The 72,089-nt window shown below is 48.3% G+C and overlaps 1 protein-coding gene and 1 long non-coding RNA gene across 2 annotated transcripts; both read right to left on the minus strand.

Annotated features, from left to right (window-relative positions):
• Window positions 1-20,731: 20,731 nt before the first annotated feature.
• On the minus strand, window positions 20,732-21,273 carry LOC141058142 (GTP-binding nuclear protein Ran-like). Its single transcript, XM_073554298.1, has one exon. The coding sequence runs from the start codon at window positions 21,224-21,226 to the stop codon at window positions 20,732-20,734; it is 495 nt and encodes a 164-aa protein (XP_073410399.1). The 5' UTR covers window positions 21,227-21,273.
• Window positions 21,274-24,449: 3,176 nt separating this feature from the next.
• Window positions 24,450-57,779, minus strand: LOC141058165 (uncharacterized). The gene is made up of 3 exons (XR_012222108.1): window positions 57,532-57,779; window positions 24,998-25,099; window positions 24,450-24,602 (listed from the first exon to the last, which is right to left on the minus strand). It is a non-coding gene; the product is annotated as an uncharacterized lncRNA (long non-coding RNA).
• Between the last annotated feature and the right edge of the window lie 14,310 nt (window positions 57,780-72,089).

The raw sequence follows: 72,089 nt of genomic DNA on the forward strand, positions 1-72,089 counted from the left end.
CTGCGCATTTCACAGGTGCTGTGCACGCTTTTCACAGATGCTGGGTGCACATTTCACAGGTGCTAGGCGCGCTTTTCACAGGTGCAGCGTCTGCGCATTTCTCAGGTGCTGGGCATGCATTTCACAGGTGCAGCGTCTGCGTATTTTACAGGTGCAGCATCTGCGCATTTCACAGGTGCAGCGTCTGCGCATTTCACAGGTGCAGCGTCTGCGCATTTCACAGGTGCAGCGTCTGCGCTTTTCACAGGTGCAGTGTCTGCGCATTTCACAGGTGCAGTGTCTGCGCATTTCACAGGTGCAGCGTCTGCGCATTTCACAGGTGCAGCGTCTGCGCTTTTCACAGGTGCAGCGTCTGCGCATTTCACAGTTGCTGTGCACGCTTTTCACAGGTGCAGCGTCTGCGCATTTCTCAGGTGCAGCGTCTGCGCATTTCACAGGTGCAGCGTCTGCGCATTTCACAGGTGCAGCGTCTGCGCATTTCACAGGTGCAGCGTCTGCGTATTTCACGGGTGCTGTGCACGCTTTTCACAGATGCTGGGTGCACATTTCACAGGTGCTAGGCGCGCTTTTCACAGGTGCAGCGTCTGCGCATTTCTCAGGTGCTGGGCATGCATTTCACAGGTGCAGCGTCTGCGTATTTTACAGGTGCAGCGTCTGCGCATTTCACAGGTGCTGTGCACGCTTTTCACAGGTGCAGCATCTGTGCATTTCACAGGTGCTGGGCACACTTCACATGCTGGGCGCACATTTCACAGGTGCTAGGCGCGCTTTTCACAGGTGCAGCGTCTGCGCATTTCACAGGTGCTGGGCACGCTTTTCACAGGTGCAGCGTCTGCGCATTTCACAGGTGCTGGGCACGCTTTTCACAGGCGCAGCGTCTGCGCATTTCACAGGTGCTGGAACACTTTTCACAGGTGCAGCGTCTGCGCATTTCACAGGTGCTGGTCATGCATTTCACAGGTGCAGCGTCTGCGCATTTCACAGGTGCTGGTCATGCATTTCACAGGTGCAGCGTCTGCGCATTTCACAGTGCCTGGGCACGCTTTTCACAAGTGCTGGGCGCACATTTCACAGGTGCTGGGCGCGCTTTTCACAATTGCTGGGCGCGCATTTCACAGGTGCAGCGTCTGCGCATTCCACAGGTGCAGCGTCTGCGCATTTCACAGGTGCAGCGTCTGCGCATTTCACAGGTGCTGGGCACGCTTTTCACAGGTGCAGCGTCTGCGCATTTCTCAGGTGCTGGGCGCACATTTCACAGGTTCAGCGTCTGCACATTTCACAGGTGCTGTGCACGCTTTTCACAGGTGCAGCATCTGCGCATTTCTCAGGTGCTGGGCATGCATTTCACAGGTGCAGCGTCTGCGCATTTCACAGGTGCAGCGTCTGCGCATTTCACAGGTGCAGCGTCTGCGTATTTCACGGGTGCTGTGCACGCTTTTCACAGATGCTGGGTGCACATTTCACAGGTGCTAGGCGCGCTTTTCACAGGTGCAGCGTCTGCGCATTTCTCAGGAGCTGGGCATGCATTCCGCAGATGCAGCGTCTGCGCATTTCACAGGTGCAGCGTCTGCGCATTTCACAGGTTCAGCGTCTGCGCTTTTCACAGGTGCAGCGTCTGCGCATTTCACAGGTGCAGCGTCTGCGCATTTCACAGGTGCTGGGCATGCATTCCGCAGATGCGTCTGCGCATTTCACAGGTGCAGCGTCTGCGCATTTCACAGGTGCAGCGTCTGCGCTTTTCACAGGTGCAGCGTCTGCGCTTTTCACACGTGCAGCGTCTGCGCATTTCACAGGTGCAGCGTCTGCGCTTTTCACAGGTGCAGCGTCTGCGCATTCCACAGGTGCAGCGTCTGCGCATTTCACAGGTGCAGCGTCTGCACATTTCACAGGTGCTGGGCACGCTTTTCACAGGTACAGCGTCTGCGCATTTCTCAGGTGCTGGGCGCACATTTCACAGGTTCAGCGTCTGCACATTTCACAGGTGCTGGGCGCACATTTCACAGGTGCAGCGTCTGCGCATTTCTCAGGTGTTGGGCACGCATTTCACAGGTGCAGCATCTGCGCATTTCACAGGTGCAGCGTCTGCACATTTCACAGGTGTTGGGCATGCATTTCGCAGGTGCAGCGTCTGTGCATTTCACAGGTGCAGCGTCTGCGCATTTCAAAGGTGCTGGGCACGCTTTTCACAGGTGCTGGGCGCGCTTTTCACAGGTGCAGCGTCTGCGCTTTTCACAGGGGCTGGGCACGCTTTTCACAGGTGCAGCGTCTGCGCTTTTCACAGGTGCAGCGTCTGCGCATTTCACAGGTGCAGCGTCTGCGCATTTCACAGGTGCTGGGCACGCTTTTCACAGGTGCAGCGTCTGCGCATTTCACAGGTGCTGTGCACGCTTTTCACAGGTGCAGCGTCTGCGCATTTCACAGGTGCTGGGCACGCTTTTCACAGGTGCTGGGCGCACATTTCACAGGTGCTAGGCGCGCTTTTCACAGGTGCAGCGTCTGCGCATTTCACAGGTGCTGTGCACGCTTTTCACAGATGCTGGGTGCACATTTCACAGGTGCTAGGCGCGCTTTTCACAGGTGCAGCGTCTGCGCATTTCTCAGGTGCTGGGCATGCATTTTACAGGTGCAGCGTCTGCGTATTTTACAGGTGCAGCGTCTGCGTATTTTACAGGTGCAGCGTCTGCGCATTTCACAGGTGCAGCGTCTGCGCATTTCACAGGTGCAGCGTCTGCGCTTTTCACAGGTGCAGCGTCTGCGCATTTCACAGGTGCAGCGTCTGCGCATTTCACAGGTGCAGCGTCTGCGCTTTTCACAGGTGCAGTGTCTGCGCATTTCACAGTTGCTGTGCACGCTTTTCACAGGTGCAGCGTCTGCGCATTTCTCAGGTGCTGGGCATGCATTTCACAGGTGCAGCGTCTGCGCATTTCACAGGTGCAGCATCTGCGCATTTCACAGGTGCAGCGTCTGCGTATTTCACGGGTGCTGTGCACGCTTTTCACAGATGCTGGGTGCACATTTCACAGGTGCTAGGCGCGCTTTTCACAGGTGTAGCGTCTGCGCATTTCTCAGGTGCTGGGCATGCATTTCACAGGTGCAGCGTCTGCGTATTTTACAGGTGCAGCGTCTGCGCATTTCACAGGAGCTGTGCACGCTTTTCACAGGTGCAGCGTCTGCGCATTTCACAGGTGCTGGGCACACTTCACATGCTGGGCGCACATTTCACAGGTGCTAGGCGCGCTTTTCACAGGTGCAGCGTCTGCGCATTTCTCAGGTGCTGGGCACGCTTTTCAGAGGTGCAGCGTCTGCGCATTTCACAGGTGCTGGGCACGCTTTTCACAGGTGCAGCGTCTGCATTTCTCAGGTGCTGGGCACGCTTTTCACAGGTGCTGGGCACGCTTTTCACAGGTGCAGCGTCTGCGCATTTCACAGGTGCTGGGCACGCTTTTCACAGGTGCAGCGTCTGCGCATTTCACAGGTGCTGGGCACGCTTTTCACAGGTGCAGCGTCTGCGCATTTCACAGGTGCTGGAACGCTTTTCACAGGTGCAGCGTCTGCGCATTTCACAGGTGCTGGTCATGCATTTCACAGGTGCAGCGTCTGCGCATTTCACAGTGCCTGGGCACGCTTTTCACAAGTGCTGGGCGCACATTTCACAGGTGCTGGGCACGCTTTTTACAATTGCTGGGCGCGCATTTCACAGGTGCAGCGTCTGCGCATTTCACAGGTGCAGCGTCCGCATTTGACAGGTGCAGCGTCTGCGCATTTCACAGGTGCAGAGTTTGCGCATTTCACAGATGCAGCGTCTACGCATTTCACAGGTGCTGGGCGCGCATTTCACATGTGCAGCGTCTGCGCATTTCACAGGTGCTGGGCACGCTTTTCACAGGTGCAGCGTCTGTGCTTTTCACAGGTGCTGGGCATGCTTTTCACAAGTGCAGGGCGCACATTTCACAGGTGCTGGGCACGCTTTTCACAGGTGCAGCGTCTGCGCATTTCACAGGTGCCGGGCGCGCATTTCAAAGGTGCAGCGTCTGCGCATTTCACAGGTTTTGGTCACGCATTTCACAGGTGCTGGTCACGCATTTCACAGGTGCAGAATCTGCGCATTTCACAGGTGCTGGGCACGCATTTCACAGGTGCAGCATCTGCGCTTTTCAAAGGTGCTGGGGACGCTTTTCACAGGGGCAGCGTCTGCGCTTTTCACAGGTGCTAGGCACGAATTTCACAGATGCTGGGCGCATATTTCACAGGTGCTGGGCACGCTTTTCACAATTGCTGGGCGCGCATTTCACAGGTGCAGCGTCTGCGCATTTCACAGTTGCTGGGCATGCATTTCACAGGTGCAGCGTCTGCGCATTTCACAGGTGCTGGGCACGCTTTTCACAGGTGCAGCGTCTGCGCATTTCACAGGTGCAGCGTCTGCGCATTTCACAGGTGCAGCGTCTGCGCATTTCACAGGTGCAGCGTCTGCGCATTTCACAGGTGCTGGGCACGCTTTTCACAGGTGCTGGGTGCGCTTTTCACAGGTGCAGCGTCTGCGCATTTCACAGGTGCAGCGTCTGCGCTTTTCACAGGTGCTGGGCATGCTTTTCACAGGTGCAGCGTCTGCGCATTTCACGGGTGCTGTGCACGCTTTTCACAGGTGCAGCATCTGCGCATTTCTCAGGTGCTGGGCATGCATTTCACAGGTGCAGCATCTGCGCATTTCACAGGTGCAGCATCTGCGCATTTCACAGGTGCAGCGTCTGCGCATTTCACAGGTGCAGCGTCTGCGTATGCGTATTTCACAGGTGCAGCGTCTGCGTATTTCACAGGTGCAGCATCCTCCCATTTCACAGGTGCTGTGCACGCTTTTCACCGGTGCAGCATCTGCGCATTTCACAGGTGCAGAGTCTGCGCATTTCACAGGTGCAGAGTCTGCGCTTTTCACAGGTGCAGCGTCTGCGCATTTCACAGGTGCAGCGTCTGCGCATTTCACAGGTGCAGCGTCTGCGCTTTTCACAGGTGCAGCGTCTGCGCATTTCACAGGTGCAGCGTCTGCGCATTTCACAGGTGCAGCGTCTGCGCTTTTCACAGGTGCAGCGTCTGCGCTTTTCACAGGTGCAGCGTCTGCGCATTCCACAGGTGCTGGGCACGCTTTTCACAGGTTCAGCGTCTGCACATTTCACAGGTGCTGGGCGCACATTTCACAGGTGCAGCGTCTGCGCATTTCTCAGGTGTTGGGCGCGCATTTCACAGGTGCAGCATCTGCGCATTTCACAGGTGCAGCGTCTGCACATTTCACAGGTGCTGGGCATGCATTTCGCAGGTGCAGCGTCTGCGCATTTCACAGGTGCAGCATCTGCGCATTTCACACGTGCTGGGCACGCATATCACAGGTGCAGCGTCTGCACATTTCACAGGTGCTGGGCACGCTTTTCACAGGTGCAGTGTCTGCGCATTTCTCAGGTGCTGGGCGCACATTTCACAGGTTCAGCGTCTGCACATTTCACAGGTGCTGGGTGCACATTTCACAGGTGCAGCGTCTGCGCATTTCTCAGGTGTTGGGCGCGCATTTCACAGGTGCAGCATCTGCGCATTTCACAGGTGCAGCGTCTGCACATTTCACAGGTGCTGGGCATGCATTTCGCAGGTGCAGCGTCTGCGCATTTAACAGGTGCAGCGTCTGCGCATTTCACATGTGCTGGGCACGCATTTCACAGGTGCAGCGTCTGCACATTTCACAGGTGCTGGGCACGCTTTTCACAGGTGCAGCGTCTGCGCATTTCTCAGGTGCTGGGCGCACATTTCACAGGTTCAACGTCTGCACATTTCACAGGTGCTGGGTGCACATTTCACAGGTGCAGCGTCTGCGCATTTCTCAGGTGTTGGGCGCGCATTTCACAGGTGCAGCATCTGCGCATTTCACAGGTGCAGCGTCTGCACATTTCACAGGTGCTGGGCATGCATTTCACAGGTACAGCGTCTGCGCATTTCTCAGGTGTTGGGAGCGCATTTCAAAGGTGCAGCATCTGCGCATTTCACAGGTGCAGCGTCTGCACATTTCACAGGTGCTGGGCATGCATTTCGCAGGTGCAGCATCTGCGCATTTCACAGGTGCAGCGTCTGCGCATTTCACAGGTGCTGGGCACGCTTTTCACAGGTGCTGGGCGCGCTTTTCACAGGTGCAGCGTCTGCGCTTTTCACAGGGGCTGGGCACGCTTTTCACAGGTGCAGCGTCTGCGCTTTTCACAGGTGCAGCGTCTGCGCATTTCACAGGTGCAGCGTCTGCGCATTTCACAGGTGCTGGGCACGCTTTTCACAGGTGCAGCGTCTGCGCATTTCACAGGTGCTGTGCACGCTTTTCACAGGTGCAGCATCTGCGCATTTCACAGGTGCTGGGCACGCTTTTCACAGGTGCTGGGCGCACATTTCACAGGTGCTAGGCGCGCTTTTCACAGGTGCAGCGTCTGCGCATTTCACAGTTGCTGTGCACGCTTTTCACAGGTGCAGCGTCTGCGCATTTCTCAGGTGCTGGGCATGCATTTCACAGGGGCAGCGTCTGCGCATTTCACAGGTGCAGCGTCTGCGCATTTCACAGGTGCAGCGTCTGCGTATTTCACGGGTGCTGTGCACGCTTTTCACAGATGCTGGGTGCACATTTCACAGGTGCTAGGCGCGCTTTTCACAGGTGCAGCGTCTGCGCATTTCTCAGGTGCTGGGCATGCATTCCGCAGATGCAGCGTCTGCGCATTTCACAGGTGCAGCGTCTGCGCATTTCACAGGTGCAGCGTCTGCGCTTTTCACAGGTGGAGCGTCTGCGCTTTTCACAGGTGCAGCGTCTGCGCTTTTCACAGGTGCAGCGTCTGTGCTTTTCACAGGTGCAGCGTCTGCGCTTTTCACAGGTGCAGAGTCTGCGCTTTTCACAGGTGCAGCGTCTGCGCTTTTCACAGGTGCAGCGTCTGCGCTTTTCACAGGTGCAGCGTCTGCGCATTTCACAGGTGCAGCGTCTGCGCATTTCACAGGTGCAGCGTCTGCGCATTTCACAGGTGCAGCGTCTGCTCTTTTCACAGGTGCAGCGTCTGCGCTTTTCACAGGTGCTGGGCACGCTTTTCACAGGTGCTGGGCGCACATTTCACAGGTGCTAGGCGCGCTTTTCACAGGTGCAGCGTCTGCACATTTCACAGGTGCTGTGCACGCTTTTCACAGATGCTGGGTGCACATTTCACAGGTGCTAGGCGCGCTTTTCACAGGTGCAGCGTCTGCGCATTTCTCAGGTGCTGGGCATGCATTTCACAGGTGCAGCGTCTGTGTATTTTACAGGTGCAGTGTCTGCGCATTTCACAGGTGCAGCGTCTGCGCATTTCACAGGTGCTGGGCACGCTTTTCACAGGTGCTGGGCTCGCTTTTCACAGGTGCAGCGTCTGCGCTTTTCACAGGGGCTGGGCACGCTTTTCACAGGTGCAGCGTCTGCGCTTTTCACAGGTGCAGCGTCTGCGCTTTTCACAGGTGCAGCGTCTGCGCATTTCACAGGTGCAGCGTCTGCGCATTTCACAGGTGCTGGGCACGCTTTTCACAGGTGCAGCGTCTGCGCATTTCACAGGTGCTGTGCACGCTTTTCACAGGTGCAGCGTCTGCGCATTTCACAGGTGCTGGGCACGCTTTTCACAGGTGCTGGGCGCACATTTCACAGGTGCTAGGCGCGCTTTTCACAGGTGCAGCGTCTGCGCATTTCACAGGTGCTGTGCACGCTTTTCACAGATGCTGGGTGCACATTTCACAGGTGCTAGGCGCGCTTTTCACAGGTGCAGCGTCTGCGCATTTCTCAGGTGCTGGGCATGCATTTCACAGGTGCAGCGTCTGCGTATTTTACAGGTGCAGCATCTGCGCATTTCACAGGTGCAGCGTCTGCGCATTTCACAGGTGCAGCGTCTGCGCATTTCACAGGTGCAGCGTCTGCGCTTTTCACAGGTGCAGTGTCTGCGCATTTCACAGGTGCAGTGTCTGCGCATTTCACAGGTGCAGCGTCTGCGCATTTCACAGGTGCAGCGTCTGCGCTTTTCACAGGTGCAGCGTCTGCGCATTTCACAGTTGCTGTGCACGCTTTTCACAGGTGCAGCGTCTGCGCATTTCTCAGGTGCAGCGTCTGCGCATTTCACAGGTGCAGCGTCTGCGCATTTCACAGGTGCAGCGTCTGCGCATTTCACAGGTGCAGCGTCTGCGTATTTCACGGGTGCTGTGCACGCTTTTCACAGATGCTGGGTGCACATTTCACAGGTGCTAGGCGCGCTTTTCACAGGTGCAGCGTCTGCGCATTTCTCAGGTGCTGGGCATGCATTTCACAGGTGCAGCGTCTGCGTATTTTACAGGTGCAGCGTCTGCGCATTTCACAGGTGCTGTGCACGCTTTTCACAGGTGCAGCATCTGTGCATTTCACAGGTGCTGGGCACACTTCACATGCTGGGCGCACATTTCACAGGTGCTAGGCGCGCTTTTCACAGGTGCAGCGTCTGCGCATTTCACAGGTGCTGGGCACGCTTTTCACAGGTGCAGCGTCTGCGCATTTCACAGGTGCTGGGCACGCTTTTCACAGGCGCAGCGTCTGCGCATTTCACAGGTGCTGGAACACTTTTCACAGGTGCAGCGTCTGCGCATTTCACAGGTGCTGGTCATGCATTTCACAGGTGCAGCGTCTGCGCATTTCACAGGTGCTGGTCATGCATTTCACAGGTGCAGCGTCTGCGCATTTCACAGTGCCTGGGCACGCTTTTCACAAGTGCTGGGCGCACATTTCACAGGTGCTGGGCGCGCTTTTCACAATTGCTGGGCGCGCATTTCACAGGTGCAGCGTCTGCGCATTTCACAGGTGCAGCGTCCGCATTTCACAGGTGCAGCGTCTGCGCATTTCACAGGTGCAGAGTTTGCGCATTTCACAGATGCAGCGTCTGCGCATTTCACAGGTGCTGGGCGCGCATTTCACATGTGCAGCGTCTGCGCATTTCACAGGTGCTGGGCACGCTTTTCACAGGTGCAGCGTCTGCGCTTTTCACAGGTGCTGGGCATGCTTTTCACAGATGCTGGGAGCATATTTCACAGGTGCTGGGCACGCTTTTCACAAGTGCTGGGCGCACATTTCACAGGTGTTGGGCGCGCTTCTCACAGGTGCAGCGTCTGCGCACTTCACAGGTGCTGGGCACGAATTTCACAGGTGCTGGGCACGCTTTTCACAGGTGCAGCGTCTGCGCATTTCACAGGTGCCGGGCGCGCATTTCAAAGGTGCAGCGTCTGCGAATTTCACAGGTGCTGGTCACGCATTTCACAGGTGCTGGTCACGCATTTCACAGGTGCAAAATCTGCGCATTTCACAGGTGCTGGGCACGCATTTCACAGGTGCAGCATCTGCGCTTTTCAAAGGTGCTGGGCACGCTTTTCACAGGGGCAGCGTCTGCGCTTTTCACAGGTGCTAGGCACGAATTTCACAGATGCTGGGCGCATATTTCACAGGTGCTGGGCACGCTTTTCACAATTGCTGGGCGCGCATTTCACAGGTGCAGCGTCTGCGCATTTCACAGTTGCTGGGCATGCATTTCACAGGTGCTGGGCACGCTTTTCACAGGTGCAGTGTCTGCGCATTTCACAGGTGCAGCGTCTGCGCATTTCACAGGTGCAGCGTCTGCGCATTTCACAGGTGCTGGGCACGCTTTTCACAGGTGCTGGGTGCGCTTTTCACAGGTGCAGCGTCTGCGCATTTCACAGGTGCAGCGTCTGCGCTTTTCACAGGTGCTGGGCATGCTTTTCACAGGTGCAGCGTCTGCGCATTTCACAGGTGCTGTGCACGCTTTTCACAGGTGCAGCGTCTGCGCATTTCTCAGGTGCTGGGCATGCATTTCACAGGTGCAGCGTCTGCGCATTTCACAGGTGCAGCGTCTGCGCATTTCACAGGTGCAGCGTCTGCTTATGCGTATTTCACAGGTGCAGCGTCTGCGTATTTCACAGGTGCAGCATCCTCGCATTTCACAGGTGCTGTGCACGCTTTTCACCGGTGCAGCGTCTGCGCATTTCTCAGGTGCTGGGCACGCTTTTCACAGGTGCAGCGTCTGCGCATTTCACAGGTGCTGTGCACGCTTTTCACAGATGCTGGGTGCACATTTCACAGGTGCTAGGCACGCTTTTCGCAGGTGCAGCATCTGCGCATTTCTCAGGTGCTGGGCATGCATTTCACAGGTGCAGCGTCTGCGTATTTTACAGGTGCAGCGTCTGCGCATTTCACAGGTGCTGGGCACGCTTTTCACAGGTGCTGGGTGCGCTTTTCACAGGTGCAGCGTCTGCGCATTTCACAGGTGCAGCGTCTGCGCATTTCACAGGTGCAGCGTCTGCGCATTTCACAGGTGCAGCGTCTGGGCTTTTCACAGGTGCAGCGTCTGTGCATTTCACAGGTGCAGCGTCTGCGCATTTCACAGGTGCTGGGCATGCTTTTCACAGGTGCAGCATCTGCACATTTCACAGGTGCTGTGCACGCTTTTCACAGGTGCAGCGTCTGCGCATTTCTCAGGTGCTGGGCATGCATTTCACAGGTGCAGCGTCTGCGCATTTCACAGGTGCAGCGTCTGCGCATTTCACAGGTGCAGAGTCTGCATATTTCACAGGTGCAGCGTCTGCGTATTTCACAGGTGCAGCGTCTGCGCATTTCACCGGTGCTGTGCACGCTTTTCACCGGTGCAGCGTCTGCGCATTTCTCAGGTGCTGGCCACGCTTTTCACAGGTGCTGGGCGCACATTTCACAGGTGCTAGGCGCGCTTGTCACAGGTGCAGCGTCTGTGCATTTCACGGGTGCTGTGCACGCTTTTCACAGATGCTGGGTGCACATTTCACAGGTGCTAGGCGCGCTTTTCACAGGTGCAGCGTCTGCGCATTTCTCAGGTGCTGGGCATGCATTTCACAGGTGCAGCGTCTGCGTATTTTACAGGTGCAGCGTCTGCGCATTTCACAGGTGCTGTGCACGCTTTTCACAGGTGCAGCGTCTGCGCATTTCACAGGTGCTGGGCACACTTTTCACAGATGCTGGGCGCACATTTCACAGGTGCTAGGCGCGCTTTTCACAGGTGCAGCATCTGCGCATTTCTCAGGTGCTGGGCATGCATTCCGCAGGTGCAGCGTCTGCGCATTTCACAGGTGCAGCGTCTGCGCATTTCACAGGTGCAGCGTCTGCACATTTCACAGGTGCTGGGCATGCATTCCGCATATGCAGTGTCTGCGCATTTCACAGGTGCAGCATCTGCGCATTTCACAGGTGCAGCATCTGCGCATTTCACAGGTGCAGCGTCTGCACATTTCACAGGTGCTGGGCATGCATTCCGCAGATGCAGCGTCTGCGCATTTCACAGGTGCAGCGTCTGCGCATTTCACAGGTGCTGTGCACGCTTTTCACAGGTGCAGCGTCTGCGCATTTCACAGGTGCTGGGCACACTTTTCACAGATGCTGGGCGCACATTTCACAGGTGCTAGGCGCGCTTTTCACAGGTGCAGCGTCTGCGCATTTCTCAGGTGCTGGGCATGCATTCCGCAGGTGCAGCGTCTGCGCATTTCACAGGTGCAGCGTCTGCGCATTTCACAGGTGCAGCGTCTGCACATTTCACAGGTGCTGGGCATGCATTCCGCATATGCAGCGTCTGCGCATTTCACAGGTGCAGCATCTGCGCATTTCACAGGTGCAGCATCTGCGCATTTCACTGGTGCAGCGTCTGCACATTTCACAGGTGCTGGGCATGCATTCCGCAGATGCAGCGTCTGCGCATTTCACAGGTGCAGCGTCTGCGCATTTCACAGGTGCTGGGCGCGCTTCTCACAGGTGCAGCGTCTGCGCACTTCACAGGTGCTGGGCACGAATTTCATAGGTGCTGGTCACGCATTTCACGGGTGCAGCGACTGCGCATTTCACGGGTGCAGCGTCTGCGCATTTCACAGGTGCTGGGCACGCTTTTTACAGGGGCAGCGTCTACGCTTTTCACAGGTGCTGGGTGCGCATTTCACAGTTGCTGGGTGCGCATTTCACAGGTGCTGGGCACGCTTTTCACAGGTGCGTCTGCGTATTTCACAGGCGCAGCGTCTGCGTATTTCACAGGCGCAGCGTCTGCGTATTTCACAGGTGCAGCGTCTGTGCATTTCACAGGTGCTGGATGCACATTTCACTGGTGCAGCGTCTCCGCGCTTTTCTGCCTCTCTGCCGTATGATCCATATTCTGCCTATAGTAAGCTGTTGCCATTATTCCCAGGTGCTGCTTCTCCACGCATTCAGTAGCGCGCATTTCTGCCTCTCGGTGCACATTCAGAGTGTGTGCACATGTTGCGGATTCTGCTGTGAATCCGGCCCTGCAGATCCGCAGCCGTTTCTGCTGTATTGTACATGACTCTGGTAAGGTCGATTCCTGATATACCCCCCCTCCCCAATAAAGATCACAACAACCATTCTTGGGTGTAAACGGCCACAGCAGCCAATTTATTGATAATTTTATACTTAAGAGACACTTGGTGAGGTCCTCGAAGCTAAAAAGGGGGGTCTGGTAGTTCACCATTCCAGGGCATTGCCCTTTCCCTCCCAAACTTACTTCTGGCCGCGAGGCCCTGGAAGCACTAATAATCCGAGGGAGAGGTTGCCCTCCTGCCAATGTGATCCCGTCATTCCACCACCGGGTATCACCCAAACTCCTAGTATTGTGACCCCGATGCTCAGTCGCCGGGCGTCACCCAATGTTCCATTAATGTGGATCCAACGTTCCAACACCGGGTATCACCCAATCTCACCAGACCACCACCACAACACCGTCCAATGAAGGAGATCCATGTATTCCAGAAGTCCCCAAAATGTATTTTAACCAACTTCGAGGACCCACCAGCACCGCCATAATATATCAATGCACCCAGGTAGTACCCCACCGCTCACACGGAGCTATCCGCAAGCCAGTCAGGAGAGGAAAAACCCCCTGTGGAGGAAACCTCCAGGGAACCTTGGCAAAAGGTAGGGGAGAAAACAAGGGGAACTGCTACCTTGGATCTAATCCTTATAAACAGGAAGGAAATGGCTGAGGAGGTAAAAGTGGCTGGGACCCTAGGAAGTAGCGACCATGCTATTTTAGAATTTTGGATAACTAGAGGAGGAAGACCTGTGAAGACTGAGACTTCAAGGTTAGATTTCAGAAAGGCAGATTTTAAGGGATTCAGAAAGAGAATTGGAGGGATCCAATAGCTGGATATCCTTAAAGACAAAAATGTCCAGGAAGGATGGTACAGGAAAGATGTATATCTTTGTACCGTGTTAGCCAGTGGATAGAAAAATATTCAGGATTGAGAGTCCTCAGTAGTTGATACCTTTTAATGGCTAACTGAAAAGATGGTAATACATTGCAAGCTTTCGAGACTACTCAGGTCTCTTCATCAGGCTAGACTAATACAAAATCTGAAGTCAGGAAGGATGGGAAATCTTGAAAAATGAAATTCTCAAAGCACAATTGTTAACAATTCCGAAAAGAGGGAGGAATAGGAAGCATTTAAGGAAACCAGGATGGATGAACACAGAACTTAAGCACATGCTAAAAAGGAAGAAAGAAATGTTTATAAAATGGAAAGAGGGAGGCATATCTAAAGAAGAATATAATGATATCTGCAGAACCTGCAGGGCACAAATCAGATTAACTAAAGCTGACAATGAATTGAGGCTTGCAAGAGATGTCAAAAGCAATAATAAAGGATTTTGGGGATATGTCAAAAGTAAAAGAAAAGTCAAAGATGCTATAGGATTTTTACGGGATGAAAATGATGAAATGGTAAGACAGGATGTTGAGAAGGCCGAACTTTTAAATTCCTATTTTGCATCAGTTTTCTCTCAGAAAGGAAATGTAACATCAACTGTTATTCACTGTCCTATTAAGGGAATAGAAGAATCCAGGATATCTATAAACAGAAAGATAGTGAAGAAACACTTAGCTAACCTAAATGAATTCAAGTCTCCAGGTCCAGATGAATTACACCCCAGAGTACTGAAGGAGATAGCAGAAGAAATTTTTGAACCCCTCTCCATAATCTTTGAAAATTCTTGGAGAACAGGAGAAGTCCCAGAAGACTGGAGAAGAGCAAATGTTCCTATCTTCAAAAAGGGGAAGAAGGTGGACCCAGGCAACTATAGGCCGGTGAGTCTGACTTCTATACCAGGAAAGATCTTTGAATAAATTATTAAACAACATGTATGTCAGTACCTGCATAAGAATGAAGTGATTAAACAGAGTCAGCATGGGTTTGTAACTAATAAGTCATGTCAGACTAACTTAATTTCCTTCTATGACGGAATCACTGATTGCGTGGTTCAAGGAAATGCTGTAGATATAGTATATCTTGACTTCAGCAAAGCATTTGACAAAGTATCTCATACAATCCTTATCGAAAAAATGACTAAGTATGGAATGGACAAGGCAACTGTTAGGTGGATTCATAGCTGGCTTAGTGATCAGACCCAAAGAGTGGTCGTAAATGGCTGCACATCCAGTTGGAAGAATGTCTAAAGTGGGGTACCACAGGGCTCTGTCCTGGGCCCTGTATTGTTCAACATCTTTATCAACGATTTAGATGAAGGAATTGAGGGTAAACTGATTAAATTTGCTGATGACACAAAGCTAGGAGGGATAGCTAATACTAGAGAAGAGAGAGAGAGGATTCAAAAAGATACAAATAAACTGGAGCAGTGGGCAGCAAATAACAGAATGGTTTTTAACAGGGAAAAATGCAAAGTACTACATCTGGGCAATAAAAATGAAAAAAGCATATACAGAATGGGAGGAATAGGGCTAAGCAACAGCACATGTGAAAAAGACTTGGGTATACTAATAGATCACAGACTGAATATGAGTCAACAGTGTGATGCAGCAGCAAAAAAGGCAAATGCAATTCTAGGATGTATTAACAGAAGCATACAGTCTAGATCACGTGAAGTCATTATTGCCCTCTACTCCTCTTTGGTCAGACTTCATCTGGAATATTGTGTCCAGTTTTGGGCGCCACATTTTAAAAAAGACCAACAAACTGGAGCAAGTTCAGAAAAGAGCGACCAGAATGGTGACCGGTATGCAAACCCTGTCTTATGAGGAAAGGTTGCAGGATTTGGGAATGTTTAGTTTGCAAAAGAGAAGACTGAGAGGAGACTTAATAGCTGTCTACAAATATCTAAAGGGCTGTCACATTTTAGAAGGATCATCTTTATTCTCATTTGCACAAGGAAAGACTAGAAGCAATGGGATGAAACTGAATGGGAGGAGACACAGATTAGATATTAGAAAAAACTTTTTGACAGAGTGATCAATGAGTGGAACAGGCTGCCACGAGAAGTGGTGAGTTCTCCTTCAATGGAAGTCTTCAATCAGGATGGACAGACATCTGACTGGGATGATTTAAAAGCGAATCCTGCTTTGAGCAGGGGGTTGGACCAGATGGCCCAGGAGGTCCCTTCCAACTCTACGATTCTATGAGTCTATGAAACGATCTGCCCTTCCCCTGGGCCTAAGAGGTACCTATCAATATTCTATTTTATATATATATATATATATATTTATAATAAAGCATTGCATGTATATACATATAACATTGATCTGTTAATGCCGTTGATCCTTGCCGCTGCGACCCAGAATTCTTCTCCTCGTGGGTGGGTATTTCTTCCTCTTCCTTGTAGGTCGCCTGAGGACAAAGAGGATTAATCTCTCCTTGCCCTGTCCTTTTGTCCTCGTTTAACCCCACCTCCCTATGCCATTTCCCTTTCTTAGCCCCCTATCCTCTCATCCTGCAACAGTCTCGTCCCTCCCTTCCATCGTCATGTCAGCCTTCTCCTTACCACTTTGTTTCATGTCCGGCTGATACTTGACTCTGGTAAGGTCGATTCCTGATATACCCACCCCCCCATAAAGATCACAGCAACCATTCTTGGGTGTAAACGGCCACAGCAGCCAATTTATTGATAATTTTATACTTGAGACACTTGGTGAGGTCCTCGAAGCTAAAAAGGGGGGTCTGGTAGTTCATTCCAGGGCATTGCCCCTTCCCTCCCAAACTTACTTCTGGCCGCGAGGCCCTGGATGCACCAATAATCCGAGGGAGAGGTTGCCCTCCTGCCAATGTGATCCTGTCATTCCACCACCGGGTATCACCCAAACTCCTAGTATTGTGACCCCGACGCTCAGTCGCCAGGCGTCAGCCAATGTTCCATTAATGTGAATCCGACGTTCCACCGCCGGGTATCACCCAATCTCACCAGACCACCACCACAACACCGTCCAATGAAGGAGATCCATGTATTCTAGGAGTCCCCAAAATGTATTTTAACCAACTTCGAGGACCCACCAGCGCCACGCCGAGAGCACCCTGACCCCCTCAAGTGCTCGAGACCCCACCCAACTGCCCTGCTGTGGCCTCCTGTATCCCTTTTCGCAATCCCAAAGTCCATAAATCAGTCCCCAATGCATTCAGGTGTATTCCATCCGCCAACCAAAACTCCTTTTCTAAGTGATCAAAAACTGCATGGCGTACCGCTACTCCCCCATGCAGCTCCACAAATTTGGACACCTCTTTGTTAACTTTAATGCGTGCTTTGTTGATCTTTGCTACCGACCTGGCTCCACGCCAAAATTTTCGTGGTACTATGTCGGACCACACTATTTTTAATTTCGGGAACCTCACCCACAGCCGCTCCAAGTCTGACTTAATGTCGCAAACCAATCGTTTCCCTGGACGTACTCCCAGGTCATTACCTCCTACATGCAAAACTAATATGTCGGGAGCTTTATGGCGTTGAACTGCTGCTAGAAACTCCCGGATTACCCCACCCCAAGTTAAACCCCAGCCACTTAACTAACGTTATATCCCTTCTGAAACCCATCTGTCTCTCGTCAGTCCTTCTGTCTGCCCGTAGTGCTCCCCAGTGAACATAAGAATATCCTAGAATCCAAACTAGTTGCGGAATTTGTTCTGCAAGAAAACAAAAGTTAATGGTCTGTTTTAATCAATGAAGCTTTAGTTATCTCATAACCGAGGTCGAACATAGGACCGGTACCGTTGGGACTGCCACCGGCCAATTCTCATTATGATCTCTGGGCTCAAACCTACCGCTGCCTCCGTAGCAGCCCCAATTCGAAATGAGTGGCCCCCATAACTGCGATGTTCCAAACCCAGTTCCTCCAAGCACTTATGAAAAATCTTAATAAATTGATATTTCGATAAGAAGGATCCATCCTCGTGACATAACAGGGGTCCCCCTTGTCTGGGCCTGGAGACAGCATAATTTTTAAAACAACGCCACGGGCACATAATAGAGCCCTGCACCTTACCCAACATTACCTTCTTTGCCATTTGGTCAGTCTTGGACTTTCTAATCCAAAATTCTAGTCCTCTTTGTGTCGCTATGATATCACTGGCTAGAATGCCCCCAACCTTAGTTTTCCTAGGCGCTACCAATTCTCCAATCCTCATGGCCCCAAAAAAGGCTAATGAGAATGCTAACCTGAACAACCCTATCTCAAAGGCCGACCAGCAAACCCCCTGTAACTGCAGACCTAGTTGCTCCAATAATCCGAATGACACAGGTCTTTGAATATCACTTTGACTTTTCCCTCTACAAAACCCTCTAAGCGCCTGTTTAACCAAAAAATTCTTTGTTACATCAGTTTTGTTTCTTACTTTAAAACCAAAGGCTAATCCGCTAACTAACTGATTTATTTTTGCTGATGACCACTTATTATCGGCTGTTTGTCTAAGTCCCATTAGTAATACCCCTATCTGCTCTTCCTCCATTAAGTGTTCCCTCTCCCGCCCTAACCATTGTTCCCAAAGCAGCCAGGCCCGTTGATAAGCTGATGACCTGATTAGAGGTTCGACAGCCCTGAGACCACATTCCAGAGTTCGGGAGGACAGGGTAACCCCTTTTCTTCTGCCTACGGGGCCAGCTCCCGGAACCGCTCCCACTGAAAACGAGAAAGTGCATCAGCAATTGAGTTATATTCGCCGGGTACATGCGATGCGATAGGCATTCCAACACCAACTGGCGCAAAACTCTGATGACTGGAGGGGAAGAAGCGATAATATTAATTGCCATTACTACTCCCATGTTATCACACTTAAAGCGAACCCTTCTGTTCTGTAGCCTTTCTTTCCACAATGTCACCGCCACTAAGATAGCATTATTGGAAATTTTCGCTATGTTCTTTACCAACCCGTCGCGTATCCAATCCTCAGGCCATTTTCCCGCACACCATTGTCCCCTGAAATATGCCCCAAAACCAGAGCTGCCCGGTACGTCCGTGTACAGATCAATATCAGCATTGCAACATACACCATCCATCACCAAGGAACGACCATTGTACCTTTCCCAAAAATTTTTCCAAACCATTAGATCCGCTCTGTTATCGGCTGATAATCGGATGTAATGATGTGGCGATCTAACTCCCACTGTTGCCCCGTCTAACCTTCTTGAAATAATTCTACCCATGGGCAATACCCGGCATGCAAAGTTAAGGCTGCCTAGCAAGGACTGCACCTCCCTTAGCCTCAATTTTTTAAGCTTCAGCGCCCTACTTATTTCAGCCTTAAGCGCTGTTACCTTCTCTACTGGTAGCCTGCATTCCCATTTAACTGTATCTATTACAATACCTAGAAAGGAAATGCAAGTTGTCGCACAAACTGTCTTTTCAGGTGCTAATGGGACCCCAAAGTCCCTTGCTACCTCTTCCAAGCTCCTCAATATGGTCTCACACACGTGTGTCCCGGGCTGGCCTATACACCAAAAGTCATCCAAATAATGGATCAATGAATCCCATTGTGATACCCTTTTCACAACCCACTCAAAAAAGGTGCTAAATGTCTCAAACACCGCACAAGACAGGGAACAACCCATGGGAAAACACCTGTCAACAAAATACTCACCCTCCCAATAGCAACCGAGCAGCCTTTGACTAGATGGATGCACCGGCAACAGCCGAAAAGCTGATTCTGCATCCGTTTTTGCCATTAAAGCCCCTTTACCACATTTCCTCACCCACTTCAATGCGTCATCAAAGGATGCATATATGACTGAACACAAGCCAGGATCAATGCCATCGTTCACAGATGTGCCCCTTGGGTAAGACAGGTGGTGAATCATACAATACTTATTCGGTTCCTTTTTTGGTACAATACCCAACGGAGAGACCACCAAATCTGGAACAGGTGGTGAATTAAATGGACCTGCCATTCGGCCTAGCAGCACCTCTTTATTTCATTTTTTTTAATCAGATACATTTTTATTAAGGAAAACAATTATAACATATATGACATCAAGCTATTGTTCACATATAATCATACATTTTTATGAACAAAACTCCCCCCCCTTTTCCCCCCATCCCCCCCCCTTTGAGACCCCCTCAGTGTCTTCCTCATTTCCCATCCGATATTCTTTCCCCAATCCATATACAATTGTATAGTATGAACATCTTCTATAACATAATGCATCCTCCCCACAAATCTAATTCCATTCTATCCATGGCTGCCATATCTTTTGAAATACGTCGAGTTTATTTCTCTTAGTATAAATACTTTTTTCAAATAAAATTATATGATCCGCTTGCGTAAGAAAGTCTCGTCTAGTCGGAGGCTCTTCTCTGATCCAGAACTGAGCTATCAATTTCCTTGCTATGAATAACAATCTAGCAATCGCTAGTTTGACCATAGATACCGCTGCCAATTCTTCCACATTACCTAATATACAGACCAAAGGGTCTCTGGGAATTACACACCTATATATCAATTCAATCCGATTCAATACTATTGTCCAGAAGGTAGACAATCTAGGGCAATGCCACAGCATGTGTAACATGTCTGCCCCTTCCTGCGAACATCGTGGACACTCGGAATCAGGCCTCAAACCCATCTTGAACATTCTATCTGGAGTTCTGTAAGCTCTATGAATCACGTATAGTTGAGACATCCTCCCAGGTTCGCTCAGATATCTTAGGCACATATTCTAAAATAGATTCCCATCTATCATCATTTATCTTTCCCAATTCAGCTTCCCATTTCACTCTAGACTTGATGGGATGTTTGATTAGAAATGTGAATAATAAATCTCTATACACTTCTGAAATTGCCCCCTTTGTCCCACTGTTCTCCAAAATGGAAGCCAGCGTGATATCAATCTGGATCTCAATAAGTTTTTTCCGACATTGCGACTGATACGCATGCTGAATTCTTTTATAATGATATAAATTTAAATGTGATAACTGGATTCTGTTTGTAACTCCACGAATGACAAGTCTCCCTTGACCCATTAGCTGACCCATGCTTCTAATTCCTGCCTCCCTCCAGGGCCCAAATCCTTCCATTTGTTTAAATTCTTGTAAATTTATATTATCCCATATAGGAGAGTATTTGGTAAGGCCTGTAACACCCCTAATCTGTTTAACTTTTTCCCATCCCTTATGAATTAGGAGAACAGTAGGAAACCGAGAACCCAGTTTTAAAAATTGCCCCCCTTCCAAACTCTCACCCAGAGGCCATTTTCCAATCAAATATCTCAAACTACTGGGCGATTGTCCCTTTCCCGTCTCCTCCCCCCATCCTCCAATATGCTGGCATTGTGCTGATAAAAAATATACCCAGGGGTTAGGGAGCGCTAAGCCTCCCTCGGCCTCTGCAAAGTTTCTTGTTTAAACCTTGGGCTTTTTGTAACAGAGGGCTTAGATTAAGTTCTTCAAACCTCGTCAGACGAAGGTTCAAAGTTGTAGTTACTCTTTGCAGAAATATCGTAGTATTGAAGATTCTTCTTCCTATGGAACAAGATGGACTTTGCTTTAACTTTTCTGTCCTTAATGTCCACTTTGTTGCCACACAAGACAAAGGGGATATTTTCACATACTCGCACAAGATCTCTATGCCAGTTACGTGCATTCTTGTATGTGACTCTTGATGTAACATCAAACATGATAATGGCACATTGAGCCTGAATGTAATAACCATCACGAAGACCACCAAACTTCTCCTGACCAGCAGTATCCCATACGTTAAATTTAATAGGACCTCTGTTGGTATGGAACACCAGTGGGTGGACTTCAATACCAAGTGTGGCTACATATTTCTTCTCAAATTCACCAGTCAAGTGACGTTTTACAAAGGCTGTTTTGCCTGTACCACCATCACCATCCAGAACAAGCTTAAAGTGAACTTGAGGCTGTCCTTGGGCTGCCATAGTTTATACCTTCCAGAAGCGTCTGTGAGAAAAAGAGAGCACCTCTTTATTTACCTTCTCCTTCACCACCTTGGGGTGCTGATAAGCCGAACGTAAATTTTTGACACTCCGTTGTATATGCAATGCTGGGGAAGGAATAATAAAACCGTCTCTGAAGCCATGGATTAGTAAGTTAGCCTTGCCTTTATCGGGATATCTATTTAGATAAGGGAGCATCGCGTGTAGATTGATTGGTGTTAGCCCCTTGACCATACCCGTTACCTCCTGACTTGCCAGCATTCCTTCGGAAACATTTGTTGGCCCCGTGTGTGACACTGTTGCACCATGAGCACACATGCCTAAATTTGCAATTGTTGGGGGGGAATCTGCACTGGCTGTCGTTAAATGACCAACACACTCCCATTTTTTGTCCACTTCCTCGCGCCAGATTTCCTGCACTGTTTCCTCTCTGGCCGGCGTTATCGGCCCAACCTTGAAAGGGTTAAAATGTCTTATTATTTTGGCCCATAAACTTTAACCAGAGCCCAATATTCTTTTGATCCCATCTCATGGACGGGCGAAGAGCCTTACGTTGTCTAAACTGCTCATCATATCGTAACCACCCTTGCCCCCCACATGCTCTATAGGCTTCCCCTATGGAGTCCATATAACAGAACAATTGTGAGCAGTTTTGTGGGGCCTTTTCCCCTATGACACTAGCAAGTATCACAAAAGCTTGCCACCAGTTTGAAAAAGTTTGCGGTACTGCCTGAGCGCAACGCAATTCTTCGTCCTCCTTTTTTCCACCCCCTCTTCCAAATCTATCAAAACCCGTCTTCTCCATAGGTAGCAAAGAAAAAATATCAATGTACTCATCTTTCCAAATTTTTTCTTTAACCTCCTGTTTAAGGTGAGCGCCAGAAAAACAAATGTATACCTCCCCCCGCGCCCTGTCGTCTAAATGACCATTCTCTTGCTCCCCCACTATTAATGTTTCAGGCACAACCCTTTCCCGTCCTCCTGTGTTCCCCCCTTGAACAGCATTGGGGGAAGACTTGGCCCAGACCCTTCAAAGCACTCCAGCCCCTCCTTAAGACTTGTTATTAGGGCTATCAACTGTCTGCTGGGTGAGTCAGTGGGGGATACATTTGTGTTGTGCATTACAGTTGCCTGTGGGGTTCCCAGTCTTTCCCCCCTCCCCTGTGCAATGTCGTTAAGTAACGAACATAACAGAGTTATAATTACCGGGCCGCTCGGGAGGTTAACTCCCTCCGGCCGCTGCGGTACAGGAATCCTCGGTGTCCTCCTCCTCGTCGCGTTGTAGTCGGGTCTGGTGCCGGGCGCCGTCCGAATGGCCAGCTTCCAAGGCCCTATCAGGCCGCTCCATATCATGGTGGTAACGCTGCTCCTCTTCTCGGCCATTTCCCCTTTCCCTGTAGTGACCGTGGCTCTGCCGAATTCCCCTCTCCATATTCCCCCCGGAATAAAATGCTGCCCCCGGGCATCCATGGGTGCACGGGCTCTTAATGGGGTCCCTCCCTGGCCGTAACCTGTCGCACCCCTCCCCATAATTGCCTGGGGTATCTCTGGAGGGGCTCCTGGCCCGTCTCAGCCCCTGAACAGGCATGTCCATAGACAGCCTTTCTGGGGGGCTTTGTTCTCCTTTTTGGCCTGCCTGCTATGTCTTTCTCCACTGGCCCTTCATTGGACAGCTCCCTCAGTGTTTTTCTGGCAGGCACCGTGCTGGACGACCTGCTCTCCGGAGTCCTCAGTAAAGGACCCCGGATGTAAGATGGCTGCGCCCGTGACTTGTTGCGCTGTGGGGAAGGTGCTGCTTTGTTCCTCCTCTCTAAGCGCGCCGGAGCCTGCAGCATCCGACGCAGATCTCTCCCCTGATTCTTCCCGTTGCTCTGATGCAGTGTTTGAAATTGGCGCCACCGCCTCTTGCTCTGCCCTGCTCCCGACTGCCTCCTGGATGACCGCGGGGACTTGACGCGGCTCCCCTCGCTACCCCCGATGATACCGCTGATGGTCTCCTCCAGCCAGCCAGGGGGAGGTTGGCTGGCCGCCTGGAGCTTCTCCATCAGCGCCTCCATACCGGCAAAAAGGGACAGCGTTTACCGGTAAGAAGGTGGGGCAGCGCTTGCCGGTGAGTAAGGGGGCAGCGATCAGTCCCAGCGGTCCTTTGTTGGCCTGTGGCTGTGGGGCCTGCTCCTATTTCTTCCTCTTCCTTGTAGGTCGCCTGAGGACAAAGAGGATTAATCTCTCCTTGCCCTTTCCTTTTGTCCTCGTTTAACCCCACCTCCCTATGTCATTTCCCTTTCTTAGCCCCCTATCCTCTCATTCGTCGTCTCATTCCCCCCCCCCCCTGCAGCAGTCTCGTCCCTCCCTTCCATTGTCATGTTAGCTTTCTCCTTACCACTTCGTTTCATGTCCGGCTGATACTTTGAAGCTCCAGAGCTCCTCAAAAGGAACAGTGGTCAGAAATTTAAAAAATGGTTTGGTCATTAAGGTCAAAATTGGCGCGGTCACTAAGGGGTTAACATTCATAACCCATCTTTAGCACTGGTTACACCCGCCATCTTGGCTGTTAGCTCTTCCCTGGTGTCAGCTGGAGCTGCTCAGTCACCGACACCCACAGCACTGCGGCGTCACCGGAGCTGTGACCACGGTCGGGTACTGCACGTCTGTCGGCGGAGCTGTGTAGCACAGGGACTGACAAGTTCCAGCCAACACCTGATAGGCTGAGGTGTCGGTGTCGCACCCCCCACTGATCACACACACGGATGACCTATTCTAAGGAATGACCGTCAATGTCACAGTCCTGGACAACCCCTTTAAAAAAAGAACTGCTCAAGGGATGGAAGCTCATGCCCACCATGGCAGCCCCTCCAACGCTGCTGCTGCAGCAGCTCAGCACCACATTGTCGGCCGTACCGATGACATCTGGACTCAAGAGACACTTTAGGACGAGGACCATGAGCCACTCGTGTTTATATTGTGGCAGTTGTGTTCATGCAAGAATGATACGTTTCAATTCACTGCTTGCAAGCAGCTACAAGGAGCCATTACTTACTCTCCGCCAGCTGGACCCACCTTTATGACACAGTTCTAAAAAGTGGGCAGGGCTTGGGAGGGACGGAGTCTGCTAGCGGTTTAATATAAGCCATAAACTTGATGTAACTTACGTAATGCTGAGGAGACGGCCCATTACTGAGAAACCAGCGACTCCGGATCCCAAAAACATAGAAAATATTAAATTTTATTATACAAAAATGACTAAACACGTATAAAGCACAGAGCGGTGCTAGCTTCTCTGTCGGCTGAGCAGATGCGACGTGGAGTCTCCCAACTTCTGAAAGTAGTAGTCGAGTTTGCCACTGAGCTTCTCCCGCAGCTATAAAGGAAATGGAGGAAGACATTAATGGCGCACACATGGTCTGAGCCAGCTGCCATGGCTCTAATCCATCACAGTTTATGTGTGGCATTATGTCACCATGCATGATATCACCATTAGTCACCACGGTCATGTGATATGAAATCGTGCCATTAACGGTCAGGGAGACCAGGCGCATGCGGAGGACAAGCTTTGGCTTTTCCGGTTCTCATCCTTACATGTCAATCATCCCAGTAGCACCAGGCAGCACAGACTTAGAATGGGGCCTATCATGGCATCCGGTATGAAAGGCGGCAGAATGTGCAGCGACTAATGGGGGACAAGTCCTATAATCGGAGCATATACCAAGCCCCCCGAATACCACACGCATGTGTGACGGTGACTGAGTCTCTTACCTCTTGGTTTAGCCGACTGTTATTCTCTTCCAGCGCTTGCAGAAGATGATCGATGGGGGAATACGGCATCCAAACCAAAGGAGACAAGGCGGACAGAGGCCACTGTCAGAAGTATACAGGATGGAAAAGATTAAAAATCATGGCAGCTTGCCTTTAAAAACAGTGCCACCGTAGTCTACAGGTTGTGTCAGATATTACAGATCAGCTCCAAAAAGAATGTTTTCCAAATTCTGAATGACCCCTTTAACAATTGTGCCTCATGTAGATTATGTATGTGTTATAAGGGACAATGTACCACAAGCTTTTTTCTGCTGTGTGATACAAGTCAGCAATCTGGAGTCTCCAAACTCCGTCTGATGCTGGATTCCAGACCGCTGACCTTCATCCTATAGCCTACGTGGTCCTTACCAGCTACGGGTCTCCTGATCCAAATATGATAGCCTCATATGTACAGTATTAGATGAGACTGTTCAGTTTGGACACAAGTGGATATTGGGGCAGCAAAGTGGCTCAGTGGTTACCATTGCAGAACTGTGGTCCTGGATTCAAATCGCAACAAGGACAACACCTGCAAGCAGTTTGTATGTTCTCCTCATGTTCTCTGTTTTGTCTCACACTCCACAGACATCCCGATAGGGAATGTAGATTGTGTGCCCCGATAGAAACAGCAATGATGTCGGTAAAGCTGGGGAATTAATGCGCGCCCAGCATCTGTGAAATGCGCGGAAACGCTGCACCTGTGAAAGGCACGCCCAGCACCTGTGAAATGCGCAGATGCTGCACCTGTGAAATGTGCGCCCAGCAACTGTGAAATGCGCGCCCAGCACCTGTGAAATGCGCAGAGACACTGCATCTGTGAAAAGCGCGCCCAGCACCTGTGAAATGCGTGGAGACGCTGCACCTGTGAAATGCACGCCCAGCACCTGTGAAATGCGCAGAGACACTGCATCTGTGAAAAGCGCGCCCAGCACCTGTGAAATGCGTGGAGACGCTGCACCTGTGAAATGCGCGCCCAGCACCTGTGAAATGCGCAGAGACACTGCATCTGTGAAAAGCGCGCCCAGCACCTGTGAAATGCGTGGAGACGCTGCACCTGTGAAATGCACGCCCAGCACCTGTAAAAGGCGCGCCCAGCACCTGTGAAACGCGCGCCGAGAGGTAAAAATGCGCGCTCCTGAATGTGCGCCTTACACCTTCCCAGCCTGCCTCAGGATCTGACCGCGCTCCTAAATGCGCCGCCTTCACTGCCGTGATGAACCAATCAGCGCTGCAGCTCACAAAGACTGACACACCACTACAATTTTGGCCTGCAAAGCAAAAAAAGCGCGTGCGGGGCCTGCCAGTCACAATATGGCGTCCTCTAACCCCTCCTCTCCCCAACCAAGGATTGGGCTTTCATTATTCTTTTTCCTTTTTATCGCTTCTTAACCTTTTAATATATATATATAGCTACTATAATTCTTATTTATTTATTTATCCCCTTAGCGCCCTGGCACAGTTTATACTTTTGTGCTCTCGGTTTATTTTTCCTCTTTTATTATAACAAGTTTTTTTTTAACCTTTTAATATTTGTATTTTTTTTTTAACTATTTAACCCCTTCCCACTCAAACGTTTACGCTTTCATTTCTTTTTTATTAAGTTTTTTTTTTAATGTTTAGATTTTATTTACTTTATTTAACCCCTTCCCACCTGGACAATTTTTCCTTATGTGCTCTCATTTTTTCTCTCTCCTTTTCTTTTAATAAGGTTTTTTTTTTTTTTAACCTTTTAATCTTAATTTTTTTAGCATTTTATTAATATATTTTTTTTTTTAATTTTCCTAACCCGGCCAATTTTTACTTTTGCACTCTGTTTCTTTTTCCTCCTATTTTCATTTTAACAAGTTTTTTTTTGTTTTTTTTAAATCTTTTAATCTTAGTTTTTTTTTGCCTTTTCCTTTTTTTGGCCCTGGCAAATGTTTACTTTGCGCTCTACTTTTTTTTTTTTTAAACCCCTTAATGACCAGGGGTATTTTTGGTTTTGCATTTTCATTTTTCCCTCCCCTTCTTTCCACAGCCATAACTTTATTTTTCCACCTATATGGCCATGTGAGGGCTTATTTTTTGCAGGACGAGTTGTACTTTTAAATGACACCATTGGTTTTACCATGTCGTGTACTCGAAAATGGGAAAAAAATTCCAAGTGCGGTGAAATTGCAAAAAAAGTGCAATCCCACACTTGTTTTTTGCTTGGCTTTTTTGCTAGGTTCACTAGATGCTAAATCTGACCTGCCATTATGATTCTCCAGGTCATTACGAGTTCATAGACACCAAACACGTCTATGTCCTCTTTTATCTAAGTGGTGAAAAAAAATTCCAAAGTTTGCTAAAAAAAAAAAAAAATTGCGCAATTTCCGAGACCCGTAGCGTCTCCATTTTTCATGATCTGGGGTCGGGTGAGGGCTTATTTTTTCCGTGCCGGGCTGACGTTTTTAATGATTCCACTTTTGTGCAGATACGTTCTTTTGATCGCCCGTTATTGCATTTCATTGCAATGTCTTGGCAACCAAAATAACATAATTCTGCCGTTTTGAATTTTTTTCTCGCTACGCCATTTAGCGATCGGGTTAATTTTTTTTTAATTGATAGATCGGGCGATTCTGAACGCGACGATACCTAATATGTGTATGTGGGATTTTTTTTTTACTGTTTCATTTTGATTGGGGCGAAAGGGGGGTGATTTGAACTTTTAGGTTTTTTAAACATTTTTATTTTTAAACTTTTTTTTTTTTTTACTTTTGGCATGCTTCAATAGCCTCCATAGGAGGCTAGAAGCATGCACAACCCGATCGGCTCTGCTACATATGGGCGATGAGCAGATCGCCCATATGTATCAGATTTACTGCTGTGCTTTCAGCACCGACCACCGGGTGGTGCTGAAAGCCATATGCCTGGAACAACCATAGAGGTCTCAGAGAGACCTCTGGTTGTCCAGGCAACATGACGCCGACCCCCGATCACGTGACGGGGTCGGCGATGAGGTAATTTCCGGCCCGGCGGCCGGAAATCCTATTTAAATGCCCGCTGTCAGCTTTCACAGCGGGATTTAACTAGTTAATAGGCGCGGGCGGACAGCTGACATGTCCCGGCTTTGATGCAGGCTCAGCGCCGGAGCCCTCATCAAGGCAGGGGAGATGTCTGATGACGGACTGTGTATGTCATTGGACATTAAGGGGTTAATTAGGTTTTATTTTTATCTTAATCTTTATTTTTTATTATTTCTTTAACCACTTTCCTTCCTGAACACTTTTAACTTTTGCATTCTAGTTTATTTATTTTTTAATGAGTTTCTTTTATTTTGACTTTATAATTTTTATTATTATTTATTTATCTACCCTCCTCCCACTCTGGCCAATTTTTACTTTTGCGCTCTTGTTTTTTTCTCTTCTTTTTTTTTCCTAATATGGTTTTTTTTAACCATTTAATCTTATTAATTAATTTATTTAACCCCTTCCCACCTCGGCCAATTTTTACTTTTGCCCTTTCATTATTTTTTTTTCTTCCTCTTTTTTTTTTTTACATTTTTTTTTGTAGGACGTGATGTAGTTCTGAATGCCATCATTCATTTTGATATCTAAAGTGGTGAAACGGTAAAAAAAAAAATCCTCAAATTTCAACCCTTTTATGTTTTTGTTTGTTTTATTTTTACAATGTTTATTGCGCTCTACAAATGTCTTAGAAAGCAGAGTCTCCAGATCAGTCCGAGTCCGGTGATACCAAACTTAGTTTTTATATTTATTTACTTTTTTATGTTTAAAAGGGAGAAAAATATTGTAAAAAAATAATGTCAATAAAAATGTTAACGTGTTCCGCCATTTTCTGAGCCCTGTACTATTTTATTACCCCTTTTGTATTGGAAAAGAAGGGTAGTTTTAGTTTAAAAAAATAAAATTTTATATCCATTTTTTTTAGTTGACCGAATGTCTGATAAAAAGTAGCAGAGCCACATCTGTCTTTCATTCTAGCCATGGATCAAATTCTGCAGAGCAAGTCTATACATCTGTGAAAAATATGCAGAGCTCACTGATGGTCTCCCAGTTGGATCCTACTGCATTTTCACTGCTAGTTTCTAGGAGAAGCTCAAGAAACTTTTTCTATTGCATAAGAAAAGAAAGACTAGTGAAAACTGGCACAAGGACCCAACACTGATGGAAATCTGATCCAAAACCGTGATGACAATTGCTCCGTTTTTCACATCCGTAAATAAACCCAGACGCCTGAATGAGGCTTTAAGTGTTTATACGAAAAATGCAGTTTCATAAATTCTTTATAAATTGTTTGCTTGATTGTGAGGTCACAGACAATAAACGTGAAGTGTTAGCAGCACTTACTACTGTGCTCTAGACGATCATCAGTGCGCGGGGTCACAGCCGCTGAGAATCTGAATCAGGGCTGAAAGCAAAATTCACTATTATGTTTATATTCTCCTTATATTATATCCAGATTGTTACAATATTCTACATCTCTGATACATCACAAAGGCTGGAAGACAATGGGAGGAGTGACTGATACCGGGGGGGGGCTGCACGATCAGTACAGGATCAGTAATGTGTACACTGTGTGCAGAATTATTAGGCAAGTTGTATTTGAGAGGATTCTTTTTATTATTGAACAACAGCTATGTTCTCAATCAACCCAAAAGACTCAAATATCAAAGCTTAATTCTTGGAAGTTGGAGTGGGTTCTTTTTAGATTTGGCTATCTTAGGAGGATGATATCTGTTTGTGCAGGGAACCAGGGCTGTATTTAGAGTTTATGCTGCCCTAGGCACTTTTAGTGCTGCCTCCCCTATTGGTGAGTATGACTAATGCAGACACTTTGGCAAAAATCGCTGATGTGAAAATAGCCTCCCTAGTGCAGCCATCTCCCCAGTGCAACTGTGACGGACTCAGCTTCTGCTGAGGCGATTTTTTGAGTGGACCCTCTAGGTCGTGGCACCCACCCTCCAAGGGCGAGCTTACCTTGTGAGAAACCATCCCCTATACAGGGAGTGTCAGGGGCAAGACCAAGGGGGTGAGCCACCACGACTGCTGGGACCAGACGGCCGGCTCAGGGGAACACTATGTGCAAGTGTCTGACGACAAGGACGAGCAGGAAGCAAGACAAGAGGTAAGTTCAAGGTATCTTCATTAAGAACTTCAGGATAACATTCAGTGCGAATGTGAAAACAAGCAACACGGCAGGGTGCGTGCGTGGGCACGCCAAGGTCCATAGCATGGTACGTGCCAGGAGGCACGCCTGGGTACAGGTAAAGGCACAATGGCATCGGACTCCGGACAGCTGGCAATGATCGACATGATCAGGGCATCAGGCTGCGGACATCAGGCCGCAGTCATCAGGCTTATGATATCTGGCAGCGAGCAGCAGGTTCCGGGTATCCAGAAGGCAAACCAGGGTTCAGGCAAGGAGGCATGACAGATCTCCAGGCAAGGTGCGTGTTAGGGAACACGCCGATGTCTAGGGCAGGATTCCAGGCAGGATGCGGGCTAGGGGCACACCAGGGTAAGGTGCAAGGCTAGGTGCGTGTGTAGGGGACACGCCAGGGTTCAAGGCTTAACAAACTAGACAGGGCGCATGAGTAGAGACACGCCAAGGTACAAGACAGAAGGGTTCAAAGTACAACAAACAAGACAGGGTGCTTGTGTAGAGACGCCAAAGCACAAGAAACAAAGCAGAGTCCTGTGCGTGCAAAGAGACACGCCAGGGTCAGGGTTCAAGGCAGAGTCCTGCGCGTGCAGAGGGCATGCCAGGGTTAGAGTTCAAGGCAGGGTGCATGCTAGGAGCCACGCCAGGGTTAAAGGCAGGGTGCGTGCTAGGAGCCACGCCAGGGTTCAAGGCAGGGTGCGTGCTAGGAGCCACGCCAGGGTTCAAGGCAGGGTGCGTGCTAGGAGCCACGCCTCACTGGCCAGTGCATATGGCTGTACACAAACACGAGGCACGACCAAGGCACTGGAGGCGGCAAGGGAACCCACGCCAGGGTTCAGGGAAGGCAAGGCAGGGAGCGAAGGCAAGACATGGCAGAAACAGGCAAAGAACAGTGAAAGTACTACAAGGTAAAGCAAGGCAAAGACAAACATGGCATCAGAGACAACACAAGACATGGCACGAAAAAAGAGACGGAGTACAAGTACGGAGCGTGTGCAAAGACGCACGACAGGGCAGAGTGTAGGGGCACAGAATACAGGGAGCGACCCAGCAGACCAAGCAGCCATGCAGGGAAGCAACACAATTATCAGGCCCTGACCATAGGGAAGGGCGGTCTGATATAGCACCAATACTTCCGGGTCAAGACCAGAGAGGGACTTTGGGTTCAGATCCTCCAGGATCATAGAGAGCATCGCTAGAACAGCCTGGGTAGAACCATAGAGCAGATCACATGATCAGGAATACAGCGGATTGCAGAACCAGAGCAGGGCTGGAACATAGGAAAGGTCACATGATCGGGGTTTTCAGGAATACAGTGGATTGCAGAGTCAGACAGACGGATGGTTACCCAGCAACAGCGTGCAGCCATGAGGTAAGGCGCGCGTGCACACTGCTCCAGACAAGGCGGACGTGACAGCAGCCGTCTCCCCAGTGCAGCTGTCTCCCCAGTGCAGACTCTGCTCATTCCCCCCACCAGCGCTCATTCTCCCCCCAGCGCTCATTCCTCCCTGGCCCCCATTTTCCATATGACTCATTTCCCTCCCTGCCGCTCATTCTCCATCCGGCTTACCTGTGTCGTGTCTTGGTCCATTCCCTGCTGCTGCTGCATGTCTCTCGTCCAGCCTAGTTCTTCCTGTTTGTATGTGTTATCGCGCAGTCACGTGGTACCGCTCATTAAGGTCATGAATATGGGCGCCACGCCTATGAGAGTGGAGTCCATATTCATGATCTTAATGAGCGGTACCACGTGTGACCGCGCCCTCACACGGGAAGAACAGATATCGGGCGCAGGACCATCAGCGCTGCAGCAGGCATCGCTGGAGGAGGGGAGTATGATGGGGGGGGGACGAGGGGGAGGGCCGACCTCGGACTTAAAAAAAAAAAAAAACCTTGCTCAGGTGCCCCCCCCCGCAGAGTCCCGCCCTAGGCATGTGCCCATGAGTGCCTAATGGCAAATAGGTGTTAGGGATGGCGGAACGCACTAAATATAAAATAATAGAAAGTGCGTTCGCCGCCCGGGGTCCACCGTGCAGAGGTGTTAACCTGCTGCTATATAATGGCAGACGCACAATATGGCGGTATATCGCACACGGGATGAATGTCACCCCGTGTGCACTGGGTGTACTCTGTTAGCTTCACAGAGACACCTTAGACATAAACATAAGTACGGAGCCTGTTGGACTCACAGGTCTCAGAGAAATGCACGCACAGTATATGGTCACAGGAGCTGGGCCCAAGGCAGAGGGACAGAGTCCGTCTAGACCTACCGTGCATGCGGCGTCGCTACCACGGACGCCCACAGGTGCTGCAGACTGCAGCGCGGCTGCTGACAGCCACTACACGACAGTACCCAGGAGGGGCGCACTGTCGGACGCTAGTTAGGTGATGATATGCACTGTGGCCTGTAGCGTGCCACTGACTGGCGCTGAGTCTATGACTAAGTCCCTATCCACACACATAATATCAGAGGGAGGGGAGTCTTAATGAGTCATTCGCAGGTTCATGCATCCGTCATCATTCACACATGTAGCAAGTAGAGTCTATACTAGCGCATGGCCGAGCGGCCATGCGAACCTTTTATAGCCGGGACCTTCCGGAAGCATCCAGATCCCGGAGATGGACCAATCAGATCACGTGAAGGACCTGAGCATGTGACTCCCGATCTCCAATGGGAGATCGTCTCGTGAGTATGCCCAGTAGCGCGAGTTGAGGACTTAGCCTCTGAAGTAGCTTGCTGCTGAGCAGCCTGCTCTACTATTGCTGGCCCAGAGGTGGCAGCAGCAGCCAGACCCACAGACCTGGTTTGAGAAGGGTGTCCAGAACGCCGGGATTGTTGTGCAGGCTCCTGAGCCGGTGGAGAATGGGAGACTGCTGAATGCAAGGCTCTGGATTCCTGCTGTGCAGTTGCAGGAACCCGACGCCTAACATTACCCCCCCCTAGGGCCCCCTCCCCTCTGAGCCTCGCTACGCTCAAATGCCGCGATCAGGAGCGGGGCCTGGATGTTCTCCACTGGTTCCCAGGTCCGGGCCTCTGGACCATGACCCTTCCAGTCCACCAAATTTAATGTTTTGCCACGCACAATCCTGCGTCCCACAATTGCGTTGACCTCAAACTCGTCCGAAGACAAGTCTGATGTCCCGGCAGATGACTTGGAAAACCGGGCCATGTGAACAGGCTTGACAAGGGACACGTGGAAGACGTCATAGATGGCCAAGTGTGGTGGAAGAGCCAGACGGTAGACCACTGAGCTGATCCGCTCGAGGACTTTGAAGGGACCAATGTATCGCGGAGCGAACTTGGAGGACTCAGCCCGGCAACCTGATATTTCGGGCAGAGAGCCACACCAAGTCGCCAGGGGCAAAAGTTGGAGTGGGGCAACGATGTGTGTCGGCGGACGCTTTCATTCTCTCTTTAGAGGCTTGAATGGCATCCTGGGTGTGATCCCAAATTTCGCGAGCCTCCACAGCCCAGTCTGCCACCCTGGAATCAGTGGAAGACACTGGCATCGGGACAGGGACGCGCAGATGCTGGCTGTAATTAAGAAGGAACGGCGTCTAACCAGTGGAATCAGCCACTGCGTTATTTAGGGCAAATTCAGCCCACGGTCGTAAGGATGCCCAGTCATCCTGCCTGGCAGAGACAAAATGTTGCAGGTACGTGACCAGGGTTTGATTGGCTCTCTCAACCAACCCGTTCATCTCGGGATGATATGCGGAGGACAAATTGAGCTCAATACTGAGTAGACTGCAGAGCTCCCTCCAAAATCGAGATGTAAACTGAGGACCTCGGTCACTGACTATTTTGTCTGGCATACCGTGCAAACGAAATACGTGCTTTATGAACAGTGCGGCGAGACCACGAGCGGAAGGCAGCCGCGCGAGTGGCACCAGATGCACCATTTTAGAAAAATGATCGGTGACCACCCAAATGACCGTGCTGCCACCAGATTTGGGCAAGCCGACCACAAAATCCATGCCGACCATCTCCCAGGGTCTGTCTGCCACCGGCAAGGGATACAGTAACCCAGCCGGCCTCTGTCTAGATGACCTGTTCCGAGCACAAGAGACGCATGCCTGAATGTACTCTTTAGTGTCCTGAACCATGTGCGGCCACCAATAAGACCTTGACAGGAGTTCTGTGGTACGCTTATTGCCAAAGTGACCACCCACCCTGGACGCGTGTGCCCACGCGAGGACCTCTGGTCGCAGGCGAGGAGGGACAAAGGTCTTGCCCGGCGGTACTGCCTCAAAAGCGACCGGAGCCACGGTCCTCAGGCTCTCAGTGGGGACAATTAGCCGAGGCTCAGCATCCTCTTCCTCCACTGAGACCCCCGAGCGAGAGAGAGCATCCGCACGGACATTCTTCTCTCCAGACAGATAGTGCAAGGTGAAGCGGAAGCGGGAGAAAAAGAGCGACCACCTAGCTTGATGAGAGTTCAAGCGCTGGGCCGTTTGTAAATAGACCAGGTTTCTATGATCAGTGTACACCTGAAAGGGAAACCGGGCTCCCTCCAGGTGATGCCTCCACTCGGAAAAGGCCAGTTTCATGGCCAGCAACTCCCTGTCCCCATTGGAGTAGTTTCTCTCCGCTGGTGAGAAGGTCTTTGAGAAGAAAAAGCAGGGATGCTTACGACCTTGAGCCTCCTTCTGGAAAAGGACTGCTCCTGCACCGACGGATGAGGCATCTACCTCTAGGATAAAAGGTTTATCCACATCGGGACGGTGGAGGATGGGTGTGCCAGCAAAATGGGTTTTTAGAGACGAAAAGGCTGTGGAGACCTGCTCTGACCAAACCTTAGGATTGGCTCCTTTCTTGGTGAGAGCGACCAAAGGAGCTACCGGTGTGGAGAAGTGAGGAATGAATTAGCGGTAATAGTTAACGAACCCCAAAAAGCGCTGCACCGCTTTCAGAGAATGGGGCTCCTGCCAGTCCATTACCGCTTGCAATTTGGCAGGATCCATAGCCAACCCCTGGGCAGAGATGATATAGCCCAGGAACGGCAAGGACTCCTGCTCAAACTGGCACTTCTCCAGCTTGGCGAAGACAGAATTCGCCCGCAAACGGTCGAAGGCCTTGCAGACCTCTCTCTGGTGGGAGGTCGAATCTGGAGAAAAGATGAGGATGTCATCCATATAGACCATTACCGAAGTAGAGAGCATATCGCGAAAGACGTCATTTCCAAAGTCCTAAAAGACAGCAGGCGCATTACAGAGGCCAAAGGGCATGACCAGATACTCATAGTGGCCATCCCTGGTATTAAAGGCTGTCTTGCACTCGTCTCCTTCGCGTATGCGGATCAGGTTGTACCTCCCCCGTAGATACAATTTCGTAAAGATCCGGGCCCCTCACAACCTGTCGAACAACTCAGAGATCAAAGGGAGAGGGTATTTGTTTTTCACTGTAATGGCGTTGAGACCTCTGTAGTCAATGCAGGGGCGCAACTCTCCACTCTTCTTCTGCAGGAAGAAGAACCCTGCACCAGCCGACGACACCGATTTTCTGATAAACCCTCTTGCCAGGTTCTCCCGAATATATTGTGACATAGCCTCCGTCTGTCATGATCCAGGCTGGATCTGACAGTTTAAATGGAAAAGTGAACTTTTTTTTTCCTTTGGCTTGGTGCCAAAGTGTGTTGTGATTGCCCCCGGTGGCCATTAGAATTATTACACGTGGTGTTCATTCTAAGTTGCCCGGTGGTGGTGAGTGGTATCGCACTTTAGTTCTTTGGTTAAGTGCACGTGATTAGGTAACAGGTGTGAATGCTCTATAAATGAGTGTCAGGTGTATCATTCAGTGTTGGTGATATTGTGTGTCATTTTGCAATTAAGCCTGGGGGAGGAAGGAGCTGAACATGAGTCCTGCGCAGCCCAGCCAGAGGGGACGAGTGGCAGCTAGGTGGTCTGCAAGAAGGGCTGGCATGGCATGGTGGAGTCACAGTTTATGGTGTTGGCAGGAAGTGCTTGCATGGCTTGGTGGAATGACGACTATGGAGAAAGTTGCATTCAGCATGCGGGACTTGGTTGCTGAGAGCTGGACTCAAGCATGCTGGCAGGGTCGGACTGGGGTGTCTAAGGCCCACCAAGGGAATTAATTTTAGGGGCCCACCTACAGTAATGTACAACTCAACATTTAGGCTTTGAGACCGCGGAATTACACATGGGTTCTTTTGCCGTATATCCCACGCCAAATCTGCATCATTTCAGCATCCTAATTCTACTAAAAGCTGCACCGTTGTTCATATGCTGCAGATCTTTCCGCACTACGATTCATTTAATCCTTTAGGGCCGCAGGCCTGTTTTCACCTTAATGCCCAGGCCATTTTTTGCAAATCTGACCTGTGTTACTTTGAAGTTAAAAAGTGACCCCATTTTGGAATCTACACCCCCAAGGATTGACGTAGGGGGTATAGTGATCACTTTGTCCCAACAAGAGTTCCATGGTAGATGCTACACAGCCCAGCCAATCGAAGCGTTCGTATCTGCAGGGGGGGCTAAAATTCGCCCGGACCAGCCAGGCAGCGTTGCTGCCTGCCGGTCTTAGCGGCGAAAGCTTCCCGGTACCCGTGCGATTAGCTGCCCCAATAGGCAGCACAGGTCCCCAATAGGCAGCATTGGTCCCTATAGGCAGCACAGGTTCCCAATAGGCAGCACAACTCCCCAATAGGCAGCACAGGTCCCCAAAAGGCAGCACAGGTCCCCAATAGGTAGCACACGTCCCCAATAGGCAGCACAGGTCCCCAATAGGCAGCATTGGTCCCCAATAGGCAGCATTGGTCCCTATAGGCAGCACAGGTTCCCAATAGGCAGCACAACTCCCCAATAGGCAGCACAGGTCCCCAAAAGGCAGCACAGGTCCCCAATAGGCAGCACAGGTCCCCAATAGGCAGCACAGGTCCCCAATAGGCAGCATTGGTCCCCAATAGGCGTCATTGGTCCCAAATAGGGAGCAAAGGTCCCCAATAGGCAGCACAGGTCCCCAATAGGCAGCACAGGTCCCCAATAGGCAGCATTGTTCCCAATAGGCAGCATTGGTCCCCAATAGGCAGCATTGGTCCCAAATAGGGAGCACAGGTCCCCAATAGGCAGCACAGGTCCCAATAGGCAGCACAGGTCCCCAATAGGTAGCATTGTACCCAATAGGCAGCACAGGTCCCCAATAGGCAGCACAGGTCCCAATAGGCAGCACAGGTCCCCAATAGGCAGCATTGTTCCCTATAGTCAGCATTGGTCCCCAATAGGCAGCACAGGTCCCCAATAGGCAGCACAGGTCCCTATAGGCAGCACAGGTCCCCAATAGGCAGGCACAGGTCCCTAATAGGCAGCATTGTTCCCTAATAGGCAGCACAGGTCCCCAATAGGCAGGCACAGGTCCCTAGTAGGCAGGCACAGGTCCCTAGTAGGCAGCACAGGTCCCTAATAGGCAGCACAGGTCCCCAATAGGCAGGCACAGGTCCCTAGTAGGCAGCACAGGTCCCCAATACGCAGCACATACAGACAGTAACTCACTGACCCGGCGTTGGCCTGTGTACCAGATACACAGGCGACAGGCTGCGACGCGTCTGACTCTGAAGAAGAAGAAGACTGTCACTGTAATCCCGCGGCCGCGGTTGAGGCCTTCTGGATGGCCAGGCCCTGCACCGCTCGTCCTTCTCCTCCGGCCTCCGGGTGTGCGCAAATCACCGGTCCGTCACGCTGCCTGGGCTCAGCTCACATTGACTTGACAGGTCTGGGCAGTGGCGGTGACTCCTCCAGCGAGCTCCAGTTACCCGCCAATGCCGCACTGTGCGCGGGGCGGGGGGCCTCCGGGGTGTGCTGTGCTCTGTCCAGTAGTCAGAGACAGAGCAGAGAACGACCCGACGTATCAATACGCGGTATCCGGCGCGGCGGGCGGGACTAGGAAGCAGAGCAAGAGTCCTCCTCTGCTCCTGCTCCTTGCCGGCTGCACTGCAGGAACATCAAAGTACCGGATCGCGGCTGTGAATCTCCCCAGTTCGGGGAACTGGCTGCTTTTTTAACAACCGGTTCCACCGAACCGGGGAGAACCCGCTGAATCCCACCCCTGGGCAGGGCCGGCTGCAGGTTTTTGAGGGCCCCGGGCGAAAAAGTCTCAGTTGGCCCCCCCTTAACACATACCACGACTCATGCCGTGTGACATCCGTGGTGACGGCCAAAAACGGACTTCTCCCTGTGTGGATCACACGGACACGCATGTGATCCACACGGACACTCGCTCTGTGGCAAAACACATTCATGTGATGGAGGCTACTGATTAGTAGTGTACGCATGAAAGAAAGAAGAGAGGGGAAATAAAGAACAGAGAAAGAAAGAGAGAATGGAAGGAAGAACAGAGAAAGATACAGAGAGAGAAAGAAAGAAAGAACATAGAATGAACGAACAGAGAAAGAAAGAAAGAGAAAGAAAGAAAGAAAGAAAGAAAGAAAGAAAATAAAGAACAGAGAGAAAGAAAGGAAGAACAGAGAGAGAAAGAAAAGAACAGAGAGAAAGAGAAAGAAAGAGGGTAAAGAAAGAAAGAACAGATAGAGAAAGAAAGAGGGGAAAGAAAGAACAGAGAGAAAGAAGAAAGAAAGAAAAAGAACAAAGAGAAAGAAAGAGTGGACAGAAAAAAAGAACAGAGAAAGAAAGAAAGAAAGAAAGAAAGAAAGAAAGAAAGAAAGAAAGGGGAATAAAGAACAGAGAGGGAGAGAAAAAAGGTGAAAGAAAGAACGGAGAGAGAAAAAGAGTTGACAGAAAAAAAGAACAGGGAGAGAGAGAAAAAGAAGGAGGGGAAAGAAAGAACAGAGAGGTAGAGAGAAAAAGAAAGAGGGGAAAGAACAGAGAGGAAGAGGGGAAAGAAAGAACAGAGAGAGAGAAAGAGAGGAAAGAGAAAACAGACAGAGAGAAAGAACAGAGACAGAAAGAAAGAAAGAGAACAGAGAGCGAAAGAACAGAGAGAGAGAAAAAAAGATTAGAGAGAAAGAACAGAGAGAGAAAGAAACAGAGAAAGAAAAATTCTATAAAGATACTATAGCAGCCCAGCTCCCATTGTAGTGCCTACCTGAGCCTCCTGGTGCAGGACATATCATGATCCGCTCACATGGCCGACATCCCCGATTCCAAGGCGATCTCGCTGTCCGCTGTCAGAGGAGGACACGGTGATGGATCTGAAGCATTCCCTGAAGTGCCTCCATGGTTCCGTCACAATCTCCTACTGAAATGACCTAATTTCTGGTCAGCTTCCAGCACGTCACTTCCGGTAGAACGTTACGTGCAAGTTTTAAATTGCTCCTTGGGGCTCTGCTGTGCACTCCTGTGTCCCGCGGGGAAAGTAAGCTCCCGGCTGGGGCAGTCTCTCTCTCAAAATTGGGACTGTCTCGCTGGATCCGGGACAGTTGGGACTCGGGAGGTATAAATGCTCCCCACCATACACCTCGTACACGCACGGCTCCGCTTTGTATGCCTCGTACACACACGGCTCCGCTCCGTACACCTTGTACACACGCAGCTTCACTCCGTACACCCCCGGCTCTGCTCCGCTCCATAAACACACGGCTCAGCTCCGTACACACAGGGCTCCGTTCCGTACATCTCGTACACACACGGCTCTGCTCCATACACCTCGTACACACACGGCTTCGCTCCGTACACCTCGTACACACACGGCTCTGCTCCGTACACCTCGTACACACACGGCTCTGCTCCGTACAACTTGTAAACCCCTCCTGACCCCACCCAAGAACACACACGGCTCTGCTACATCCACCTTGTTAAACCCCTCCCTGACCCCACACAAGTACACACACGGCTCTGCTACATCCACCTTGTAAAACCCCTCCCTGACCCCACACAAGTACACACACGGCTCTGCTACATCCACCTTGTAAAACCCCTCCCTGACCCCACACAAGTACACACACGGCCCTGCTACATCCACCTTGTAAACCCCTCCTGACCCCACACAAGAACACACACGGCTCTGCTACATCCACCTTGTTAAACCCCTCCCTGACCCCACACAAGTAAACACACGGCTCTGCTACATCCACCTTGTAAAACCACTCCTGACCCCACACAAGTACACACACGGCTCTGCTACATCCACCTTGTAAACCCCTCCTGACCCCACACAAGTACACACACGGGTCTGCTACATCCACCTTGTTAAATCCCTCCTGACCCCACACAAAGTACACACACGGCTCTGCTACATCCACCTTGTTAAACCCCTCCCTGACCCCACACAAGTACACACACGGCTCTGCTACATCCACCTTGTTAAACCCCTCCCTGACCCCACACAAGTACACACACGGCTCTGCTCCGTACAACTTGTAAACCCCTCCTGACCCCACCCAAGAACACACACGGCTCTGCTACATCCACCTTGTTAAACCCCTCCCTGACCCCACACAAGTACACACACGGCTCTGCTACATCCACCTTGTAAACCCCTCCTGATCCCACACAAGTACACATACGGCTCTGCTACATCCACCTTGTTAAACCCCTCCCTGACCCCACACAAGTACACACACGGCTCTGCTACATCCACCTTGTAAAACCCCTCCTGACCCCACACAAGTACACACACGGCTCTGCTACATCCACCTTGTAAACCCCTCCTGACCCCACACAAGTACACACACGGCTCTGCTACATCCACCTTGTTAAACCCCTCCTGACCCCACACAAGTACACACACGGCTCTGCTACATCCACCTTGTTAAACCCCTCCTGACCCCACACAAAGTACACACACGTATCTGCTACATCCACCTTGTTAAACCCCTCCCTGACCCCACACAAGTACACACACGGCTGTGCTACATCCACCTTGTTAAACCCCTCCCTGACCCCACACAAGTACACACATGGCTCTGCTACATCCACCTTGAAAACCCCTCCTGACCCCACACAAGTACACACATGGCTCTGCTACATCCACCTTGTTAAACCCCTCCCTGACCCCACACAAGTACACACACGGCTCTGCTACATCCACCTTGTTAAACCCCTCCCTGACCCCACTGTCCCGCACATAAACGTTACCTCATCCATCCAGACCAGCACCATAATGAAAAGCGACCAGCACAGCAGAGTCCTGCAGCCACCCTGATCATGTGACCCCTGACTCCTTCCCTCCTGTGACCTCATCACAGGTCCTGTGCTGGCACCGCACACAAGATTACAGCCGAAGGAAGCGATGATCATTGCTGGCTGTAAGGAGCTGCGTCACTGCGTGGGTCCCTCGCGGAGGGCACAGGATGGGGTCAGTACATGGGGGGGCGTGGCGGCAGCGGCCGGTATCCCAGACAGCGTGAGTGGGCCCTCCCATCTCGCCAGGGCCCCGGCACTTGCCCGGGAGCGCCGGGTGCTGACGCCGGCCCTGCCCCTGGGTACGAGCGACCAGTGAGTGACAGTGACATTCGGGGGCGGGGCCCACAGAGGGATCCAACGGTACCTCGGTGGGCCAGTCCGAGCCTGCATGCTGGACGTTTTGGCAGAAGCTGAACTCATCTTTGGGACTCTGTTACTGGACAGCTGCAACTGGTGGTGGACTCTGCTCCAAGGCTGCACTATGGTGAAGGATCCAGTTATGGTGATGGATCCGGGTGGAGGAGAAGATGCACGCAGGTGGTGGGCTCTGTTGCTAGGAGCGTACGCAACAGAGCAAAGCTAAGTGGTGTTTTCCCTGTTTTGTCATCTTTCCTCATGTGTGTTTAGTGCAGTGGTGGGATTAGTTTCCGCACAGACCAATTCCCTAGTGAGGGTTTAGGTCAGGGCGAGCTAGGGGTTTTAAGTTCCTGTTGCGCGCCCGGTGCGGAACCGGCATAGGGAACGTTAGGAGTGTAGGGACACTGGCTCAGGGGAGCTCAGGAGGTCTCCACTTCCCTATTCCCTATCGCAGGGCCCACCATTGTTAATGTTTCCCAGGTTTCCCTTATTGTTTAAATTCGCCTTACTGGAGGCGGGGTTTCCAGACTTGTATATACGTGTAATGTCTAAATTCGCCAGTTGGAGGCGGTGTATCCATTTGCACGTGTTTATTATTTAAATTCGCCCCACTGGAGGCGGTGTATCCAGGGTCACGTGCATCATATGGGTTCACCTTGCGGTACTCGCTGCATCCAGACACACATGACCGTGACACAGTCTTTGGGAGAGTCAGAGGATACACACGGCCTCTAGGAGGTTCCACGCCTGGCAATAGGTCTATCAGACAATCGTAAGTACGGTGCGGCGGAAGCGTCTCCGCAGATTTTTTGAAGAAGACGTCCCCGTACTGCTGGTAGTGTCTAGGAAGCGGGGAAAGATCCGCGGGCACTTCCGTGGAGGCTACTTGAACACTGCCCCTCATGCACCTTCCCTCACAGTCCTTGCTCCAACCCAGTATACTCCCCGAAGACCAATCTATATGAGGGAAATGGAAACGGAGCCACAGAACTCCGAGAAGCACCTGGTCGATGCCATCTGGTAAAATGAACAGGGACAAGGTCTCGTGGTGAGATGGTGCGATTGAGAGACCAAGAGGTGCTGTCTGGTGGGTAACCTGATACGGTAAAGGCGCACCATTAACCACCCTGATGGTCATGGGATGGGGCAGTAGTACCAGCGGAATAGCCTGCTTTTGGTCGAAGGACGAGGACATAAAATTTCCTTCTGCCCCGGAATCCACCGTGACCTCTACCTCCCAGGTGGAAGCACCGCTATCTAACGTCCCTTGGAATACTGGTTTTGGGGAAAATAGTTTCATATCAGGTAGACCCCCACCTACTACCATGGTACGTGCTCGTTTTTTCGAGCGCTGCGGGAACCGGTTAGCCGGGTGACCAAACTGTCGACACTGGTAACAGCGTGCGAAGCTTCGTGCCGGACTCGACTTGGGACCGGTGCGAGACACCTCCGTGGGTACAAGAGGTACAGAGATGGTTGGAACCAACCTAACTTTCTGTCTGGATTGAGCTCGCTCCAACCCGCTCTCAGTATAACGGAGATCAGTGCGGGTGGAGATAGCAATCAGCTCCTCCAGAGTTACAGGAACCTCCCTGGTAGCTAAAGCATCTTTGACATGCTCCGCCAAACCCCTCCAGAACACAGGGACGAGTGCCTTATCAGGCCACTCCAACTCGGAAGCCAGTGTCCGAAAACGGACGGCGTAATGGCTGACCGAGAGGGAGCCCTGTATTAAAGCTAATAGCTGGAGAGAGGTATCGTGAGTGACCCGTGGTCCCAAAAAGACCTGTTTTAGAGAGGTTAGAAACTGAGCGGCGCGCAGAACCGCTGGGTCACCACTCTCCCACAGCGGTGTGGCCCATTCTAACGCCCTGCCCGACAAGAGGGAGACGATAAACCCCACCTTAGCCCGCTCTGTAGGAAATCGTGCGGCCAGTAGCTCCAGCTGGATAGAGCACTGGCTCATGAAACCCATACAGGAGGCGCTGTTACCAGAAAATTTATCGGGCAACGGGAGGCGAGACGATGTCGGTACAGGCGTGGGTGTGGGCACACGCGAGACAGCCTCTGCGACTGCCTGGGCAGCAGCCACTGTAGCATTCGCAGCTGAGGTGGAGCTCTCGATAGTCACCAACCTGCCCTCCAGCTGCCGAATGTACTGCCGTAGCTGCTGCAGGTCCGCCATTACTAGCCAGACCCTGGCGCTAGTGTAATGTTAGGGATGGCGGAATGCACTAATTATAAAATAGAAAGTGCGTTCGCCGCCTGGGGTCCACCATGCAGAGGTGTTAAGCTGCTGCTATATAATGGCAGACGCACAATATGGCGGTATATCGCACACGGGTTGAACGTCACCCGGTGTGCACTGGGTGTACTCTGTTAGCTTCACAGAGACACCTTAGACATAAACATAAGTACTGACCCTGTTGGACTCACAGGTCTCAGAGAAAAGCACGCACGGTATATGGTCACAGGAGCTGGGCCCAAGGCAGAGGGACTGAGTCCGTCAAGACCTACCGTGCGTGTGGCATCGCTGCCGCGGACGCCCACAGGTGCTGCAAACTGCAGCGCGGCTACTGACAGCCGCTATACGACAGTACCCAGGAGGGGCGCACTGTCGGACGCTAGTTAGGTGATGATATGCACTGTGGCCTGTAGCGTGCCACTGACTGGCGCACACTCTATAACCAAGTCCCTATCCACACACGTAATATCAGAGGGAGGGGAGTCTTAATGAGTCATTCGCAGGTTCATGCATCCGTCATCATTATAGCCGGAAGCTTCCAAATCCCGGAGATGGACCTGAGCATGTGACTCCCGATCTCCAATGGGAGATCGTCTCGTGAGCATGCCCAGTAGCGCGAGTTGAGGACTTAGCCTCTGAAGTAGCTTGCTGCTGAGCAGCCTGCACGGCTATTGCTGGCCCACAGAGCTGGTCTGAGCAGGGCATCCAGAATGCCAGGATTGCTGTGCAGGCTTCTGAGCGGTCGGTGGAGAATGGGAGACTGCTAAATGCAAGGCTCTGGATTCCTGCTGTGCAGTTGCAAGAACCTGACGCCTAACAATACGGCCCTGCTGACAGGAGTCCATATCTACAATAATATATACCTGAGAGGAGCCTGTACAGTCTATATCTACAATAATATATACCTGACAGGAGCCTGTACAGTCTATATCTACAATAATATATACCTGACAGGAGTCTATATCTACAGTGGGGAAAAAAAGTATTTAGTCAGTCAGCAATAGTGCAAGTTCCACCACTTAAAAAGATGAGAGGCGTCTGTAATTTACATCATAGGTAGACCTCAACTATGGGAGACAAACTGAGAAAAGAAAATCACATTGTCTGTTTTGTTTTCATTTTATTTGCATATTATGGTGGAAAATAAGTATTTGGTCAGAAACAAGCAATCAAGATTTCTGGCTCTCACAGACCTGTAACTTCTTCTTTAAGAGTCTCTTCTTTCCTCCACTCATTACCTGTAGTATTGGCACCTGTTTAAACTTGTTATCAGTATAAAAAGACACCTGTGCACACCCTCACCCCGTCTGACTCAAAACTCCACTATGGTGAAGACCAAAGAGCTGTCAAAGGACACCAGAAACAAAATTGTAGCCCTGCACCAGGCTGGGAAGACTGAATCTGCAATAGCCAACCAGCTTGGAGTGAAGAAATCAACTGTGGGAGCAATAATTAGAAAATGGAAGACATACAAGACCACTGATAATCTCCCTCGATCTGGTGCTCCACGCAAAATCCCACCCTGTGGGGTCAGAATGATCACAAGAACGGTGAGAAAAAATCCCAGAACCACGCGGGGGGACCTAGTGAATGAACTGCAGAGAGCTGGGACCAATGTAACAAGGCCTACCATAAGTAACACACTACGCCACCATGGACTCAGATCCTGCAGTGCCAGACGTGTCCCACTGCTTAAGCCTGTACATGTCCGGGCCCGTCTGAAGTTTGCTAGAGAGCATTTGGATGATCCAGAGGAGTTTTGGGAGAATGTCCTATGGTCTGATGAAACCAAACTGGAACTGTTTGGTAGAAACACAACTTGTCGTGTTTGGAGGAAAAAGAATACTGAGTTGCATCCATCAAACACCATACCTACTGTAAAGCATGGTGGTGGAAACATCATGCTTTGGGGCTGTTTCTCTGCAAAGGGGCCAGGACGACTGATCCGGGTACATGAAAGAATGAATGGGGCCATGTATCGTGAGATTTTGAGTGCAAACCTCCTTCCATCAGCAAGGGCATTGAAGATGAAACGTGGCTGGGTCTTTCAACATGACAATGATCCAAAGCACACCGCCAGGGCAACGAAGGAGTGGCTTCGTAAGAAGCATTTCAAGGTCCTGGAGTGGCCTAGCCAGTCTCCAGATCTCAACCCTATAGAAAACCTTTGGAGGGAGTTGAAAGTCCGTGTTGCCAAGCGAAAAGCCAAAAACATCACTGCTCTAGAGGAGATCTGCATGGAGGAATGGGCCAACATACCAACAACAGTGTGTGGCAACCTTGTGAAGACTTACAGAAAACGTTTGACCTCTGTCATTGCCAACAAAGGATATATCACAAAGTATTGAGATGAAATTTTGTTTCTGACCAAATACTTATTTTCCACCATAATATGCAAATAAAATGAAAACAAAACAGACAATGTGATTTTCTGGATTTTTTTTTCTCAGTTTGTCTCCCATAGTTGAGGTCTACCTATGATGTAAATTACAGACGCCTTTCATCTTTTTAAGTGGTGGAACTTGCACTATTGCTGACTGACTAAATACTTTTTTTCCCCACCGTATATACCTGACAGGAGCCCATACAGTCTATATCTACAACAATATATACCTGACAGGAGCCCTTACAGTCTGTATCTACAACAATATATACCTGACAGGAGCTCGTACAGTCTATATCTACAATAATATATACCTGACAGGAGCCCGTACAGTCTATATCTACAATAATATATACCTGACAGGAGCCCAAACAGTCTGTATCTACAACAATATATACCTGACTGGGCCCCGTACAGTCTATATCTACAATAATATATACCTGACAGGAGCCCGTACAGTCTGTATCTATAATAATATATACCTGACAGGAGTCTATATCTACAGTAATATATACCTGACAGGAGCCCATACAGTCTGTATCTACAACAATATATACCTGACAGGAGCCCATACAGTCTATATCTACAATAATATACACCTGACTGGGCCCCGTACAGTCTGTATCTACAACAATATATACCTGACAGGAGCCCGTACAGTCTATATCTACAGTAATATATATCTGACAGGAGCCCATACAGTCTGTATCTACAATAATATATACCTGACAGGAGCCAATACAGTCTATATCTACAATAATATATACCTGACAGGAGCCCGTACAGTCTATATCTACAATAATATACACCTGACAGGAGCCCATACAGTCTATATCTACAGTAATATATATCTGACAGGAGCCCATACAGTCTGTATCTACAACAATATATACCTGACAGGAGCCCGTACAGTCTATATCTACAGTAATATATATCTGACAGGAGCCCATACAGTCTGTATCTACAATAATATATACCTGACAGGAGCCAATACAGTCTATATCTACAATAATATATACCTGACCGGGCCCCGTACAGTCTATATCTACAATAATATATACCTGACAGGAGCCCATACAGTCTGTATCTACAATAATATATATCTGACAGGAGCCCGTACAGTCCATATCAAGATTCAAAGAAGCTTTATTGGCAGGACTAAATACACATTAGTTTTGCCAAAGCAAGTGTAAAAAAGGGAATAGGGATAGGGACTGTAGGGATGTTGGGTAGGGGCTCTAGGAAAAGTGGATGGGGGCAGATCCAGGATGGGGCTATAGAAGTCCATGGCATATCATGACTGTCTTTCTCGCAGTCTATGACATTCGCTCACATATTGCGCTGCTATCACCACTGCTCCCCCAGCAGGATATATGTTTTCTCTTCCTCCTTCATAGTGATGAAATCCGGGAAGAGATGTGAGAGTCTCCTGAAGTGAGTGTCCCTACAGTCTGTATACAATAATATATACCTGACAGGAGCCCGTACAGTCTGTATCTACAATAATATATACCTGACAGCAGCCCATACAGTCTATATCTACAATAATATATACCTGAAAGGAGCCCGTACAGTCTGTATCTACAATAATATATACCTGACAGGAGCCCGTACAGTCTGTATCGACAATAATATATACCTGACAGGAGCCCGTACAGTCTGTATCTACAATAATATATACCTGACAGGAGCCCATACAGTCTATATCTACAATAATATATACCTGACAGGAGCCCATACAGTCTATATCTACAATAATATATACCTGACAGGAGCCCATACAGTCTATCTACAATAATATATACCTGACAGGAGCCTGTACAGTCTGTATCTACAATAATATATACCTGACAGGAGCCCGTACAGTCTGTCTACAATAATATATACCTGACAGGAGCCCATACAGTCGGTATCTACAATAATATATACCTGACAGGAGCCCATACAGTCTATATCTACAATAATATATACCTGACAGGAGCCCATACAGTCTATCTACAATAATATATACCTGACAGGAGCATGTACAGTCTGTATCTACAATAATATATACCTGACAGGAGCCCGTACAGTCTGTCTACAATAATATATACCTGACAGGAGCCCATACAGTCGGTATCTACAATAATATATACCTGACAGGAGCCCATACAGTCTGTATCTACAATAATATATACCTGACAGGAGCCCGGACAGTCTATCTACAATAATATATACCTGACAGGAGCCAGTACAGTCTGTATCTACAATAATATATACCTGACAGGATCCCATACAGTCTATATCTACAATAATATATACCTGACAGGAGCCCGTACAGTCTGTCTACAATAATATATACCTGACAGGAGCCCATACAGTCTGTATCTACAATAATATATACCTGACAGGAGCCCATACAGTCTATATCTACAATAATATATACCTGACAGGAGCCCATACAGTCTGTCTACAATAATATATACCTGACAGGAGCCTGTACAGTCTGTATCTACAATAATATATACCTGACAGGAGCCCATACAGTCTGTATCTACAATAATATATACCTGACAGCAGCCCATACAGTCTGTATCTACAATAATATATACCTGACAGGAGCCCATACAGTCTATCTACAATAATATATACCTGACAGGAGCCTGTACAGTCTGTATCTACAATAATATATACCTGACAGGAGCCCGTACAGTCTGTCTACAATAATATATACCTGACAGGAGCCCATACAGTCGGTATCTACAATAATATATACCTGACAGGAGCCCATACAGTCTATATCTACAATAATATATACCTGACAGGAGCCCATACAGTCTATCTACAATAATATATACCTGACAGGAGCCTGTACAGTCTGTATCTACAATACTATATACCTGACAGGACCCCTTACAGTCTGTCTACAATAATATATACCTGACAGGAGCCCATACAGTCGGTATCTACAATAATATATACCTGACAGGAGCCCATACAGTCTGTATCTACAATAATATATGCCTGACAGGAGCCCGGACAGTCTGTATCTACAATAATATATACCTGACAGGAGCCAGTACAGTCTGTATCTACAATAATATATACCTGACAGGAGCCCATACAGTCTATATCTACAATAATATATACCTGACAGGAGCCCGTACAGTCTGTCTACAATAATATATACCTGACAGGAGCCCATACAGTCTGTATCTACAATAATATATACCTGACAGGAGCCCATACAGTCTATATCTACAATAATATATACCTGACAGGAGCCCATACAGTCTGTCTACAATAATATATACCTGACAGGAGCCTGTACAGTCTGTATCTACAATAATATATACCTGACAGGAGCCCATACAGTCTGTATCTACAATAATATATACCTGACAGGAGCCCGTACAGTCTGTCTACAATAATATATACCTGACAGCAGCCCATACAGTCTGTATCTACAATAATATATACCTGACAGGAGCCCATTCAGTCTATATCTACAATAATATATACCTGACAAGAGCCCGTACAGTCTGTCTACAATAATATATACCTGACAGGAGCCCATACAGTCTATATCTACAATAATATATACCTGACAGGAGCCCATACAGTCTGTATCTATTATAATATATGCCTGACAGGAGTCCGTACAGTCTATATCTACAATAATATACACCTGACAGGAGCACATACAGTCTGTCTACAATAATATATACCTGACAGCAGCCCATACAGTCTGTATCTACAATAATATATACCTGACAGGAGCCCATACAGTCTATATCTACAATAATATATACCTGACAGGGCCCCGTACAGTCTATATCTACATAATATATACCTTACAGGAACCCATACAGTCTGTATCTACAATAATATATACCTGACAGGAGCCCGTACAGTCTGTATCTAGGGAACAATTTGAAAAAAAATTTCTGTTGAGTTAGGTTTTTGAGCTGATTTATACTAAAATTGGCATGCTGATTCCAAAAATGTAGTCAGTTTTTTTCTATCACGTCAAGTTTTTCCTCTTCAACTTACCTGCCATAGAAGCACAATTGCACTGATTTCTGTAATAAGACATGTTATCTGAGTACAATTCGACTCATATAGAGCTACATGGCAACTTGTAAGAGTAGTCACAACTGAGACAGTGTGGTGATAGGTGTGTACAGCTCCCAATACGTCATAATTATCAATATCTTTACACAAAAAATGTATCATAGTAGGAATAAATAGGATTTGTGATAGCTTTTCTCTTTACATTGGGCGCTTAGTTGTAATTTATATATCTTTTATGATTTTTTTCTTTGTTAGTTTTCAAAGCTTGTAACTTTCCATCTCAGTGTTTTATTTACTTATGTACATATTTCCTTTGTTTCAGATCATGTCTGCTCCTTCTTCCTCTCGTCGTAAATGCCTAAACAACCCTGACTCCTTCTGCTATATTTGTGGTGTTTTCACCATTCCAGTTCAAAGGGCAAACATCAGTGCATTTGTCAAACAAGTATATTTTGCATATTTTAAAGTAAAACTCGGTGATCAAGATAAGCCATGGGCCCCTCACATAGTGTGCAAGCAGTGTGTCGAGAGTTTACGGATGTGGACCAAAGGAACACGTGAAAAGTTGGCATTTGGTATCCCCAAGGTGTGGAGAGAGCAAAAAAGTCATTCCACAGACTGTTACTTCTGTTTAGTGAAAACATCAGGATTTAACAGGAAAAATAAAAGTAAAATAGAATATCCAAATGTACCGTCAGCTATCAGACCAATGCCTCATTCAGCTGAAATTCCAGTGCCAGTTTTCGAACAGCTACCATCTCTAGAAGTTCTGAGTGATGTTGGCGAACACAGTGATAGCAATGATGCAGAATTTGAAAGTCACAAGGATTCAGTTCATAAGGGATTTGATCAGCACGAGTTAAATGATTTAGCACGTGAATTGGGCTTATCAAAAAAGCTTCAGAATTACTAGCATCAAGGCTGAATGAGAAACAGTTACTTGAACAAGGAGCGAAGGTATCATACTTTCGTACTAGAGAAAGTACATTTTTGCAGTACTTTCGGTGTGACAGCGGTTTTGTGTTTTGCCATAATATTCCTGGTTTACTACAAGAATTAGGGCTTTCAATGTACAATCCAAATGAATGGCGACTGTTTATTGATAGCTCAAAGCGGAGTCTTAAGTGTGTCCTTCTACACAATGGCAATTTATTTGGTGCAGTCCCTATTGGGCATTCTGTCTCTCTTCGTGAAGAACATGGAGATGTAAAGAGAGTTATTGAGTTATTGAAATATGACACACACAATTGGATCATCTGTGTTGACCTTAAAATGGTTTGCTTCCTTCTTGGTCAGCAACGTGGGTACACAAAGTATCCCTGCTTTTTCTGTATGTGGGATAGCAGAGCTCAAGAAAAGCATTGGGTTGAGTCGAATTGGCCTCCAAGATCTGGTCTTAAACCTGGAGATCCTAACATTCTACATCAGCCACTTGTTGACAGGAAGAATATACTATTCCCACCTCTGCACATAAAACTAGGTCTCATGAAGCAATTTGTAAAAGCATTGCCAACTGAAGGCGACTGTTTTAAGTACATCATGTTGGCACTTCCTGGACTGTCCATTGAAAAAATCAAGGCTGGTGTGTTTGATGGTCCACAAATTCGACAGCTCATCAAAGATGAACATTTCACCGGGACTATGTTAGATCTTGAGAAGAATGCTTGGTTATCATTCAAAGACATCGTCAAGAACTTTCTTGGAAATACACGTGCAAGTAATTACAAAGAAATTGTTCAGAAACTATTGGAGAGCTACAAAGCGCTTGGTTGCAACATGAGTATTAAACTACATTTTCTGCATTGCCATCTTGCCAACTTTCCGGAAAATCTTGGTGCTGTTAGCGATGAGCAAGGTGAACGATTTCACCAAGATTTGAAGGTTATGGAAGACCGTTACCAGGGTATATGGGATGTACATATGATATGTGACTATTGCTGGAGCATCAAACGTGATTGTCCTCAAGTTAAACACTCCAGAAAAAGCTATAAATGTACATTTTTACCTTAAATACTTGCATATATATATATCCTTTGTAAAAAACATGATAGTGTTAAAAAACATATTTGTCATGCCTATTTCTTATATATTTCATTTTTTGTTCATATTTGTACTATTTAAAAAAAACTTTTTAGGTACAGCAGTTTACATATTTTTGAGAAGACAAAAATCCTATAGTTCAAAAACTTGACGTGATAGAGAAAAACTGAGATCATTTCTGGATTCAGCATCCAAAAATTAATTAAGAACAGTTGTCTGACCTAACTCCTAAAAAATTGCGTTCCCCAGTGTAATATATACCTGACAGGAGCCCATAAAGTCTGTATCTACAATAATTTATACCTGACAGGAGCCCATACAGTCTGTATCTACAATAATATATACCTGACAGCAGCCCATACAGTCTGTATCTACAATAATATATACCTGACAGGAGCCCATACAGTCTATATCTACAATAATATATACCTGACAGGAACCCATACAGTCTGTATCTACAATAATATATACCTGACAGGAGCCATACAGTCTGTATCTATAATAATATATACCTGACAGGAGCCCATACAGTCTGTTTCTACAATAATATATACCTGACAGGAGCCCATACAGTCTATATCTACAATAATATATACCTGACAGGAGCCCATACAGTCTATATCTACAATAATATATACCTGACAGGAGCCCATACAGTCTATATCTACAATAATATATACCTGACAGGAGCCCATACAGTCTGTATCTACAATAATATATACCTGACAGGAGCCCATACAGTCTATATCTACAATAATATATACCTGACAGGGCCCCGTACAGTCTATATCTACATAATATATACCTGACAGGAACCCATACAGTCTGTATCTACAATAATATATTCCTGATAGGAGCCCGTACAGTCTGTATCTACAATAATATATACCTGACAGGAGCCCATACAGTCTGTATCTACAATAATATATACCTGACAGGAGCAAGTACAGTCTGTATCTACAATAATATATACCTGACAGGAGCCCATACAGTCTGTATCTACAATAATATATACCTGACAGGAGCCCATACAGTCTATATCTACAATAATATATACCTGACAGGAGCCCATACAGTCTATATCTACAATAATATATACCTGATAGGAGCCCGTACAGTCTGTATCTACAATAATATATACCTGACAGGAGCCCATACAGTCTGTATCTACAATAATATATACCTGCAGGAGCCCATACAGTCTATATCTACAATAATATATACCTGACAGGAGCCCATACAGTCTATATCTACATAATATATACCTGACAGGAACCCATACAGTCTGTATCTACAATAATATATACCTGATAGGAGCCCGTACAGTCTGTATCTACAATAATATATACCTGACAGGAGCCCATACAGTCTGTATCTACAATAATATATACCTGACAGGAGCACATACAGTCTGTATCTACAATAATATATACCTGACAGGAGCCCATACAGTCTGTATCTACAATAATATATACCTGACAGGAGCCCATACAGTCTATATCTACAATAATATATACCTGACAGGAGCCCATACAGTCTATATCTACAATAATATATACCTGACAGGAGCCCGTACAGTCTGTATCTACAATAATATATACCTGACAGGAGCCCGTACAGTCTGTATCTACAATAATATATACCTGACAGGAGCCCGTACAGTCTGCATCTACAATAATATATACCTGACAGGAGCCCATACAGTCTATATCTACAATAATATATACCTGACAGGAGCCCGTACAGTCTATATCTACAATAATATATACCTGACAGGAGCCCATACAGTCTATATCTACAATAATATATACCTGACAGGAGCCCGTACAGTCTGTATCTACAATAATATATACCTGACAGGAGCCCATACAGTCTGTATCTACAATAATATATACCTGACAGGAACCCATACAGTCTATATCTACAATAATATATACCTGATAGGAGCCCGTACAGTCTGTATCTACAATAATATATACCTGACATGAGCCCATACAGTCTGTATCTACAATAATATATACCTGACAGGAGCCCATACAGTCTGTATCTACAATAATATATACCTGCAGGAGCCCATACAGTCTATATCTACAATAATATATACCTGACAGGAGCCCATACAGTCTATATCTACATAATATATACCTGACAGGAACCCATACAGTCTGTATCTACAATAATATATACCTGATAGGAGCCCGTACAGTCTGTATCTACAATAATATATACCTGACAGGAGCCCATACAGTCTGTATCTACAATAATATATACCTGACAGGAGCCCATACAGTCTGTATCTACAATAATATATACCTGACAGGAGCCCATACAGTCTGTATCTACAATAATATATACCTGACAGGAGCCCATACAGTCTATATCTACAATAATATATACCTGACAGGAGCCCATACAGTCTATATCTACAATAATATATACCTGATAGGAGCCCGTACAGTCTGTATCTACAATAATATATACCTGACAGGAGCCCATACAGTCTGTATCTACAATAATATATACCTGCAGGAGCCCATACAGTCTATATCTACAATAATATATACCTGACAGGAGCCCATACAGTCTATATCTACATAATATATACCTGACAGGAACCCATACAGTCTGTATCTACAATAATATATACCTGATAGGAGCCCGTACAGTCTGTATCTACAATAATATATACCTGACAGGAGCCCATACAGTCTGTATCTACAATAATATATACCTGACAGGAGCACATACAGTCTGTATCTACAATAATATATACCTGACAGGAGCCCATACAGTCTGTATCTACAATAATATATACCTGACAGGAGCCCATACAGTCTATATCTACAAAAATATATACCTGACAGGAGCCCATACAGTCTATATCTACAATAATATATACCTGACAGGAGCCCGTACAGTCTGTATCTACAATAATATATACCTGACAGGAGCCCGTACAGTCTGTATCTACAATAATATATACCTGACAGGAGCCCATACAGTCTGCATCTACAATAATATATACCTGACAGGAGCCCATACAGTCTATATCTACAATAATATATACCTGACAGGAGCCCGTACAGTCTGTATCTACAATAATATATACCTGACAGGAGCCCATACAGTCTATATCTACAATAATATATACCTGACAGGAACCCATACAGTCTATATCTACAATAATATATACCTGATAGGAGCCCATACAGTCTATATCTACAATAATATATACCTGATAGGAGCCCGTACAGTCTGTATCTACAATAATATATACCTGACATGAGCCCATACAGTCTGTATCTACAATAATATATACCTGACAGGAGCCCATACAGTCTATATCTACAATAATATATACCTGACAGGAGCCCATACAGTCTATATCTACAATAATATATACCTGATAGGAGCCCGTACATTCTGTATCTACAATAATATATACCTGACAGGAGCCCATACAGTCTGTATCTACAATAATATATACCTGACAGGAGCCCATACAGTCTATATCTACAATAATATATACCTGACAGGAGCCCATACAGTCTATATCTACAATAATATATACCTGACAGGAGCCCGTACAGTCTGTATCTACAATAATATATACCTGACAGGAGCCCGTACAGTCTGTATCTACAATAATATATACCTGACAGGAGCCCATACAGTCTGCATCTACAATAATATATACCTGACAGGAGCCCATACAGTCTATATCTACAATAATATATACCTGACAGGAGCCCGTACAGTCTGTATCTACAATAATATATACCTGACAGGAGCCCGTACAGTCTATATCTACAATAATATATACCTGACAGGAGCCCATACATTCTTGTGTCTTCACCAGTGAGCCGGCTAGACAGTATGGCCCATATATTCTGATGGCTTTAATAATTTATTCCTTGAAGGAGCACATACATTCTAGTGTCATGTGTGGGTTGTAGTCAGGGCCAGGCAGCAGCCCATAAAGTCTGCTATCTTCAAGAATATATACCTGGAAGGAGCCCATACAGTCTTGCATCTTCAGTAGTGAGCTGGCTAGACTGTATGGGCTGCAGTCAGGACCTGGAAGGTGCCCATACTGTATAGGCTCAACCATGTGACCAGTCATGTGTGAGGGAGGAGCCAGGCTCTGTAGTTATACAGCATGACGCGCGCCCGGCCGGAGTAAGAGACCCGTGTGAGGGTCGTTAGCGGGAGGGACTGGAGCTGATGTACATGTAGCGCTGTGTGACCTGTAGACCAGTGCAGGGAACCGCAGTATCGTGTAGTGTACACTAAGCCCTAACCTCACCCCGTCCGTTATGTTTTCCCACAGTGAGATAGTGCTGCTATTGAGGCCCATTAGTGTTCACACATACTACAGCACAGTTTGGAACATGGGATTAGGTGCTAAACATTAGGGTCCCACAGGGGGATAATAAAAATATTGATGTGGAATCGGTGAAGGATTGTGGCCCAGAGGGGAACGGTAGGGGGGAAGGGAAAAAGGGGAAAAAAGCAAAGTCAGGTCACAACCAAAGGGTCTGAGTTCAGGAAGAGAATCAAGTCAAGCTGGGTCAGGCACAGAACGCAGAGGGATCAATGTTCGACAGGCAACAGCAAGTGTACGATTGACACTGGGGGGAGGTTATAATAATTGTAATAAAGTTCTTTCTTTTATGTGCATATGTATGTGTATATATATATATGTATCTATATACATATGTGTATGTGTGTGTATATACACAGTATATACCGTACATGATTCTGCCATTATTATCCCTAGTCACTCTTTTCAGCTGATGTAATACATGGGTGTAGTGCTTAGGTTGCAAAACTTATCTAACGTACAAAAAGTAACAGTCATACCTTTGCTTCTGTGGTAACAGAGATAAGGATAACCCAATGCTAAGCAAATTGTATTTACTATTCTGCAAACGCAATGTGTTACAACACCCTTTCGGCTCTGCTATTTAAACTCTTAAGAATATGTATTGAGATAGACAGAGGACGGCCCACACCTGGTTTGGCTGTCATTCTCTCTCCATGCCGGCATGTCCAATAAAGAAGCATCTTACTTATTCAGGTCTGGACGATTTCTAATTGGAAGACTGAAACTCCCTTGACAGGAGGAACTAGCATGCTTAAGTAGAGATAACATAAGAAAAAATTCAAAAAACTTACATATGAAAGGTAGACTCAACAAATCCTGACTGATGCACTAGCAGGATGCAGCAGGCCTCCATTGATAAAGGCTTGGGGCAGCACAGGTGCAACCCACTGATGAAGACAGCCAGTATCCAAAAGAAAAAGAGGAGCTGGCTGCCTAGTGGGAAAAATAGACACAGATAAGGCTTGCATAGGACATCAGTCACACAGTGCGGTGCAAAGTGTCTGAACAGCCTATTGATCACGCCCATAGTATTAGCACTTTTTATCATATTTGCAGGATGCAGCTGGGCCTCTTTATGTTGGTTTGGTTTTTTCTGTGTGATGCATGTATATAGTGCAGAACAGCCCGCCTGCTAATACTATGGGCGTGATCAATAGGCTGTTCACTTTGCACCAAGTGTGGCAACACACGTCAGGTCTTTCCACTCTGCCTGCTCCACTCTACATGAGTTTTGTATATCGCTAATGTGAGCATGTGCTGACCATTGTAGGAGGCTATTTTTGCCTATACCTTTCTCTACATGAGTTTTGTATATCGCTAATGTGAGCATGTGCTGACCATTGTAGGAGGCTATTTTTGCCTATACCTTTCTCTACATGAGTTTTGTATATCGCTAATGTGAGCATGTGCTGACCATTGTAGGAGGCTATTTTTGCCTATACCTTTCTCTACATGAGTTTTGTATATCGCTAATGTGAGCATGTGCTGACCATTGTAGGAGGCTATTTTTGCCTATACCTTTCTCTACATGAGTTTTGTATATCGCTAATGTGAGCATGTGCTGACCATTGTAGGAGGCTATTTTTGCCTATACCTTTCTCTACATGAGTTTTGTATATCGCTAATGTGAGCATGTGCTGACCATTGTAGGAGGCTATTTTAGCCTATACCTTTCTCTACATGGGTTTTGTATATCGCTAATGTGAGCATGTGCTGACCATTGTAGGAGGCTATTTTTGCCTATACCTTTCTCTACATGAGTTTTGTATATCGCTAATGTGAGCATGTGCTGACCATTGTAGGAGGCTATTTTTGCCTATACCTTTCTCTACATGAGTTTTGTATATCGCTAATGTGAGCATGTGCTGACCATTGTAGGAGGCTATTTTTGCCTATACCTTTCTCTACATGAGTTTTGTATATCGCTAATGTGAGCATGTGCTGACCATTGTAGGAGGCTATTTTAGCCTATACCTTTCTCTACATGGGTTTTGTATATCGCTAATGTGAGCATGTGCTGACCATTGTAGGAGGCTATTTTAGCCTATACCTTTCTCTACATGAGTTTTGTATATCGCTAATGTGAGCATGTGCTGACCATTGTAGGAGGCTATTTTAGCCTATACCTTTCTCTACATGAGTTTTGTATATCGCTAATGTGAGCATGTGCTGACCATTGTAGGAGGCTATTTTAGCCTATACCTTTCTCTACATGGGTTTTGTATATCGCTAATGTGAGCATGTGCTGACCATTGTAGGAGGCTATTTTAGCCTATACCTTTCTCTACATGAGTTTTGTATATCGCTAATGTGAGCATGTGCTGACCATTGTAGGAGGCTATTTTTGCCTATACCTTTCTCTACATGAGTTTTGTATATCGCTAATGTGAGCATGTGCTGACCATTGTAGGAGGCTGTTTTAGCCTATACCTTTCTCTACATGGGTTTTGTATATCGCTAATGTGAGCATGTGCTGACCATTGTAGGAGGCTATTTTAGCCTATACCTCTCTCTCCTTATTTCAGGGGCTTAGACCATGTGGATTATTTGCATGCTTCATGTTTTTTTTGAAGCAGTGCAATATATGTTCCTAAAGAGGGTGATTTAAATTGCTTGCCTCTAATATATTCTTTTTTATTGCATTCAGACAAGACTCTCCATGAGTTATATATCTCTATCTGTGGTGACTTATGTGGTATTAGTGTTAACCCTCTTTTCAGGTAATGAATTTATTGTCCACCTTTACTACACAGAGAGTGTTTTCTACCTTCTGCATGGTTAAATATTTCTATTTGAGGGGGTGTATTTTTTCACACTCTGGTATGCTGTTTACATGGACCTAGGGTCATTTTTCCATTGTGGAGTGTTTAGCGGTAGGTGGTATGCTCTATTATGAGCTTTGTGCAATGTGTATATGTGTCATATGTTTGACCATTTTTAATGTTTTTAACAATTTTTTTTTTTTGTCTATTTTTCTGTGTTGAATAAAATTTGAATTGTTTTTATGCTATCTCCTGCCTAGGGTGATCCCCTGCTTTGTGGCCTATTTTTTTTCTTTGTTAATCATAAACCACTATTTGGGCGCACGGCAGGGCTCAGAACAGAAGGAGCGCCATTTGACTTTTTGAATGGAAAATATGCTGGAATATTTAGCGGTTGCCATGTCGTGTTTGGAGAGTCCCTATGTGCCTAAACATTGGAGCTCCCTCACAAGTGACCCCATTTTGGAAACTAGACCCTCCAAGGAACTTATCTAGATGCATAGTGAGCACTTTGAACCCCCAGATGCTTCACAAATTGATCCGTAAAAAAAAGGACGTTTTTTTTTCACAAGTTTTCTTTTAGCCTCAGTTTTTTAATTTTCACATGGGCAACAGGATAAAATGGATCCTAAAATTTGTTGGGCAATTTCTCCTGAGTACACCGATAGTAGAAACCTAAACAGTAGAAACTCAACACAAGTAACCCCATTTTGGAAACTAGACCCCCCCCAAGGAACTTATCTAGATGTGTGGTGAGCACTTTGAACCCCCAAGTGCTTCACAGAAGTTTATAAACGCAAAGCCATGAAAATAAAAAATCTTTTATTCCTCAAAAAATGATTTTTTTTAACCCGCAATTTTTTATTTTCACAAGGGTAACAGACCCCAAAAGTTGTTGTACAGTTTGTCCTGAGTACGCTGGTGCGCCATATGTGGGGGGAACCACTGTTTGAGCACACGTCGGGGCTTGGAAGGGAAGTAGTGACATTTTGAAATGCAGACTTTGATGGAATGGTCTGCGGGCGTCGTTACGTTTGCAGAGCCCCTGATGTGCCTAAACAGTAGAAACCCCCCACAAGTGACCCCATTTTGGAAACTAGATCCCCCCCCAAGAAACTTATCTAGATGTCTGGTAAACACTTTGAACCCCCAAGTGCTTCACAGAAGTTTATAACGCAGAGCCGCGAAAATAAAAAATATTTTTTTTCCACAAAAATACTTTTTTAGCCCCCAATTTTTTATTTTTCCAAGGGTAACAGGAGAGACTAGACCCTCAATTTTTCCTGAGTACGCTGATACCCCATATGTTGGGGTAAACCACTGTTTGGGCACACGTCAGCACTTGGAAGGGAGGGAGCAACGTTTATCTTTTTGAACGCAAAATTGGCTGGAATCAATGGTGGCGCCATGTCGCATTTGGAGAGCCCCTGATGTGCCTAAACAGTGGAAACCCCTCAATTCTAACTCCAACCCCAACACACCCCTAACCCCAACCCTAACCCTAACATACCCCTAACCACAAGCCTAACCCTAATCCCAACCCTAACCTCAATTCCAACGCTAACTCTTACCCTAGTTCTACCACTAACCCTAATAGACTACCTATGGGAGTGATAAGGGGGTGATTCACTATTTTTTTTTTTATTTTGATCACTGTGATAGGATCTATCACAGTGATCAAAATGAATGAATGGAATCTGCCACTTGGCAGATTCGACAGGAGCACTACGTATGCACCTGCCATTTTGGAAGATGGTGGCGCCCATGATCCATGGCGGAGGGACACCGGGAGCGACAGCTGGACTCGGAGGGCACCGGGGGGGGAGTGATGGGAAGGGGAGGGGGAGTAGATAATGATGGCAGTGGCAGGTGGTGGTGGGGGCCAATCGCCCCCTGTCAGTCGGTTGGAGGCTTCAGTGTTGTGAGTTCATTTTCCCCTTCACTACTGAGGCCCGAGGAACTCCCTCTTCTGGTAAAGAAAGGTAGTGAGCCTGATTATCAAACACCTGAGTCTGATGATGATGACTGGCTGAGTGGAGTTACTGACTGGATATAAGGCTGCCAACGCCCTTCTGCCCTGCGGGTGATTTCTCTGTGGGATCCTTGGAGACCAGTCTGAATTCCTGCTCTTCTAAAGCTAAGTTTTCTGCTCGGCTTTTTGCATTTGTGCTTTGACTTTGTTTTGCTTTGTTTTTCTGGATTTCTGCCATTCCCTGCTGGGGTGAGCTGAATTCCTTTAGCTCTGTCTTCTGAAAATACCTGAGTGCTGATTTAGTTTTTGAAGCCTAGCTGCTTCAGGGTCTTTTTCCATATCAGCTTGTTGGCTTTTGTCTTTGATGGGGTTTTGTCAGATTGCAGACAGCAACCTTCCTTTCCTGTTCTGTTTAGTTAGCTTGGGCCCCATCGTTTGCTCAGCCTATCTTTCTATCTGTGTGAGTGTTTTTTCATCTTGCTTCACCGTCATTATATGTTGGGGGCTTCCTTTTACTTTGGGGTCTGCTCTGGGGCAGTTTAGATTTCCTTTTCTGTCTTTAGGCTATTTAGCTCTCCGGCTGTGATCGAGGGGTCTAGGGCATCGTAGGAACCCCCCACGGCTACTGCTAGTTGTGTTGATAGGTTCAGGGGTCTGCAATCTGATAGTTGCCAACTTCTCTGGTTTTCTGGACGTAGCTTCTATTTTTGTGTCTGCCTCCTACGGTGACTCAATCATAACAGAATCACCCGCCATACCGCAGATCCTAGGGTACTCAATAGCAGGAAAGAATTGTAAAAAAAAAAAAGTGTATATTTTTTCCTCTATATCTCTGAGGCCGTAGGGGGAATTTTTTTTTCTCTCAATGGAGATAAAGCAATTGTCTGATCGTGTGGAGCAGCTCGCTGCGGAAGTGCGGGGAATTTCCGCCTACCTTGCTCATTCACATGCTGCTGAACCAAAGATTCCTACACCTGATGTATTTTTTGGGGATCGGTCTAAATTTTTGAATTTCAAAAATAATTGTAAATTATTTTTTGCCTTGAAGCCTAACTCGTCAGGGAGCTCCGCGCAGCAGGTTAAAATTGTCATCTCTTTGCTGCACGGCGATCCCCAGGATTGGGCGTTTTCTTTGAAACCAGATGATCCTATTCTGACTAATGTGAACGCATTTTTTCAGGCCTTGGGGTTGTTGTATGATAAACCTAATGCCATTGATCAGGCTGAATAGACCCTGCTGGCATTGAACCAGGGTCGAGATTCTGCAGAATTGTACTGTCAAAAATTCCGAAAGTGGGCAGTACTTACTACCTGGAATGATAATGCCTTGGCTGCTCTCTTTCGGAAGGGGTTGTCAGAAGCCAAAAAAGATACTATGGTGGGATTTCCTGTTCCCTCTGGTCTTGACGATTCTATGTCATTAGCCATTCAGGTTGATCGGCGTTTGCACGAACGCAAAGCTGCACGAGAGGTGTTGCCACCTGTTGAACAAATGTCTGAACCTATGCAATGTGATAGAGTTTTTTCCAGAGAGCAGCGTCAGGAGTTCAGAAGGCGTAATAAGTTGTGTTTTTTCTGTGGAGATGCCTCGCATATTATTTCTGTCTGTTCTAAACGAGAGAAACGCTTTGCACACACGTTTTCTGTTGGTGGTGTTCAACCTAAGTTTCTTCTGGCTATTACTCTGATCTGCTCCCTGTCCACATTTTCCGCCAAGGCTTTTGTGGATTCGGGAGCAGCCCTAAACCTAATGGACAGGGCTGGCTCCAGGTTTTTGAGGGCCCTGGGCGAAAAAGTCTCAGTTGGCCCCCCTTAACATACTCATGCCGTGTGACATCCGTAGTGACGGCCAAAAACGGACTTCTCTCTGTGTGGATCACACGGACACGCATGTGATCCACACGGACACTCGCTCTGTGGCAAAACACGTTCATGTGATGGAGGCTACTGATTAGTAGTGTACGCATGAAAGAAAGAAGAGAGGGGAAATAAAGAACAGAGAAAGAAAGAGAGAATGGAAGGAAGAACAGAGAAAGATAAAGAGAGAGAAAGAAAGAAAGAACATAGAATGAACGAACAGAGAAAGAAAGAAAATAAAGAACAGAGAGAAAGAAAGGAAGAACAGAGAGAGAAAGAAAAGAGCAGAGAGAAAGAGAAAGAAAGAGGGTAAAGAAAGAAAGAACAGATAGAGGGGAAAGAAAGAACAGAGAGAGAAGAAAGAAAGAAAAAGAACAAAGAGAAAGAAAGAGTGGACAGAAAAAAAGAACAGAGAAAGAAAGAAAGAAAGAAAGGGGAATAAAGAACAGAGAGGGAGAGAAAAAAGGGGAAAGAAAGAACGGAGAGAGAAAAAGAGTTGACAAAAAAAGAACAGGGAGAGAGAGAAAAAGAAGGAGGGGAAAGAAAGAACAGAGAGGTAGAGAGAAAAAGAAAGAGGGGAAAGAACAGAGAGGAAGAGGGGAAAGAAAGAACAGAGAGAGAGAAAGAAAGAGAGGAAAGAGAGAACAGACAGAGAGAAAGAACAGAGACAGAAAGAAAGAGAACAGAGAGCGAAAGAACAGAGAGAGAGAAAAAAAGATTAGAGAGAAAGAACAGAGAGAGAAAGAAACAGAGAAAGAAAAAGTCTATAAAGATACTATAGTAGCCCAGCTCCCATTGTAGTGCCTACCTGAATCCCCGATTCCAAGGCGATCTCGCTGTCCGCTGTCAGAGGAGGACACGGTGATGGATCTGAAGCATTCCCTGAAGTGCCTCCATGGTTCCATCACAATCTCCTACTGAAATGACCTAATTTCTGGTCAGCTTCCAGCACGTCACTTCCGGTAGAATGTTACGTGCAAGTTTTAAATTGCTCCTTGGGGCTCTGCTGTGTACTCCTGTGTCCCGCGGGGAAAGTAAGCTCCCGGCTGGGGCAGTCTCTCTCTCAAAATCGGGACTGTCTCGCTGGATCCGGGACAGTTGGGACTCGGGAGGTATAAATGCTCCCCACCATACACCTCGTACACGCACGGCTCCGCTTTGTATGCCTCGTACACACACGGCTCCGCTCCGTACACCTTGTACACACGCAGCTTCACTCCGTACACCCCCGGCTCTGCTCCGCTCCATAAACACACGGCTCAGCGCCGTAAACACAGGGCTCCGTTCCGTACATCTCGTACACACACGGCTCTGCTCCATACACCTCGTACAGACACGGCTTCGCTCCGTACACCTCGTACACACACGGCTCTGCTACGTACACCTCGTACACACACGGCTCTGCTCCGTACACCTCGTACACACACGGCTCTGCTCCGTACAACTTGTAAACCCCTCCTGACCCCACCCAAGAACACACACGGCTCTGCTACATCCACCTTGTTAAACCCCTCCCTGACCCCACACAAGTACACACACGGCTCTGCTACATCCACCTTGTAAAACCCCTCCCTGACCCCACACAAGTACACACACGGCTCTGCTACATCCACCTTGTAAACCCCTCCTGACCCCACACAAGTACACACACGGCTCTGCTACATCCACCTTGTTAAACCCCTCCCTGACCCCACACAAGTAAACACACGGCTCTACTACATCCACCTTGTTAAACCCCTCCCTGACTCCACACAAGTACACACACGGCTCTGCTACATCCACCTTGTTAAACCCCTCCCTGACCCCACACAAGTACACACACGGCTCTGCTACATCCACCTTGTAAAACCCCTCCCTGACCCCACACAAGTACACACACGGCTCTGCTACATCCACCTTGTTAAACCCCTCCCTGACCCCACACAAGTACACACGGCTCTGCTACATCCACCTTGTAAAACCCCTCCCTGACCCCACACAAGTACACACACGGCTCTGCTACATCCACCTTGTTAAACCCCTTCCTGACCCCACACAAGTACACACGGCTCTGCTACATCCACCTTGTAAAACCCCTCCTGACCCCACACAAGTACACACACGGCTCTGCTACATCCACCTTGTAAACCCCTCCTGACCCCACACAAGTACACACACGGGTCTGCTACATCCACCTTGTTAAACCCCTCCTGACCCCACACAAAGTACACACACGGCTCTGCTACATCCACCTTGTTAAACCCCTCCCTGACCCCACACAAGTACACACACGGCTCTGCTACATCCACCTTGTAAAACCCCTCCCTGACCCCACACAAGTACACACACGGCTCTGCTACATCCACCTTGTTAAACCCCTCCCTGACCCCACACAAGTACACACGGCTCTGCTACATCCACCTTGTAAAACCCCTCCTGACCCCACACAAGTACACACACGGCTCTGCTACATCCACCTTGTAAACCCCTCCTGACCCCACACAAGTACACACACGGGTCTGCTACATCCACCTTGTTAAACCCCTCCTGACCCCACACAAAGTACACACACGGCTCTGCTACATCCACCTTGTTAAACCCCTCCCTGACCCCACACAAGTACACACACGGCTCTGCTACATCCACCTTGTTAAACCCCTCCCTGACCCCACACAAGTACACACACGGCTCTGCTCCGTACAACTTGTAAACCCCTCCTGACCCCACCCAAGAACACACGGCTCTGCTACATCCACCTTGTTAAACCCCTCCCTGACCCCACACAAGTACACACACGGCTCTGCTACATCCACCTTGTTAAACCCCTCCCTGACCCCACACAAGTACACACACGGCTCTGCTACATCCACCTTGTAAACCCCTCCTGACCCCACACAAGTACACACACGGCTCTGCTACATCCACCTTGTTAAACCCCTCCCTGACCCCACACAAGTACACACACGGCTCTGCTACATCCACCTTGTAAAACTCCTCCCTGACCCCACACAAGTACACACACGGCTCTGCTACATCCACCTTGTAAACCCCTCCTGACCCCACACAAATACACACACGGCTCTGCTACATCCACCTTGTTAAACCCTTCCCTGACCCCACACAAGTACACACACGGCTCTGCTACATCCACCTTGTAAAACCCCTCCTGACCCCACACAAGTACACACATGGCTCTGCTACATCCACCTTGTTAAATGCCTCCCTGACCCCACACAATTACACACACGGCTCTGCTACATCCACCTTGAAAACCCCTCCTGACCCCACACAAGTACACACACGGCTCTGCTACATCCACATTGTAAACCCCTCCTGACCCCACACAAGTACACACACGGCTCTGCTACATCCACCTTGTTAAACCCCTCCCTGACCCCACACAAGTACACACAAGGCTCTGCTACATCCACCTTGTTAAACGCCTCCCTGACCCCACACAATTACACACACGGCTCTGCTACATCCACCTTGAAAACCCCTCCTGACCCCACACAAGTACACACACGGCTCTGCTACATCCACCTTGTTAAACCCCTCCCTGACCCCACACAAGTACACACACGGCTCTGCTACATCCACCTTGTTAAACCCCTCCCTGACCCCACACAAGTACACACACGGCTCTGCTACATCCACCTTGTTAAACCCCTCCCTGACCCCACTGTCCCGCACATAAACGTTACCTCATCCATCCAGACCAGCACCATAATGAAAAGCGACCAGCACAGCAGAGTCCTGCAGCCACCCTGATCATGTGACCCCTGACTCCTCCCCTCCTGTGACCTCATCACAGGTCCTGTGCTGGCACCGCACACAAGATTACAGCCGAAGGAAGCGATGATCATTGCTGGCTGTAAGGAGCTGCGTCACTGCGTGGGTCCCTCGCGGAGGGCACAGGATGGGGTCAGTACATGGGGGGCGTGGCGGCAGCGGCCGGTATCCCAGACAGCGTGAGTGGGCCCTCCCATCTCGCCAGGGCCCCGGCACTTGCCCGGGTGCGCCGGGTGCTGACGCTGGCCCTGCTAATGGACTTGGATTTTGCTAAACATTGTGGATTTCCGATGACACCTCTGCAGACGCCAATCCCTTTGAGGGGGATTGATGCTACTCCTTTGGCTAAAAATAAACCCCAGTGTTGGACCCAGGTGGTAATGCGGGTCGCCCCAGACCATGAAGAAAATTGCAGATTTTTGGTGTTGCATAATCTGCATGATACTATTGTTCTGGGGTTTCCCTGGTTACAAATTCATAATCCAGTTTTGGATTGGAAATCTGTGTCTGTGGTGAGTTGGGGTTGTCGGTGTGCCTTTAGTGAGGCTCCGGTGTTTTCCACCTCTCCTCAGTCGCATGATGTTCCTGACTATTTGGCGGATTTTTATGATGTATTTAGTGAGAATGAGTCTGCGTCTCTGCCTCCTCATAGGAGTTATGACTGTGCAATTGAACTGAGCCCTGGGTGTAAATTTCCCAAGGGTCGGCTCTTCAATTTATCTGTACCCGAGCACGAGGCTATGCGATCCTATATTAAGGAGGCGTTGGATAAGGGTCATATTAGACCATCCTCGTCACCCTTAGGTGCCGGTTTTTTTTTTGTAGCCAAAAAGGATGGATCATTAAGACCTTGTATTGATTATCTTCCCTCAACAAAATTACTGTTAAATATCAGTATCCGTTACCCCTGATTTCTGATCTATTCTCCAGAGTTAAAGGTGCTTGCTGGTTTACCAAGCTTGACCTCAGGGGGGCGTATAATCTTATTCGCATTAAGCATGGGGATGAATGGAAGACGGCGTTTAATACTCCGGAGGGACATTTTGAGTACCTGGTGATGCCTTTTGGGCTCACTAATGCCCCTTCTGTCTTCCAGTGCTTCATGAACGATATTTTCCGAGATTTTGTCGATAAATTTTTGATTATCTATCTGGATGATATTTTGATCTTCTCCAAGGATTGGGATTCTCATGTGGAACATATCGAACTGTGTTCCGGATCTTGAGGGAGAATTCCCTGTATGTCAAAGGATCTAAATGCCTTTTTGGAATACAGAGGATTTCTTTTTTGGGATTTATTTTGTCCCCATCAACTATTGAAATGGACCCAGCCAAGGTACAGGCCATTTACGATTGGGTTCAGCCCACTTCTTTGAAGGCCCTCCAGAAGTTTTTGGGTTTTGCTAATTTTTATCGGAAATTTATAGCAAAATTTTCTAGTATTGCCAAGCCATTGACTAATCTGACTAAGAAGAGTGCTGATGTGTTAAATTGGTGTCTGGAGGCTGTTTCTTCCTTTCAGGAGCTGAAGCGAAGATTCACCTCCGCCCCGGTTTTGCGGCAACCTGATGTCTCACTTCCGTTCCAGGTAGAGGTGGATGCTTCTGAGATTGGTGCAGGAGCTGTTTTGTCCCAAAAGGATCCTGTAACATCTAAAATGAATCCCTGTGCTTTCTTTTCCCGAAAGTTCTCTCCATCTGAACGTAACTATGATGTGGGGAATCGGGAACTGTTGGCCATGAAATGGGCATTTGAGGAGTGGAGACATTGGTTAGAGGGAGCTAAGCATCAAGTCGTGGTCCTCACTGACCACAAGAATTTGATTTACCTAGAGTCGGCTAAGCGCTTGAACCCTAGACAGGCTAGGTGGGCCTTGTTTTTTACACGTTTTGATTTTGTGGTTTTTCTTCCTGGAACTAAGAATGTCAAGGCAGACGCCCTCTCTAGGAGCTTCTTTGCTGATTCTCCTGTGGTGACCAAGCCTGCTACCATCTTAGGCGAAGGGGTAGTTCTTTCTGCCATCTCGCCCGATTTGAGAGGGCTCTGGAAGAGTTCCAGGAGGACAAACCTGAGCGTTGTCCCAGTGGAAAGTTGTATGTTCCTGACCAATGGAAGAAGAGAGTGATGTCTGAAGTTCATTGCTCTGCTTTGGCTGGTCATCCAGGTATTTTTGGTACTAGAGATCTGGTGAGTCGGTCTTTTTGGTGGCCCACCTTGTCTCATGATGTCAGGAATTTTGTGCAGTCCTGTGGGACGTGCTCCCGGTCTAAATCTTGTTCTCGCTCTAGTGGGTTGTTGATGCCTTTGCCCGTCCCCAAGAGGCCATGGACCCATATTTCAATGGATTTCATCTCTGATATGCCTGTCTCTCAGAGAATGACTGCTATTTGGGTGATTTGTGATAGGTTCTCTAAGATGGTTCATCTTGTACCACTCCCTAAGTTGCCGTCTTCCTCTGAGTTGGTGCCCCTGTTTTTACAACAGGTGGTTCGCTTGCACGGGATTCCTGAGAACATTGTATCTGACAGAGGAGTCCAGTTTGTGCCTAGATTTTGGAGAACTTTCTGTTCCAAGCTGGGAATTCAGTTGTCCTTCTCCTCTGCTTTTCACCCTCAGACCAATGGGCAGACAGAGAGAACAAACCAGACCTTGGAGTCATATTTGAGATGTTTTATTTTTGCTGTTCAGGATGATTGGGTTTCATTTTTGCCCTTGGCCGAATTTGCTTTAAATAATAGAGCTAGTTCTGCCACTTTGATGTCACCTTTTTTTGTAACTTTGGGTTTCATCCTCGATTTTCTTCAGGGCAGGTGGAGCCTTCTGCCTGCCCAGGTGTTGACACTGTGGTGGAGAGAATGCACCAGATCTGGGACCAAGTGGTGGATAAGTTGTCTCTCTCCCAGGAAAAGGCCCAGCGGTTTTCCAACCGACATAGGACCATTGGTCCCCAGTTTAAGGTTGGTGATATGCAGGGCCGGATTATAGGCAGGGCAGGCGGGGCTTCAGCCCCGGGGCCCCCACCACAAGAGCTTGGCCCCCACCACATTCCTGCTGGCTGCTGCAATGGCACTCCATCTTCTCCCCACCTAAAAGTGAGTGACCGTGGGGGCGGCATTATGTGCTCTGCTACCAGCAGCATCTACAAGTAGCGTGAACGCTGATGCTGCTGGTAGCGTGCAAAGGCTTGTGATGAGATCACAGGAGGTAAGGTGTCAGGGCCCCCGATCATGTGACTCCTGTCTCCTCCCCTCTTGTGACCTCATCACAGGTCCTGTGCGCACAGCACAGAGCACTGAGAGCAGCCATGTATGTGGAGTGCGGCTCTGCGGGTGGAGGTCGGTGCTGGAGGCTCCATTATTCTCTATGTGGAGTGTGGCTCTGCGGGTGGAGGTCGGTGCTGGAGGCTCCATTATTCTCTATGTGGAGTGCGGCTCTGCGGGTGGAGGTCGGTGCTGGAGGCCCCATTATTCTCTATGTGGAGTGCGGCTCTGCGGGTGGAGGTCGGTGCTGGAGGCTCCATTATTCTCTATGTGGAGTGTGGCTCTGCGGGTGGAGGTCGGTGCTGGAGGCTCCATTATTCTCTATGTGGAGTGCGGCTCTGCGGGTGGAGGTCGGTGCTGGAGGCCCCATTATTCTCTATGTGGAGTGCGGCTCTGCGGGTGGAGGTCGGTGCTGGAGGCTCCATTATTCTCTATGTGGAGTGCGGCTCTGCGGGTGGAGGTCGGTGCTGGAGGCTCCATTATTCTCTATGTGGAGTGTGGCTCTGCGGGTGGAGGTCGGTGCTGGAGGCTCCATTATTCTCTATGTGGAGTGCGGCTCTGCGGGTGGAGGTCGGTGCTGGAGGCCCCATTATTCTCTATGTGGAGTGCGGCTCTGCGGGTGGAGGTAGGTGCTGGAGGCCCCATTATTCTCTATGTGGAGTGCGGGTGGAGGTCGGTGCTGGAGGCCCCATTATTCTCTATGTGGAGTGCGGGTGGAGGTAGGTGCTGGAGGCTCCATTATTCTCTATGTGGAGTGCGGCTCTGCGGGTGGAGGTCGGTGCTGGAGGCTCCATTATTCTCTATGTGGAGTGCGGCTCTGCGGGTGGAGGTAGGTGCTGTAGGCTCCATTATTCTCTATGTGGAGTGCGGCTCTGCGGGTGGAGGTCGGTGCTGGAGGCTCCATTATTCTCTATGTGGAGTGCGGCTCTGCGGGTGGAGGTCGGTGCTGGAGGCTCCATTATTCTCTATGTGGAGTGTGGCTCTGCGGGTGGAGGTCGGTGCTGGAGGCTCCATTATTCTCTATGTGGAGTGCGGCTCTGCGGGTGGAGGTCGGTGCTGGAGGCTCCATTATTCTCTATGTGGAGTGCGGCTCTGCGGGTGGAGGTCGGTGCTGGAGGCTCCATTATTCTCTATGTGGAGTGCGGCTCTGCGGGTGGAGGTCGGTGCTGGAGGCTCCATTATTCTCTATGTGGAGTGCGGCTCTGCGGGTGGAGGTCGGTGCTGGAGGCCCCATTATTCTCTATGTGCAGTGTGGCTCTGCGGGTGGAGGTTGGTGCTGGAGGCTCCATTATTCTCTATGTGGAGTGCGGCTCTGCGGGTGGAGGTAGGTGCTGTAGGCTCCATTATTCTCTATGTGGAGTGCGGCTCTGCGGGTGGAGGTCGGTGCTGGAGGCTCCATTATTCTCTATGTGGAGTGCGGCTCTGCGGGTGGAGGTCGGTGCTGGAGGCTCCATTATTCTCTATGTGGAGTGTGGCTCTGCGGGTGGAGGTCGGTGCTGGAGGCTCCATTATTCTCTATGTGGAGTGCGGCTCTGCGGGTGGAGGTCAGTGCTGGAGGCTCCATTATTCTCTATGTGGAGTGCGGCTCTGCGGGTGGAGGTCGGTGCTGGAGGCTCCATTATTCTCTATGTGGAGTACGGCTCTGTGGGTGGAGGTCAGTGCTGGAGGCTCCATTATTCTCTATGTGGAGTGTGGCTCTGCGGGTGGAGGTCGGTGCTGGAGGCTCCA

Source organism: Dendrobates tinctorius, unplaced genomic scaffold (assembly GCF_039654945.1).
Source record: "Dendrobates tinctorius isolate UK_male_01 unplaced genomic scaffold, ASM3965494v1 ptg000211l, whole genome shotgun sequence".
Lineage (NCBI taxonomy): Eukaryota > Metazoa > Chordata > Amphibia > Anura > Dendrobatidae > Dendrobates > Dendrobates tinctorius.

What these genes read in the sequence shown, in the direction of transcription:
- LOC141058142 (XM_073554298.1), bottom strand. Translation starts at nt 21,226, where the DNA reads ATGGCAGCCCAAGGACAGCCTCAAGTTCACTTTAAGCTTGTTCTGGAT.